This window comes from Hypanus sabinus, chromosome 10 (genome assembly GCF_030144855.1).
Source record: "Hypanus sabinus isolate sHypSab1 chromosome 10, sHypSab1.hap1, whole genome shotgun sequence".
NCBI classification, from domain to species: domain Eukaryota; kingdom Metazoa; phylum Chordata; class Chondrichthyes; order Myliobatiformes; family Dasyatidae; genus Hypanus; species Hypanus sabinus.
The window spans coordinates 166,227,377-166,299,465 of record NC_082715.1 but is presented as its reverse complement, the minus strand read 5'-3'; the positions used below and the strand labels follow the sequence as shown (position 1 = coordinate 166,299,465).

The 72,089-nt window shown below is 49.8% G+C and overlaps 1 protein-coding gene across 1 annotated transcript; it reads left to right on the top strand.

Moving 5' to 3' along the window:
* The first annotated feature begins 33,756 nt into the window (after nt 1-33,756).
* On the top strand, nt 33,757-54,662 carry LOC132401306 (zinc-binding protein A33-like). The gene is made up of 6 exons (XM_059983428.1): nt 33,757-34,181; nt 34,836-34,931; nt 35,332-35,565; nt 46,136-46,158; nt 46,245-46,363; nt 54,037-54,662. The coding sequence occupies exons 1-6, from the start codon at nt 33,771-33,773 to the stop codon at nt 54,567-54,569; spliced, it is 1,416 nt and encodes a 471-aa protein (XP_059839411.1). The 5' UTR covers nt 33,757-33,770; the 3' UTR covers nt 54,570-54,662.
* Nucleotides 54,663-72,089: the final 17,427 nt, after the last annotated feature.

Here is a 72,089-nt window from a genome sequence, read left to right as displayed (position 1 = left end):
CCGTTTCTACAATCCAGTCTGATCCTGAAACCCGGTTCTACACTCCAGTCTGATCCTTAAACCCGGTTCTACACTCCGGTCTGATCCGTAAACCCGATTCTACACTCCGGTCTGATCCGTAAACCCGATTCTACACTCCGGTCTGATCCTGAAACCCGGTTCTACGCTCCAGTCTGATCGGTAAACCCAGTTCTACACTCCAGTCTAATCCTGAAACCCAGTTCTACACTCCGGTCCGATCCGTAAACCCGGTTCTACGCTCCGGTCCGATCCGTAAACCCGGTTCTACGCTCCGGTCCGATCCGTAAACCCGGTTCTACGCTCCGGTCCGATCCGTAAACCCGGTTCTACGCTCCGGTCCGATCCGTAAACCCGGTTCTACGCTCCGGTCCGATCCGTAAACCCGGTTCTACGCTCCAGTCTGATTGGTAAACCCAGTTCTACACTCCAGTCTAATCCTGAAACCCAGTTCTACTCTCCGGTCCGATCCGTAAACCCGGTTCTGCACTCCGGTCCGATCCTTAAACCCGGTTCTGCACTCCGGTCCGATCCGGACACCCGGTTCTGCACTCCGGTCCGATCCGGAAACCCGGTTCTGCACTCCGGTCCGATCCGTAAACCCCGGTCTGCACTCCGGTCCGATCCGTAAACCCCGGTCTGCACTCCGGTCCGATCCGTAAACCCGGTTCAACGCTCCGGTCCGATCCGTAAACCCGGTTCTACGCTCCGGTCCGATCCGTAAACCCGGTTCTACGCTCCGGTCCGATCCTGAAACCCGGTTCTACGCTCCGGTCCGATCCTGAAACCCGGTTCTACACTCCGGTCCGATCCGTAAACCCGGTTCTATACTCCGGTCTGATCCTTAAGCCCGGGTCTATACTCCGGTCTGATCGTGAAACCCGGTTCTACAATCCAGTCTGATCCTGAAACCCGGTTCTACACTCCAGTCTGATCGTGAAACCCCGTACTACACTCTGGTCTACTCCTGAAATCCGGTTCTACAATCCAGTCTGATCCTGAAACCGGGTTCTACACTCCGGTCCGATCCGTAAACCCGGTTCTACACTCCAGTCTGATCCTGAAACCCGGTTCTGCACTCCGGTCTGATACGTAAACCCGGTTCTGCACTCCGGTCCGATCCATAAACCCGGTTCTACACTCCAGTCTGAACCTGAAATCCGTTTCTACAATCCAGTCTGATCCTGAAACCCGGTTCTACACTCCGGTCTGATCCTGAAACCCGGTTCTACACTCCAGTCTGATCCTGAAACCCGGTTCTACACTCCAGTCTGATCCGTAAACCCGGTTCTACACTCCGGTCTGATCCGTAAACCCGGTTCTACACTCCGGTCTGATCCGGAAACCCAGTTCTGCACTCCGGTCTGATCCGTAAACCCAGTTCTACACTCCGGTCTGATCCGTAAACCCGGTTCTACACTCCGGTCTGATCCGGAAACCCAGTTCTGCACTCCGGTCTGATCCTGAAACCCAGTTCTGCACTCCGGTCCGATCCGTAAACCCGGTTCTACACTCCCGTCTGAACCTGAAATCCGTTTCTACAATCCAGTCTGATCCTGAAACCCGGTTCTACACTCCAGTCTGATCCTTAAACCCGGTTCTACACTCCGGTCTGATCCGGAAACCCGGTTCTACACTCCCGTCTGATCATGAAACCCGGTTCTACACTCCGGTCCGATCCGTAAACCCGGTTCTGCACTCCGGTCCGATCCGTAAACCCGGTTCTGCACTCCGGTCCGATCCGTAAACCCGGTTCTACACTCCGGTCCGATCCGTAAACCCAGGTCTACACTCCGGTCCGATCCGTAAACTCGGTTGAACGCTCCGGTCCGATCCGTAAACCCGGTTCTACGCTCCGGTCCGATCCGTAAACCCGGTTCTACGCTCCGGTCCGATCCGTAAACCCGGTTCTACTCTCCGGTCCGATCCGTAAACCCGGTTCTACGCTCCGGTCCGATCCTGAAACCCGGTTCTACGCACCGGTCCGATCCGTAAACCCGGTTCTACACTCCGGTCCGATCCTGAAACCGGGTTCTGCACTCCGGTCTGATCCTGAAACCGGGTTCTACTCTCCGGTCTGATCCGTAAACCCGGTTCTACTCTCCGGTCTGATCCTGAAACCGGGTTCTACTCTCCGGTCTGATCCTTAAGCCCTGTTCTACACTCCGGACTGATCCTGAAACCCAGGTCTACACTCCGGTCTGATCCGTAAACCCGGTTCTACACTCCGGTCTGATCCGTAAACCCGGTTCTACACTCCAGTCTGATCCTTGAACCCGGTTCTACACTCCGGTCTGATCCGTAAACCCGGTTCTACACTCCGGTCTGATCCGTAAACCCGGTTCTACACTCCGGTCTGATCCGTAAACCCGGTTCTACACTCCGGTCTGATCCTGAAACCAGGTTCTACACTCCGGTCTGATCCGTAAACCCGGTTCTACACTCCGGTCTGATCCGTAAACCCGGTTCTACACTCCGGTCTGATCCGTAAACCCGGTTCTACACTCCGGTCTGATCCGTAAACCCGGTTCTACTCTCCGGTCTGATCCTGAAACCCGGTTCTACACTCCGGTCTGATCCGGAAACCCGGTTCTACACTCCGGTCTGATCCGTAAACCCGGTTCTACAATCCAGTCTGATCAGTAAACCCAGTTCTACACTCCGGTCTGATCCTGAAACCCGGTTCTACACTCCGGTCTGATGCGGAAACCCGACTCTACACTCCAGTCTGATCCGTAAACCCGGTTCTACAATCCAGTCTGATCAGTAAACCCGGTTCTACACTCCGGTCTGATCCTGAAACCCGGTTCAACACTCCGGTCTGATGCGGAAACACGGATCTACTCTCCAGTCTGATCCGTAAACCCGGTTCTACAATCCAGTCTGATCCGTAAACCCAGTTCTACACTCCAGTCTGATCCGTAAACCCGGTTCGACACTCCGGTACGATCCGTAAACCCGGTTCTACACTCCGGTCCGATCCGTAAACCCGGTTCTACGCTCCGGTCCGATCCGTAAACCCGGTTCTACGCTCCGGTCCGATCCGTAAACCCGGTTCTACGCTCCGGTCCGATCCGTAAACCCGGTTCTACGCTCCGGTCCGATCCGTAAACCCGGTTCTACGCTCCGGTCCGATCCGTAAACCCGGTTCTATGCTCCGGTCCGATCCGTAAACCCGGTACTACACACCGGTCCGATCCGTAAACCCGGTTCTACACTCCGGTCCGATCCGTAAACCCGGTTCTGCACTCCAGACTGATCCTGAAACCCGGTTCTACACTCCGGTCTGATCCGTAAACCCGGTTCTACACTCCAGACTGATCTTTTATCCCGGTTCTACACTCCGGTCTGATGCTGAAACCCGGTTCTACACTCCAGTCTGATCCTGAAACCCGGTTCTACACTCCAGTCTGATCCTTGAACCCGGTTCTGCACTCCGGTCCGATCCGGACACCCGGTTCTGCACTCCGGTCCGATCCGGAAACCCGGTTCTGCACTCCGGTCCGATCCGTAAACCCCGGTCTGCACTCCGGTCCGATCCGTAAACCCCGGTCTGCACTCCGGTCCGATCCGTAAACCCGGTTCAACGCTCCGGTCCGATCCGTAAACCCGGTTCTACGCTCCGGTCCGATCCGTAAACCCGGTTCTACGCTCCGGTCCGATCCTGAAACCCGGTTCTACGCTCCGGTCCGATCCTGAAACCCGGTTCTACACTCCGGTCCGATCCGTAAACCCGGTTCTATACTCCGGTCTGATCCTTAAGCCCGGGTCTATACTCCGGTCTGATCGTGAAATCCGGTTCTACAATCCAGTCTGATCCTGAAACCCGGTTCTACACTCCAGTCTGATCGTGAAACCCCGTACTACACTCTGGTCTACTCCTGAAATCCGGTTCTACAATCCAGTCTGATCCTGAAACCGGGTTCTACACTCCGGTCCGATCCGTAAACCCGGTTCTACACTCCAGTCTGATCCTGAAACCCGGTTCTGCACTCCGGTCTGATCCGTAAACCCGGTTCTGCACTCCGGTCCGATCCATAAACCCGGTTCTACACTCCAGTCTGAACCTGAAATCCGTTTCTACATTCCAGTCTGATCCTGAAACCCGGTTCTACACTCCGGTCTGATCCTGAAACCCGGTTCTACACTCCAGTCTGATCCGTAAACCCGGTTCTACACTCCGGTCTGATCCGTAAACCCGGTTCTACACTCCGGTCTGATCCGGAAACCCAGTTCTGCACTCCGGTCTGATCCGTAAACCCAGTTCTACACTCCGGTCTGATCCGTAAACCCGGTTCTACACTCCGGTCTGATCCGGAAACCCAGTTCTGCACTCCGGTCTGATCCTGAAACCCAGTTCTGCACTCCGGTCCGATCCGTAAACCCGGTTCTACACTCCCGTCTGAACCTGAAATCCGTTTCTACAATCCAGTCTGATCCTGAAACCCGGTTCTACACTCCAGTCTGATCCTTAAACCCGGTTCTACACTCCGGTCTGATCCGGAAACCCGGTTCTACACTCCCGTCTGATCATGAAACCCGGTTCTACACTCCGGTCCGATCCGTAAACTCGGTTGAACGCTCCGGTCCGATCCGTAAACCCGGTTCTACGCTCCGGTCCGATCCGTAAACCCGGTTCTACGCTCCGGTCCGATCCGTAAACCCGGTTCTACTCTCCGGTCCGATCCGTAAACCCGGTTCTACGCTCCGGTCTGATCCTGAAACCCGGTTCTACGCACCGGTCCGATCCGTAAACCCCGTTCTACACTCCGGTCCGATCCTGAAACCGGGTTCTGCACTCCGGTCTGATCCTGAAACCGGGTTCTACTCTCCGGTCTGATCCGTAAACCCGGTTCTACTCTCCGGTCTGATCCTGAAACCGGGTTCTACTCTCCGGTCTGATCCTGAAACCCGGTTCTACTCTCCGGTCTGATCCTTAAGCCCGGTTCTACACTCCGGACTGATCCTGAAACCCAGGTCTACACTCCGGTCTGATCCGTAAACCCGGTTCTACACTCCGGTCTGATCCGTAAACCCGGTTCTACACTCCAGTCTGATCCTTGAACCCGGTTCTACACTCCGGTCCGATCCGTAAACCCGGTTCTATACTCCGGTCTGATCCTTAAGCCCGGGTCTATACTCCGGTCTGATCGTGAAATCCGGTTCTACAATCCAGTCTGATCCTGAAACCCGGTTCTACACTCCAGTCTGATCGTGAAACCCCGTACTACACTCTGGTCTACTCCTGAAATCCGGTTCTACAATCCAGTCTGATCCTGAAACCGGGTTCTACACTCCGGTCCGATCCGTAAACCCGGTTCTACACTCCAGTCTGATCCTGAAACCCGGTTCTGCACTCCGGTCTGATCCGTAAACCCGGTTCTGCACTCCGGTCCGATCCATAAACCCGGTTCTACACTCCAGTCTGAACCTGAAATCCGTTTCTACAATCCAGTCTGATCCTGAAACCCGGTTCTACACTCCGGTCTGATCCTGAAACCCGGTTCTACACTCCAGTCTGATCCTGAAACCCGGTTCTACACTCCAGTCTGATCCGTAAACCCGGTTCTACACTCCGGTCTGATCCGTAAACCCGGTTCTACACTCCGGTCTGATCCGGAAACCCAGTTCTGCACTCCGGTCTGATCCGTAAACCCAGTTCTACACTCCGGTCTGATCCGTAAACCCGGTTCTACACTCCGGTCTGATCCGGAAACCCAGTTCTGCACTCCGGTCTGATCCTGAAACCCAGTTCTGCACTCCGGTCCGATCCGTAAACCCGGTTCTACACTCCCGTCTGAACCTGAAATCCGTTTCTACAATCCAGTCTGATCCTGAAACCCGGTTCTACACTCCAGTCTGATCCTTAAACCCGGTTCTACACTCCGGTCTGATCCGGAAACCCGGTTCTACACTCCCGTCTGATCATGAAACCCGGTTCTACACTCCGGTCCGATCCGTAAACCCGGTTCTGCACTCCGGTCCGATCCGTAAACCCGGTTCTGCACTCCGGTCCGATCCGTAAACCCGGTTCTACACTCCGGTCCGATCCGTAAACCCAGGTCTACACTCCGGTCCGATCCGTAAACTCGGTTGAACGCTCCGGTCCGATCCGTAAACCCGGTTCTACGCTCCGGTCCGATCCGTAAACCCGGTTCTACGCTCCGGTCCGATCCTTAAACCCGGTTCTACTCTCCGGTCCGATCCGTAAACCCGGTTCTACGCTCCGGTCTGATCCTGAAACCCGGTTCTACGCACCGGTCCGATCCGTAAACCCCGTTCTACACTCCGGTCCGATCCTGAAACCGGGTTCTGCACTCCGGTCTGATCCTGAAACCGGGTTCTACTCTCCGGTCTGATCCGTAAACCCGGTTCTACTCTCCGGTCTGATCCTGAAACCGGGTTCTACTCTCCGGTCTGATCCTGAAACCCGGTTCTACTCTCCGGTCTGATCCTTAAGCCCGGTTCTACACTCCGGACTGATCCTGAAACCCAGGTCTACACTCCGGTCTGATCCGTAAACCCGGTTCTACACTCCGCTCTGATCCGTAAACCCGGTTCTACACTCCAGTCTGATCCTTGAACCCGGTTCTACACTCCGGTCTGATCCGTAAACCCGGTTCTACACTCCGGTCTGATCCGTAAACCCGGTTCTACACTCCGGTCTGATCCTGAAACCAGGTTCTACACTCCGGTCTGATCCGTAAACCCGGTTCTACACTCCGGTCTGATCCGTAAACCCGGTTCTACACTCCGGTCTGATCCGTAAACCCGGTTCTACACTCCGGTCTGATCCGTAAACCCGGTTCTACTCTCCGGTCTGATCCTGAAACCCGGTTCTACACTCCGGTCTGATCCGGAAACCCGGTTCTACACTCCGGTCTGATCCGTAAACCCGGTTCTACAATCCAGTCTGATCAGTAAACCCAGTTCTACACTCCGGTCCGATCCGTAAACCCGGTTCTACGCTCCGGTCCGATCCGTAAACCCGGTTCTACGCTCCGGTCCGATCCGTAAACCCGGTTCTACTCTCCGGTCCGATCCGTAAACCCGGTTCTACGCTCCGGTCTGATCCTGAAACCCGGTTCTACGCACCGGTCCGATCCGTAAACCCCGTTCTACACTCCGGTCCGATCCTGAAACCGGGTTCTGCACTCCGGTCTGATCCTGAAACCGGGTTCTACTCTCCGGTCTGATCCGTAAACCCGGTTCTACTCTCCGGTCTGATCCTGAAACCGGGTTCTACTCTCCGGTCTGATCCTGAAACCCGGTTCTACTCTCCGGTCTGATCCTTAAGCCCGGTTCTACACTCCGGACTGATCCTGAAACCCAGGTCTACACTCCGGTCTGATCCGTAAACCCGGTTCTACACTCCGGTCTGATCCGTAAACCCGGTTCTACACTCCAGTCTGATCCTTGAACCCGGTTCTACACTCCGGTCCGATCCGTAAACCCGGTTCTATACTCCGGTCTGATCCTTAAGCCCGGGTCTATACTCCGGTCTGATCGTGAAATCCGGTTCTACAATCCAGTCTGATCCTGAAACCCGGTTCTACACTCCAGTCTGATCGTGAAACCCCGTACTACACTCTGGTCTACTCCTGAAATCCGGTTCTACAATCCAGTCTGATCCTGAAACCGGGTTCTACACTCCGGTCCGATCCGTAAACCCGGTTCTACACTCCAGTCTGATCCTGAAACCCGGTTCTGCACTCCGGTCTGATCCGTAAACCCGGTTCTGCACTCCGGTCCGATCCATAAACCCGGTTCTACACTCCAGTCTGAACCTGAAATCCGTTTCTACAATCCAGTCTGATCCTGAAACCCGGTTCTACACTCCGGTCTGATCCTGAAACCCGGTTCTACACTCCAGTCTGATCCTGAAACCCGGTTCTACACTCCAGTCTGATCCGTAAACCCGGTTCTACACTCCGGTCTGATCCGTAAACCCGGTTCTACACTCCGGTCTGATCCGGAAACCCAGTTCTGCACTCCGGTCTGATCCGTAAACCCAGTTCTACACTCCGGTCTGATCCGTAAACCCGGTTCTACACTCCGGTCTGATCCGGAAACCCAGTTCTGCACTCCGGTCTGATCCTGAAACCCAGTTCTGCACTCCGGTCCGATCCGTAAACCCGGTTCTACACTCCCGTCTGAACCTGAAATCCGTTTCTACAATCCAGTCTGATCCTGAAACCCGGTTCTACACTCCAGTCTGATCCTTAAACCCGGTTCTACACTCCGGTCTGATCCGGAAACCCGGTTCTACACTCCCGTCTGATCATGAAACCCGGTTCTACACTCCGGTCCGATCCGTAAACCCGGTTCTGCACTCCGGTCCGATCCGTAAACCCGGTTCTGCACTCCGGTCCGATCCGTAAACCCGGTTCTACACTCCGGTCCGATCCGTAAACCCAGGTCTACACTCCGGTCCGATCCGTAAACTCGGTTGAACGCTCCGGTCCGATCCGTAAACCCGGTTCTACGCTCCGGTCCGATCCGTAAACCCGGTTCTACGCTCCGGTCCGATCCGTAAACCCGGTTCTACTCTCCGGTCCGATCCGTAAACCCGGTTCTACGCTCCGGTCTGATCCTGAAACCCGGTTCTACGCACCGGTCCGATCCGTAAACCCCGTTCTACACTCCGGTCCGATCCTGAAACCGGGTTCTGCACTCCGGTCTGATCCTGAAACCGGGTTCTACTCTCCGGTCTGATCCGTAAACCCGGTTCTACTCTCCGGTCTGATCCTGAAACCGGGTTCTACTCTCCGGTCTGATCCTGAAACCCGGTTCTACTCTCCGGTCTGATCCTTAAGCCCAGTTCTACACTCCGGACTGATCCTGAAACCCAGGTCTACACTCCGGTCTGATCCGTAAACCCGGTTCTACACTCCGCTCTGATCCGTAAACCCGGTTCTACACTCCAGTCTGATCCTTGAACCCGGTTCTACACTCCGGTCTGATCCGTAAACCCGGTTCTACACTCCGGTCTGATCCGTAAACCCGGTTCTACACTCCGGTCTGATCCTGAAACCAGGTTCTACACTCCGGTCTGATCCGTAAACCCGGTTCTACACTCCGGTCTGATCCGTAAACCCGGTTCTACACTCCGGTCTGATCCGTAAACCCGGTTCTACACTCCGGTCTGATCCGTAAACCCGGTTCTACTCTCCGGTCTGATCCTGAAACCCGGTTCTACACTCCGGTCTGATCCGGAAACCCGGTTCTACACTCCGGTCTGATCCGTAAACCCGGTTCTACAATCCAGTCTGATCAGTAAACCCAGTTCTACACTCCGGTCTGATCCTGAAACCCGGTTCTACACTCCGGTCTGATGCGGAAACCCGACTCTACACTCCAGTCTGATCCGTAAACCCGGTTCTACAATCCAGTCTGATCAGTAAACCCGGTTCTACACTCCGGTCTGATCCTGAAACCCGGTTCAACACTCCGGTCTGATGCGGAAACACGGATCTACTCTCCAGTCTGATCCGTAAACCCGGTTCTACAATCCAGTCTGATCCGTAAACCCAGTTCTACACTCCAGTCTGATCCGTAAACCCGGTTCGACACTCCGGTACGATCCGTAAACCCGGTTCTACACTCCGGTCCGATCCGTAAACCCGGTTCTACGCTCCGGTCCGATCCGTAAACCCGGTTCTACGCTCCGGTCCGATCCGTAAACCCGGTTCTACGCTCCGGTCCGATCCGTAAACCCGGTTCTACGCTCCGGTCCGATCCGTAAACCCGGTTCTACGCTCCGGTCCGATCCGTAAACCCGGTTCTACGCTCCGGTCCGATCCGTAAACCCGGTTCTACGCTCCGGTCCGATCCGTAAACCCGGTTCTACGCTCCGGTCCGATCCGTAAACCCGGTACTACACACCGGTCCGATCCGTAAACCCGGTTCTACACTCCGGTCCGATCCGTAAACCCGGTTCTGCACTCCAGACTGATCCTGAAACCCGGTTCTACACTCCGGTCTGATCCGTAAACCCGGTTCTACACTCCAGACTGATCTTTTATCCCGGTTCTACACTCCGGTCTGATGCTGAAACCCGGTTCTACACTCCAGTCTGATCCTGAAACCCGGTTCTACACTCCAGTCTGATCCTTGAACCCGGTTCTACACTCCGGTCCGATCCGTAAACCCGGTTCACCGCTCCGGTCCGACCGTAAACCCGGTTCTACGCTCCAGTCTGATCCGTAAACCCGGTTCTACGCTCCGGTCCGATCCTGAAACCCGGTTCTACGCTCCGGTCCGATCCTTAAACCCGGTTCTACACTCCGGTCCGATCCGTAAACCCGGTTCTGCACTCCGGTCCGATCCGTAAACCCGGTTCTACACTCCGGTCCGATCCGTAAACCCAGGTCTACACTCCGGTCCGATCCGTAAACCCAGGTCTACACTCCGGTCCGATCCGTAAACCCGGTTGAACGCTCCGGTCCGATCCGTAAACCCGGTTCTACGCTCCGGTCCGATCCGTAAACCCGGTTCTACGCTCCGGTCCGATCCGTAAACCCGGTTCTACTCTCCGGTCCGATCCGTAAACCCGGTTCTACGCTCCGGTCCGATCCTGAAACCCGGTTCTACGCACCGGTCCGATCCGTAAACCCGGTTCTACACTCCGGTCCGATCCGTAAACCCGGTTCTTCACTCCGGTCTGATCCTGAAACCGGGTTCTACACTCCGGTCTGATCCGTAAACCCGGTTCTACTCTCCGGTCTGATCCTGAAACCGGGTTCTACACTCCAGTCTGATCCTGAAACCCGGTTCTACTCTCCGGTCTGATCCTTAAGCCCGGTTCTACACTCCGGACTGATCCTGAAACCCAGGTCTACACTCCGGTCTGATCCGTAAACCCGGTTCTACACTCCGGTCTGATCCGTAAACCCGGTTCTACACTCCAGTCTGATCCTTGAACCCGGTTCTACACTCCGGTCTGATCCGTAAACCCGGTTCTACACTCCGGTCTGATCCGTAAACCCGGTTCTACACTCCGGTCTGATCCTGAAACCAGGTTCTACACTCCGGTCTGATCCGTAAACCCGGTTCTACACTCCGGTCTGATCCGTAAACCCGGTTCTACACTCCGGTCTGATCCGTAAACCCGGTTCTACTCTCCGGTCTGATCCTGAAACCCGGTTCTACACTCCGGTCTGATCCGGAAACCCGGTTCTACACTCCGGTCTGATCCGTAAACCCGGTTCTACAATCCGGTCTGATCAGTAAACCCAGTTCTACAATCCGGTCTGATCCTGAAACCCGGTTCTACACTCCGGTCTGATGCGGAAACCCGACTCTACACTCCAGTCTGATCCGTAAACCCGGTTCTACAATCCAGTCTGATCAGTAAACCCGGTTCTACACTCCGGTCTGATGCGGAAACCCGGTTCAACACTCCGGTCTGATGCGGAAACCCGGATCTACTCTCCAGTCTGATCCGTAAACCCGGTTCTACAATCCAGTCTGATCCGTAAACCCAGTTCTACACTCCAGTCTGATCCGTAAACCCGGTTCGACACTCCGGTACGATCCGTAAACCCGGTTCTACACTCCGGTCCGATCCGTAAACCCGGTTCTACGCTCCGGTCCGATCCGTAAACCCGGTTCTACGCTCCGGTCCGATCCGTAAACCCGGTTCTACGCTCCGGTCCGATCCGTAAACCCGGTTCTACGCTCCGGTCCGATCCGTAAACCCGGTTCTACGCTCCGGTCCGATCCGTAAACCCGGTTCTACGCTCCGGTCCGATCCGTAAACCCGGTTCTACGCTCCGGTCCGATCCGTAAACCCGGTACTACACACCGGTCCGATCCGTAAACCCGGTTCTACACTCCGGTCCGATCCGTAAACCCGGTTCTGCACTCCAGACTGATCCTGAAACCCGGTTCTGCACTCCGGTCTGATCCTTAAACCCGGTTCTGCACTCCGGTCTGATCCTTAAACCCGGTTCTACACTCCGGTCTGATGCTGAAACCCGGTTCTACACTCCAGTCTGATCCTGAAACCCGGTTCTACACTCCGGTCCGATCCTTGAACCCGGTTCTACACTCCGGTCCGATCCTTGAACCCGGTTCTACACTCCGGTCCGATCCGTAAACCCGGTTCACCGCTCCGGTCCGACCGTAAACCCGGTTCTACGCTCCAGTCCGATCCGTAAACCCGGTTCTACGCTCCGGTCCGATCCTGAAACCCGGTTCTACACTCCAGTCTGATCCGTAAACCCGGTTCTACTCTCCGGTCTGATCCGTAAACCCGATTCTACACTCCGGTCTGATCCGTAAACCCGATTCTACACTCCGGTCTGATCCTGAAACCCGGTTCTACGCTCCAGTCTGATCGGTAAACCCAGTTCTACACTCCAGTCTAATCCTGAAACCCAGTTCTACACTCCGGTCCGATCCGTAAACCCGGTTCTACGCTCCGGTCCGATCCGTAAACCCGGTTCTACGCTCCGGTCCGATCCGTAAACCCGGTTCTACGCTCCGGTCCGATCCGTAAACCCGGTTCTACGCTCCAGTCTGATCGGTAAACCCAGTTCTACACTCCAGTCTAATCCTGAAACCCAGTTCTACTCTCCGGTCCGATCCGTAAACCCGGTTCTGCACTCCGGTCCGATCCTTAAACCCGGTTCTGCACTCCGGTCCGATCCGGACACCCGGTTCTGCACTCCGGTCCGATCCGGAAACCCGGTTCTGCACTCCGGTCCGATCCGTAAACCCCGGTCTGCACTCCGGTCCGATCCGTAAACCCCGGTCTGCACTCCGGTCCGATCCGTAAACCCGGTTCAACGCTCCGGTCCGATCCATAAACCCGGTTCTACGCTCCGGTCCGATCCGTAAACCCGGTTCTACGCTCCGGTCCGATCCTGAAACCCGGTTCTACGCTCCGGTCCGATCCTGAAACCCGGTTCTACACTCCGGTCCGATCCGTAAACCCGGTTCTATACTCCGGTCTGATCCTTAAGCCCGGGTCTATACTCCGGTCTGATCGTGAAACCCGGTTCTACAATCCAGTCTGATCCTGAAACCCGGTTCTACACTCCAGTCTGATCGTGAAACCCCGTACTACACTCTGGTCTACTCCTGAAATCCGGTTCTACAATCCAGTCTGATCCTGAAACCGGGTTCTACACTCCGGTCCGATCCGTAAACCCGGTTCTACACTCCAGTCTGATCCTGAAACCCGGTTCTGCACTCCGGTCTGATCCGTAAACCCGGTTCTGCACTCCGGTCCGTTCCATAAACCCGGTTCTACACTCCAGTCTGAACCTGAAATCCGTTTCTACAATCCAGTCTGATCCTGAAACCCGGTTCTACACTCCGGTCTGATCCTGAAACCCGGTTCTACACTCCAGTCTGATCCTGAAACCCGGTTCTACACTCCAGTCTGATCCGTAAACCCGGTTCTACACTCCGGTCTGATCCGTAAACCCGGTTCTACACTCCGGTCTGATCCGGAAACCCAGTTCTGCACTCCGGTCTGATCCGTAAACCCAGTTCTACACTCCGGTCTGATCCGTAAACCCGGTTCTACACTCCGGTCTGATCCGGAAACCCGGTTCTACTCTCCGGTCCGATCCGTAAACCCGGTTCTGCACTCCGGTCCGATCCTTAAACCCGGTTCTGCACTCCGGTCCGATCCGGACACCCGGTTCTGCACTCCGGTCCGATCCGGAAACCCCGTTCTGCACTCCGGTCCGATCCGTAAACCCCGGTCTGCACTCCGGTCCGATCCGTAAACCCCGGTCTGCACTCCGGTCCGATCCGTAAACCCGGTTCAACGCTCCGGTCCGATCCGTAAACCCGGTTCTACGCTCCGGTCCGATCCGTAAACCCGGTTCTACGCTCCGGTCCGATCCTGAAACCCGGTTCTACGCTCCGGTCCGATCCTGAAACCCGGTTCTACACTCCGGTCCGATCCGTAAACCCGGTTCTATACTCCGGTCTGATCCTTAAGCCCGGGTCTATACTCCGGTCTGATCGTGAAACCCGGTTCTACAATCCAGTCTGATCCTGAAACCCGGTTCTACACTCCAGTCTGATCGTGAAACCCCGTACTACACTCTGGTCTACTCCTGAAATCCGGTTCTACAATCCAGTCTGATCCTGAAACCGGGTTCTACACTCCGGTCCGATCCGTAAACCCGGTTCTACACTCCAGTCTGATCCTGAAACCCGGTTCTGCACTCCGGTCTGATCCGTAAACCCGGTTCTGCACTCCGGTCCGATCCATAAACCCGGTTCTACACTCCAGTCTGAACCTGAAATCCGTTTCTACAATCCAGTCTGATCCTGAAACCCGGTTCTACACTCCGGTCTGATCCTGAAACCCGGTTCTACACTCCAGTCTGATCCTGAAACCCGGTTCTACACTCCAGTCTGATCCGTAAACCCGGTTCTACACTCCGGTCTGATCCGTAAACCCGGTTCTACACTCCGGTCTGATCCGGAAACCCAGTTCTGCACTCCGGTCTGATCCGTAAACCCAGTTCTACACTCCGGTCTGATCCGTAAACCCGGTTCTACACTCCGGTCTGATCCGGAAACCCAGTTCTGCACTCCGGTCTGATCCTGAAACCCAGTTCTGCACTCCGGTCCGATCCGTAAACCCGGTTCTACACTCCCGTCTGAACCTGAAATCCGTTTCTACAATCCAGTCTGATCCTGAAACCCGGTTCTACACTCCAGTCTGATCCTTAAACCCGGTTCTACACTCCGGTCTGATCCGTAAACCCGGTTCTACACTCCGGTCTGATCCGGAAACCCAGTTCTGCACTCCGGTCGGATCCTGAAACCCAGTTCTGCACTCCGGTCCGATCCTGAAACCCGGTTCTGCACTCCGGTCCGATCCGTAAACCCGGTTCTCCACTCCGGTCCGATCCGTAAACCCGGTTCTCCACTCCGGTCCGATCCGTAAACCCGGTTCTCCACTCCGGTCCGATCCGTAAACCCGGTTCTACACTCCGGTCAGATCCGTAAACCCGGTTCTACACTCCGGTCCGATCCGTAAACCCGGTTCTCCACTCCGGTCCGATCCGTAAACCCGGTTCTCCACTCCGGTCCGATCCGTAAACCCGGTTCTCCACTCCGGTCCGATCCGTAAACCCGGTTCTACACTCCGGTCCGATCCGTAAACCCGGTTCTACACTCCGGTCCGATCCGTAAACCCGGTTCTACACTCCGGTCCGATCCGTAAACCCGGTTCTACACTCCGGTCCGATCCTGAAACCCGGTTCTACACTCCGGTCCGATCCTGAAACCCGGTTCTGCACTCCGGTCCGATCCTGAAACCCGGTTCTGCACTCCGGTCCGATCCGTAAACCCGGTTCTGCACTCCGGTCCGATCCGTAAACCCGGTTCTACACTCCGGTCCGATCCTGAAACCCGGTTCTGCACTCCGGTCCGATCCTGAAAACCGGTTCTGCACTCCGGTCCGATCCTTAAACCCGGTTCTGCACTCCGGTCCGATCCGGAAACCCGGTTCTGCACTCCGGTCCGATCCGGAAACCCGGTTCTGCACTCCGGTCCGATCCGGAAACCCTGTTCTGCACTCCGGTCCGATCCGGAAACCCGGTTCTGCACTCCGGTCCGATCCGGAAACCCGGTTCTGCACTCCGGTCCGATCCGTAAACCCGGTTCAGCGCTCCGGTCCGATCCGTAAACCCGGTTCTGCGCTCCGGTCCGATCCGTAAACCCGGTTCTGCGCTCCGGTCCGATCCGTAAACCCGGTTCTGCGCTCCGGTCCGATCCGTAAACCCGGTTCTACGCTCCGGTCCGATCCTTAAACCCGGTTCTACGCTGCGGTCCGATCCGTAAACCCGGTTCTACGCTCCGGTCCGATCCGTAAACCCGGTTCTACGCTCCGGTCTGATCCGTAAACCCGGTTCTACGCTCCGGTCTGATCCTTAAACCCGGTTCTACGCTCCGGTCTGATCCGGAAACCCGGTTCTACTCCCCGGCCTGATCCTGAAACCCGGTTCTACACTCCGGCCTGATCCGTAAACCCGGTTCTACACTCCGGTCTGATCCGTAAACCCGGTTCTACACTCCGGTCTGATCCGTAAACCCGGTTCTACTCTCCGGTCTGATCCGTAAACCCGGTTCTACACTCCGGTCTGATCCGTAAACCCGGTTCTACACTCCGGTCCGATCCGTAAACCCCGTTCTACACTCCGGACTGATCCTTAAACCCGGATCTACACTCCGGTCTGTTCCTGAAACCCGGTTCTACACTCCGGTCTGTTCCTGAAACCCGGTTCTACACTCCGGCCCGATCCGTAAACCCGGTTCTACTCTCCCGTCTGATCCTTAAACCCGGTTCTACACTCCGGTCTGATCCGTAAACCCGGTTCTACACTCCGGTCTGATCCGTAAACCCGGTTCTACACTCCGGTCTGATCCGTAAACCCGGTTCTACGCTCCGGTCTGATCCTGAAACCCGGTTCTACGCTCCGGTCTGATCCTGAAACCCGGTTCTACGCTCCGGTCTGATCCTTAAGCCCGGTTCTACTCTCCAGTCTGATCCTTAAGCCCGGTTCTACACTCCAGTCTGATCCTGAAACCCGGTTCTACACTCCCGTCTGATCCTTAAGCCCGGTTCTACACTCCAGTCTGATCCTTAAGCCCGGTTCTACACTCCCGTCTGATCCTTAAGCCCGGTTCTACACTCCCGTCTGATCCGTAAACCCGGTTCTACACTCCCGTCTGATCCGTAAACCCGGTTCTACACTCCAGTCTGATCCGTAAACCCTGTTCTATACTCCGGTCTGATCCTTAAGCCCTGTTCTACACTCCGGTCTGATCGCTAAACCCGGTTCTACACTCCGGTCTGATCGCTAAACCCGGTTCTACACTCCGGTCTGATCCGTAAACCCGGTTCTACACTCCCGTCTGATCCGTAAACCCGGTTCTACACTCCAGTCTGATCCGGAAACCCGGTTCTACACTCCGGTCTGATCCGGAAACCCGGTTCTACACTCCGGTCTGATCCTGAAACCCGGTTCTACTCTCCGGTCTGATCCTTAAGCCCGGTTCTACACTCCCGTCTGATTGGTAACCCGGTTCTACACTCCGGTCTGATCCGGAAACCCGGTTCTACACTCCGGTCTGATCCGTAAACCCGGTTCTACACTCCAGTCTGATCCGTAAACCCGGTTCTACACTCCAGTCTGATCCGTAAACCCGGTTCTACACTCCGGTCTGATCCGTAAACCCGGTTCTACACTCCAGTCTGATCCGTAAACACGGTTCTACTCTCCGGTCTGATCCGTAAACCCGGTTCTTACTCCAGTCTGATCCGTAAACCCGGTTCTACACTCCGGTCTGATCCGTAAACCCGGTTCTACACTCCAGTCTGATCCGTAAACACGGTTCTACTCTCCGGTCTGATCCGTAAACCCGGTTCTACACTCCAGTCTGATCCTGAAACCCGGTTCTACACTCCGGTCTGATCCGTAAACACGGTTCTACTCTCCGGTCTGATCCGTAAACCCGGTTCTACACTCCAGTCTGATCCTGAAACCCGGTTCTACACTCCAGTCTGATCCGTAAACCCGGTTCTACACTCCGGTCTGATCCGTAAACCCGGTTCTACTCTCCAGTCTGATCCCTAAACCCGGTTCTCCTCTCCAGTCTGTTCCTGAAACCCGGTTCTACACTCCATTCTGATCCTGAAACCCGGTTCTACACTCCCGTCTGATCCTTAAGCCCGGTTCTACACTCCAGTCTGATCCTTAAGCCCGGTTCTACACTCCCGTCTGATCGGTAAACCCAGTTCTACACTCCGGTCTGATCCGTAAACCCGGTTCTACACTCCAGTCTGATCCGTAAACCCTGTTCTATACTCCGGTCTGATCCTTAAGCCCGGTTCAACACTCCGGTCTGATCGCTAAACCCGGTTCTACACTCCGGTCTGATCCGTAAACCCGGTTCTACACTCCAGTCTGATCCGTAAACCCGGTTCTACACTCCGGTCTGATCCGTAAACCCGGTTCTACACTCCAGTCTGATCCGTAAACCCTGTTCTACACTCCGGTCTGATCCTGAAACCCAGTTCTACACTCCGGTCCGATCCGTAAACCCGGTTCTACACTCCGGTCCGATCCGTAAACCCGGTTCTACACTCCGTTCTGATACGTAAACCCAGTTCTACTCTCCGGTCTGCTCCTGAAACCCGGTTCTACACTCCAGTCTGATCCGTAAACCCAGTTCTACACTCCGGTCTGATCCGGAAACCCGGTTCTACACTCCAGTCGGATCCGTAAACCCGGTTCTACACTCCGGTCCGATCCGTAAACCCGGTTCTACACTCCAGTCCGATCCGTAAACCCGGTTCTACACTCCGGTCCGATCCTTAAACCCGGTTCTACGCTCCGGTCCGATCCGGAAACCCGGTTCTACACTCCAGTCTAATCCTGAAACCCAGTTCTACACTCCAGTCTGATTCTGAAACCCGGTTCTACACTCCGGTCTGATACGTAAACCCAGTTCTACTCTCCGGTCTGCTCCTGAAACCCGGTTCTACACTCCAGTCTGATCCGTAAACCCAGTTCTACACTCCGGTCTGATCCGGAAACCCGGTTCTACACTCCAGTCGGATCCGTAAACCCGGTTCTACACTCCGGTCCGATCCGTAAACCCGGTTCTACACTCCAGTCCGATCCGTAAACCCGGTTCTACACTCCGGTCCGATCCGTAAACCCGGTTCTACGCTCCGGTCCGATCCGGAAACCCGGTTCTACACTCCAGTCTAATCCTGAAACCCAGTTCTACACTCCAGTCTGATTCTGAAACCCGGTTCTACACTCCAGTCTAATCCGTAAACCCGGTTCTACACTCCAGTCGGATCCGTAAACCCGGTTCTACACTCCGGTCCGATCCGTAAACCCGGTTCTACACTCCAGTCTGATCCGTAAACCCAGTTCTACACTCCGGTCTGATCCGTAAACCCGGTTCTACACTCCGGTCTGATCCGTAAACCCGGTTCTACACTCCGGTCTGATCCGTAAACCCGGTTCTACACTCCGGTCTGATACGTAAACCCGGTTCTACACTCCGGTCTGATACGTAAACCCGGTTCTACGCTCCGGTCTGACCCGTAAACACTTTTCTACTCTCCAGTCTGATCCTTAAGCCCGGTTCTACACTCCCGTCTGATCCTTAAATCCGGTTCTACACTCCAGTCTGATCCTGAAACCCGGTTCTACACTCCCGTCTGATCCTTAAGCCCGGTTCTACACTCCAGTCTAATCCGTAAACCCGGTTCTACACTCCAGTCGGATCCGTAAACCCGGTTCTACACTCCGGTCCGATCCGTAAACCCGGTTCTACACTCCAGTCTGATCCTGAAACCCAGTTCTACACTCCGGTCTGATCCGTAAACCCGGTTCTACACTCCGGTCTGATCCGTAAATCCGGTTCTACACTCCGGTCTGATCCGTAAACCCGGTTCTACACTCCGGTCTGATACGTAAACCCGGTTCTACACTCCGGTCTGATCCATAAACCCGGTTCTACACTCCGGTCTGATACGTAAACCGGGTTCTACGCTCCGGTCTGACCCGTAAACCCATTTCTACTCTCCAGTCTGATCCTTAAGCCCGGTTCTACACTCCCGTCTGATCCTTAAACCCGGTTCTACACTCCAGTCTGATCCTGAAACCCGGTTCTACACTCCCGTCTGAGCCTTAAGCCCGGTTCTACACTCCCGTCTGATCGGTAAACCCAGTTCTACACTCCGGTCTGATCCGTAAACCCGGTTCTACACTCCAGTCTGATCCGTAAACCCTGTTCTATACTCCGGTCTGATCCTTAAGCCCGGTTCTACACTCCGGTCTGATCGCTAAACCCGGTTCTACACTCCGGTCTGATCCGTAAACCCGGTTCTACACTCCAGTCTGATCCGTAAACCCGGTTCTACACTCCGGTCTGATCCGTAAACCCGGTTCTACACTCCGGTCTGATCCGTAAACCCGGTTCTATGCTCCAGTCTGATCCTTAAGCCCGGTTCTACACTCCCGTCTGATCCGTAAACCCGGTTCTACACTCCAGTCTGATCCGGAAACCCGGTTCTACACTCCGGTCTGATCCGTAAACCCGGTTCTACACTCCGGTCTGATCCGTAAACCCGGTTCTACGCTCCAGTCTGATCCTTAAGCCCGGTTCTACACTCCGGTCTGATCGGTAAACCCGGTTCTACACTCCGGTCTGATCCGTAAACCCATTCTACACTCCGGTCTGATCCGTAAACCCTGTTCTATACTCCGGTCTGATCCTTAAGCCCGGTTCTACACTCCCGTCTGATCGGTAAACCCGGTTCTACACTCCCGTCTGATCCGTAAACCCGGTTCTACACTCCGGTCTGATCCGTAAACCCGGTTCTACCCTCCAGTCGGATCCGTAAACCCGGTTCTACACTCCGGTCCGATCCGTAAACCCGGTTCTACACTCCAGTCCGATCCGTAAACCCGGTTCTACACTCCGGTCCGATCCGTAAACCCGGTTCTACGCTCCGGTCCGATCCGGAAACCCGGTTCTACACTCCAGTCTAATCCTGAAACCCAGTTCTACACTCCAGTCTGATCCTGAAACCCGGTTCTACACTCCAGTCTAATCCGTAAACCCGGTTCTACACTCCAGTCGGATCCGTAAACCCGGTTCTACACTCCGGTCCGATCCGTAAACCCGGTTCTACACTCCAGTCTGATCCTGAAACCCAGTTCTACACTCCGGTCTGATCCGTAAACCCGGTTCTACACTCCGGTCTGATCCGTAAATCCGGTTCTACACTCCGGTCTGATCCGTAAACCCGGTTCTACACTCCGGTCTGATACGTAAACCCTGTTCTACACTCCAGTCAAATCCGTAAACCCGGTTCTACACTCCAGTCGGATCCGTAAACCCGGTTCTACACTCCGGTCCGATCCGTAAACCCGGTTCTACACTCCAGTCTGATCCTGAAACCCAGTTCTACACTCCGGTCTGATCCGTAAACCCGGTTCTACACTCCGGTCTGATCCGTAAACCCGGTTCTACACTCCGGTCTGATACGTAAACCCGGTTCTACACTCCGGTCTGATCCGTAAACCCGGTTCTACACTCCAGTCTGATCCTGAAACCCAGTTCTACACTCCGGTCTGATCCGTAAATCCGGTTCTACACTCCGGTCTGATCCGTAAACCCGGTTCTACACTCCGGTCTGATACGTAAACCCGGTTCTACTCTCCGGTCTGATCCGTAAACCCGGTTCTACACTCCGGTCTGATCCGTAAACCCGGTTCTACACTCCGGTCTGACCCGTAAACCCTTTTCTACTCTCCAGTCTGATCCTTAAGCCCGGTTCTACACTCCCGTCTGATCCTTAAACCCGGTTCTACACTCCAGTCTGATCCTGAAACCCGGTTCTACACTCCCGTCTGATCCGTAAACCCGGTTCTACACTCCGGTCTGATCCGTAAACCCGGTTCTACACTCCGGTCTGATCCGTAAACCCGGTTCTACACTCCGGTCTGATACGTAAACCCGGTTCTACGCTCCGGTCTGACCCCTAAACCCTTTTCTACTCTCCAGTCTGATCCTTAAGCCCGGTTCTACACTCCCGTCTGATCCTTAAACCCGGTTCTACACTCCAGTCGGATCCTGAAACCCGGTTCTACACTCCCGTCTGAGCCTTAAGCCCGGTTCTACACTCCCGTCTGATCGGTAAACCCAGTTCTACACTCCGGTCTGATCCGTAATCCCGGTTCTACACTCCAGTCTGATCCGTAAACCCTGTTCTACACTCCGGTCTGATCCTTAAGCACGGTTCTACACTCCGGTCTGATCGCTAAACCCGGTTCTACACTCCGGTCTGATCCGTAAACCCGGTTCTACACTCCAGTCTGATCCGTAAACCCGGTTCTACACTCCGGTCTGATCCGTAAACCCGGTTCTACACTCCGGTCTGATCCGTAAACCCGGTTCTACACTCCGGTCTGATCCGTAAATCCGGTTCTACACTCCGGTCTGATCCGTAAACCCGGTTCTACACTCCGGTCTGATCCGTAAACCCGGTTCTACACTCCGGTCTGATACGTAAACCCGGTTCTACGCTCCGGTCTGACCCGTAAACCCTTTTCTACTCCCCAGTCTGATCCTTAAGCCCGGTTCTACTCTCCAGTCTGATCCTTAAGCCCGGTTCTACACTCCCATCTGATCCTGAAACCCGGTTCTACACTCCAGTCTAATCCGTAAACCCGGTTCTACCCTCCAGTCGGATCCGTAAACCCGGTTCTACACTCCGGTCCGATCAGTAAACCCGGTTCTACACTCCAGTCTGATCCTGAAACCCAGTTCTACACTCCGGTCTGATCCGTAAACCCGGTTCTACACTCCGGTCTGATCCGTAAATCCGGTTCTACACTCCGGTCTGATCCGTAAACCCGGTTCTACACTCCGGTCTGATCCGTAAACCCGGTTCTACACTCCGGTCTGATCCGTAAACCCGGTTCTACACTCCGGTCTGATCCGTAAACCCGGTTCTACACTCCAGTCTGATCCTGAAACCCAGTTCTACACTCCGGTCTGATCCGTAAATCCGGTTCTACACTCCGGTCTGATCCGTAAACCCGGTTCTACACTCCGGTCTGATACGTAAACCCGGTTCTACACTCCGGTCTGATACGTAAACCCGGTTCTACGCTCCGGTCTGACCCGTAAACCCTTTTCTACTCTCCAGTCTGATCCTTAAGCCCGGTTCTACACTCCCGTCTGATCCTTAAACCCGGTTCTACACTCCAGTCTGATCCTGAAACCCGGTTCTACACTCCCGTCTGATCCGTAAACCCGGTTCTACACTCCGGTCTGATCCGTAAACCCGGTTCTACACTCCGGTCTGATCCGTAAACCCGGTTCTACACTCCGGTCTGATACGTAAACCCGGTTCTACGCTCCGGTCTGACCCCTAAACCCTTTTCTACTCTCCAGTCTGATCCTTAAGCCCGGTTCTACACTCCCGTCTGATCCTTAAACCCGGTTCTACACTCCAGTCGGATCCTGAAACCCGGTTCTACACTCCCGTCTGAGCCTTAAGCCCGGTTCTACACTCCCGTCTGATCGGTAAACCCAGTTCTACACTCCGGTCTGATCCGTAATCCCGGTTCTACACTCCAGTCTGATCCGTAAACCCTGTTCTACACTCCGGTCTGATCCTTAAGCACGGTTCTACACTCCGGTCTGATCGCTAAACCCGGTTCTACACTCCGGTCTGATCCGTAAACCCGGTTCTACACTCCAGTCTGATCCGTAAACCCGGTTCTACACTCCGGTCTGATCCGTAAACCCGGTTCTACACTCCGGTCTGATCCGTAAACCCGGTTCTACACTCCGGTCTGATCCGTAAATCCGGTTCTACACTCCGGTCTGATCCGTAAACCCGGTTCTACACTCCGGTCTGATCCGTAAACCCGGTTCTACACTCCGGTCTGATCCGTAAACCCGGTTCTACACTCCGGTCTGATACGTAAACCCGGTTCTACGCTCCGGTCTGACCCGTAAACCCTTTTCTACTCCCCAGTCTGATCCTTAAGCCCGGTTCTACTCTCCAGTCTGATCCTTAAGCCCGGTTCTACACTCCCGTCTGATCCTGAAACCCGGTTCTACACTCCAGTCTAATCCGTAAACCCGGTTCTACACTCCAGTCGGATCCGTAAACCCGGTTCTACACTCCGGTCCGATCAGTAAACCCGGTTCTACACTCCAGTCTGATCCTGAAACCCAGTTCTACACTCCGGTCTGATCCGTAAACCCGGTTCTACACTCCGGTCTGATCCGTAAATCCGGTTCTACACTCCGGTCTGATCCGTAAACCCGGTTCTACACTCCGGTCTGATCCGTAAACCCGGTTCTACACTCCGGTCTGATCCGTAAACCCGGTTCTACGCTCCGGTCTGACCCGTAAACCCTTTTCTACTCTCCAGTCTGATCCTTAAGCCCGGTTCTACACTCCCGTCTGATCCTTAAACCCGGCTCTACACTCCAGTCTGATCCTGAAACCCGGTTCTACACTCCCGTCTGATCCTTAAGCCCGGTTCTACACTCCAGTCTCATCCGTAAACCCGGTTCTACACTCCAGTCCGATCCGTAAACCCGGTTCTACACTCCAGTCTGATCCTGAAACCCAGTTCTACACTCCGGTCTGATCCGTAAACCCGGTTCTACACTCCGGTCTGATCCGTAAATCCGGTTCTACACTCCGGTCTGATCCGTAAACCCGGTTCTACACTCCGGTCTGATACGTAAACCCGGTTCTACACTCCGGTCTGATCCTTAAGCCCTGTTCTACACTCCGGTCTGATCGGTAAACCCGGTTCTACACTCCGGTCTGATCCGTAAACCCATTCTACACTCCGGTCTGATCCGTAAACCCTGTTCTATACTCCGGTCTGATCCTTAAGCCCGGTTCTACACTCCCGTCTGATCGGTAAACCCGGTTCTACACTCCCGTCTGATCCGTAAACCCGGTTCTACACTCCGGTCTGATCCGTAAACCCGGTTCTACCCTCCAGTCGGATCCGTAAACCCGGTTCTACACTCCGGTCCGATCCGTAAACCCGGTTCTACACTCCAGTCCGATCCGTAAACCCGGTTCTACACTCCGGTCCGATCCGTAAACCGGGTTCTACGCTCCGGTCCGATCCGGAAACCCGGTTCTACACTCCAGTCTAATCCTGAAACCCAGTTCTACACTCCAGTCTGATCCTGAAACCCGGTTCTACACTCCAGTCTAATCCGTAAACCCGGTTCTACACTCCACTCGGATCCGTAAACCCGGTTCTACACTCCAGTCTGATCCTGAAACCCAGTTCTACACTCCGGTCTGATCCGTAAACCCGGTTCTACACTCCGGTCTGATCCGTAAATCCGGTTCTACACTCCGGTCTGATCCGTAAACCCGGTTCTACACTCCGGTCTGATACGTAAACCCTGTTCTACACTCCAGTCAAATACGTAAACCCGGTTCTACACTCCAGTCGGATCCGTAAACCCGGTTCTACACTCCGGTCCGATCCGTAAACCCGGTTCTACACTCCAGTCTGATCCTGAAACCCAGTTCTACACTCCGGTCTGATCCGTAAACCCGGTTCTACACTCCGGTCTGATCCGTAAACCCGGTTCTACACTCCGGTCTGATACGTAAACCCGGTTCTACACTCCGGTCTGATCCTTAAACCCGGTTCTACACTCCAGTCTGATCCTGAAACCCAGTTCTACACTCCGGTCTGATCCGTAAATCCGGTTCTACACTCCGGTCTGATCCGTAAACCCGGTTCTACACTCCGGTCTGATCCGTAAACCCGGTTCTACACTCCGGTCTGATACGTAAACCCGGTTCTACACTCCGGTCTGATACGTAAACCCGGTTCTACGCTCCGGTCTGACCCGTAAACCCGGTTCTACGCTCCGGTCTGACCCGTAAACCCTTTTCTACTCTCCAGTCTGATCCTTAAGCCCGGTTCTACACTCCAGTCTGATCCTGAAACCCGGTTCTACACTCCCGTCTGATCCGTAAACCCGGTTCTACACTCCGGTCTGATCCGTAAACCCGGTTCTACACTCCGGTCTGATCCGTAAACCCGGTTCTACACTCCGGTCTGATAAGTAAACCCGGTTCTACGCTCCGGTCTGACCCGTAAACCCTTTTCTACTCTCCAGTCTGATCCTTAAGCCCGGTTCTACACTCCCGTCTGATCCTTAAACCCGGTTCTACACTCCAGTCGGATCCTGAAACCCGGTTCTACACTCCCGTCTGAGCCTTAAGCCCGGTTCTACACTCCCGTCTGATCGGTAAACCCAGTTCTACACTCCGGTCTGATCCGTAATCCCGGTTCTACACTCCAGTCTGATCCGTAAACCCTGTTCTACACTCCGGTCTGATCCTTAAGCACGGTTCTACACTCCGGTCTGATCGCTAAACCCGGTTCTACACTCCGGTCTGATCCGTAAACCCGGTTCTACACTCCAGTCTGATCCGTAAACCCGGTTCTACACTCCGGTCTGATCCGTAAACCCGGTTCTACACTCCGGTCTGATCCGTAAACCCGGTTCTACACTCCGGTCTGATCCGTAAACCCGGTTCTACACTCCGGTCTGATCCGTAAATCCGGTTCTACACTCCGGTCTGATCCGTAAACCCGGTTCTACACTCCGGTCTGATCCGTAAACCCGGTTCTACACTCCGGTCTGATCCGTAAACCCGGTTCTACACTCCGGTCTGATACGTAAACCCGGTTCTACGCTCCGGTCTGACCCGTAAACCCTTTTCTACTCCCCAGTCTGATCCATAAGCCCGGTTCTACTCTCCAGTCTGATCCTTAAGCCCGGTTCTACACTCCCGTCTGATCCTGAAACCCGGTTCTACACTCCAGTCTAATCCGTAAACCCGGTTCTACACTCCAGTCGGATCCGTAAACCCGGTTCTACACTCCGGTCCGATCAGTAAACCCGGTTCTACACTCCAGTCTGATCCTGAAACCCAGTTCTACACTCCGGTCTGATCCGTAAACCCGGTTCTACACTCCGGTCTGATCCGTAAATCCGGTTCTACACTCCGGTCTGATCCGTAAACCCGGTTCTACACTCCGGTCTGATCCGTAAACCCGGTTCTACACTCCGGTCTGATCCGTAAACCCGGTTCTACGCTCCGGTCTGACCCGTAAACCCTTTTCTACTCTCCAGTCTGATCCTTAAGCCCGGTTCTACACTCCCGTCTGATCCTTAAACCCGGCTCTACACTCCAGTCTGATCCTGAAACCCGGTTCTACACTCCCGTCTGATCCTTAAGCCCGGTTCTACACTCCAGTCTCATCCGTAAACCCGGTTCTACACTCCAGTCCGATCCGTAAACCCGGTTCTACACTCCAGTCTGATCCTGAAACCCAGTTCTACACTCCGGTCTGATCCGTAAACCCGGTTCTACACTCCGGTCTGATCCGTAAATCCGGTTCTACACTCCGGTCTGATCCGTAAACCCGGTTCTACACTCCGGTCTGATACGTAAACCCGGTTCTACACTCCGGTCTGATCCGTAAACCCGGTTCTACACTCCGGTCTGATACGTAAACCCGGTTCTACGCTCCGGTCTGACCCGTAAACCCTTTTCTACTCTCCAGTCTGATCCTTAAGCCCGGTTCTACACTCCCGTCTGATCCTTAAACCCGGTTCTACACTCCAGTCTGATCCTGAAACCCGGTTCTACACTCCCGTCTGAGCCTTAAGCCCGGTTCTACACTCCCGTCTGATCGGTAAACCCAGTTCTACACTCCGGTCTGATCCGTAAACCCGGTTCTACACTCCAGTCTGATCCGTAAACCCTGTTCTATACTCCGGTCTGATCCTTAAGCCTGGTTCTACACTCCGGTCTGATCGCTAAACCCGGTTCTACACTCCGGTCTGATCCGTAAACCCGGTTCTACACTCCAGTCTGATCCGTAAACCCGGTTCTACACTCCGGTCTGATCCGTAAACCCGGTTCTACACTCCGGTTTGATCCGTAAACCCTGTTCTACACTCCGGTCTGATCCTGAAACCCAGTTCTACACTCCAGTCTGATCCTGAAACCCGGTTCTACACTCCGGTCCGATCCGTAAACCCGGTTCTACTCTCCGGTCTGATACGTAAACCCGGTTCTACACTCCGGTCTGATCCTGAAACCCTTTTCTACACTCCGGTCTGATCCGTAAACCCGGTTCTACACTCCGGTCTGATCCGTAAACCCGGTTCTACTCTCCGGTCTGACCCGTAAACCCGGTTCTACTCTCCGGTCTGATCCTTAAACCCGGTTCTACACTCCCGTCCGATCGGTAAACCCGGTTCTACACTCCCGTCCGATCCGTAAACCCGGTTCTACACTCCGGTCCGATCCGTAAACCCGGTTCTACGCTCCGGTCTGATCCGGAAACCCAGTTCTACGCTCCGGTCTGATCCTGAAACCCGGTTCTACGCTCCGGTCTGATCCTGAAACCCGGTTCTACGCTCCGGTCTGATCCTTAAGCCCGGTTCTACGCTCCGGTCAGATCCTGAAACCCGGTTCTACACTCCGGTCTGATCCTGAAACCCGGTTCTACACTCCGGTCTGATCCGTAAACCCGGTTCTACACTCCGGTCTGATCCGTAAACCCGGTTCTACGCTCCAGTCTGATCCTTAAGCCCGGTTCTACACTCCCGTCTGATCGGTAAACCCGGTTCTACACTCCCGTCTGATCGGTAAACCCGGTTCTACACTCCGGTCTGATCCGTAAACCCGTTCTACACTCCGGTCTGATCCGTAAACCCTGTTCTACACTCCGGTCTGATCCTTAAGCCCGGTTCTACACTCCCGTCTGATCGGTAAACCCGGTTCTACACTCCGGTCTGATCCGTAAACCCGGTTCTACACTCCGGTCTGATCCGTAAACCCGGTTCTACACTCCAGTCGGATCCGTAAACCCGGTTCTACACTCCGGTCCGATCCGTAAACCCGGTTCTACACTCCAGTCCGATCCGTAAACCCGGTTCTACACTCCGGTCCGATCCGTAAACCCGGTTCTACGCTCCGGTCCGATCCGGAAACCCGGTTCTACACTCCAGTCTAATCCTGAAACCCAGTTCTACACTCCAGTCTGATCCTGAAACCCGGTTCTACACTCCAGTCTAATCCTGAAACCCAGTTCTACACTCCAGTCTGATCCTGAAACCCGGTTCTACGCTCCGGTCTGATCCTGAAACCCGGTTCTACGCTCCGGTCTGATCCTTAAGCCCGGTTCTACACTCCAGTCTGATCCTGAAACCCGGTTCTACACTCCGGTCTGATCCTGAAACCCGGTTCTACACTCCGGTCTGATCCTGAAACCCGGTTCTACGCTCCGGTCTGATCCTTAAGCCCGGTTCTACACTCCGGTCTGATCCTGAAACCCGGTTCTACACTCCGGTCTGATCGGTAAACCCAGTTCTACACTCCAGTCTGATCGGTAAACCCGGTTCTACACTCCGGTCTGATCGGTAAACCCGGTTCTACACTCCGGTCTGATCGGTAAACCCGGTTCTACACTCCGGTCTGATCCTGAAACCCGGTTCTACACTCCAGTCTGATCGGTAAACACGGTTCTACTCTCCGGTCTGATCCTTAAACCCGGTTCTACACTCCGGTCTGATCCTGAAACCCGGTTCTACACTCCGGTCTGATCCTGAAACCCGGTTCTACGCTCCAGTCTGATCGGTAAACCCGGCTCTACACTCCGGTCTGATCCGTAAACCCGGTTCTACACTCCAGTCTAATCCTGAAACCCAGTTTTACACTCCGGTCTGATCCTGAAACCCGGTTCTACACTCCGGTCTGATCCGTAAACCCGGTTCTACACTCCGGTCTGATCGGTAAACCCAGTTCTACACTCCAGTCTGATCCTGAAACCCAGTTCTACACTCCAGTCTGATCCTGAAACCCGGTTCTACACTCCGGTCTGATCGGTAAACCCGGTTCTACACTCCGGTCTGATCGGTAAACCCGGTTCTACACTCCAGTCTGATCGGTAAACCCAGTTCTACACTCCAGTCTAATCCTGAAACCCAGTTCTACACTCCAGTCTGATCCGTAAACCCAGTTCTACACTCCAGTCTGATCCGTAAACCCGGTTCTACACTCCAGTCTAATCCTGAAACCCAGTTCTACACTCCAGTCTGATCCTGAAACCCAGTTCTACACTCCAGTCTGATCCGTAAACCCGGTTCTACACTCCAGTCTAATCCTGAAACCCTGTTCTACACTCCAGTCTGATCCTGAAACCCAGTTCTGCACTCCGGTCTGATCCTGAAACCCGGTTCTACACTCCGGTCTGATCCTGAAACCCAGTTCTACGCTCCAGTCTGATCCGTAAACCCTGTTCTATACTCCGGTCTGATCCTGAAACCCAGTTCTACACTCCAGTCTGATCCGGAAACCCGGTTCTACACTCCGGTCTGACCCGTAAACCCGGTTCTACTCTCCAGTCTGATCCTTAAGCCCGGTTCTACACTCCAGTCTGATCCTTAAGCCCGGTTCTACACTCCCGTCTGATCGGTAAACCCGGTTCTACACTCCGGTCTGATCGGTAAACCCGTTCTACCCTCCAGTCTGATCCGTAAACCCTGTTCTATACTCCGGTCTGATCCTTAAGCCCGGTTCTACACTCCAGTCTGATCGGTAAACCCGGTTCTACACTCCAGTCTGATCGGTAAACCCGGTTCTACGCTCCGGTCTGATCGGTAAACCCAGTTCTACACTCCAGTCTAATCCTGAAACCCAGTTCTACACTCCAGTCTGATCCTGAAACCCGGTTCTACACTCCGGTCTGATCCTGAAACCCGGTTCTACACTCCGGTCTGATCCAGAAACCCGGTTCTACACTCCGGTCTGATCCTTAAACCCGGTTCTACACTCCGGTCTGATCCGTAAACCCGGTTCTACACTCCGGTCTGATCCGTAAACCCGGTTCTACACTCCGGTCTGATCCGTAAACCCGGTTCTACACTCCGGTCTGATCGGTAAACCCAGTTCTACCCTCCAGTCTGATCCTTAAACCCAGTTCTACACTCCAGTCTAATCCTGAAACCCAGTTCTACACTCCGGTCTGATCCGTAAACCCGGTTCTACACTCCAGTCTGATCCTGAAACCCGGTTCTACAGTCCAGTCTGATCCTGAAACCCGGTTCTACAGTCCAGTCTGATCGGTAAACCCGGTTCTACGCTCCGGTCTGATCGGCAAACCCAGTTCTACACTCCAGTCTAATCGTCAAACCCAGTTCTACACTCCAGTCTAATCCTGAAACCCAGTTCTACACTCCAGTCTGATCCTGAAACCCGGTTCTACTCTCCGGTCTGATCCTGAAACCCGGTTCTACACTCCGGTCTGATCCTGAAACCCGGTTCTACACTCCGGTCTGATCCTTAAACCCGGTTCTACACTCCGGTCTGATCCATAAACCCGGTTCTACACTCCGGTCTGATCCTGAAACCCGGTTCTACACTCCGGTCTGATCGGTAAACCCGGTTCTACACTCCGGTCTGATCGGTAAACCCGGTTCTACACTCCGGTCTGATCCTTAAACCCAGTTCTACACTCCAGTCTGATCCTGAAACCCAGTTCTACACTCCAGTCTGATCCTGAAACCCAGTTCTACACTCCAGTCTGATCCTGAAACCCAGTTCTACACTCCAGTCTGATCCGTAAACCCAGTTCTACACTCCGGTCTGATCCTGAAACCCGGTTCTACACTCCAGTCTGATCCTGAAACCCGGTTCTACACTCCGGTCTGATCCTGAAAACCCGGTTCTACACTCCGGTCCGATCCGTAAACCCGGTTCTACACTCCGGTCCGATCCGTAAACCCGGTTCTACACTCCGGTCCGATCCGTAAACCCGGTTCTACACTCCGGTCCGATCCTGAAACCCAGTTCTACACTCCAGTCTGATCCTTAAGCCCGGTTCTACACTCCAGTCTGATCCTTAAGCCCGGTTCTACGCTCCGGTCCGACCCGTAAACCCAGTTCTACTCTCCAGTCTGATCCTTAAACCCGGTTCTACACTCCGGTCTGATCCTGAAACCCGGTTCTACACTCCGGTCTGATCCGTAAACCCGGTTCTACACTCCTGTCTGATGTTGAAACCCGGTTCTACACTCCGGTACGATCCGTAAACCCGGTTCTACACTCCGGTCTGATCCTGAAACCCAGTTCTACACTCCAGTCTGATCCTTAAGCCCGGTTCTACACTCCAGCCTGATCCTTAAGCCCGGTTCTACGCTCCGGTCCGATCCGTAAACCCAGTTCTACTCTCCAGTCTGATCCTTAAACCCGGTTCTACACTCCGGTCTGATCCTGAAACCCGGTTCTACACTCCGGTCTGATCCGTAAACCCGGTTCTACACTCCAGTCTGATGTTGAAACCCGGTTCTACACTCCGGTCTGATCCTGAAACCCGGTTCTACACTCCGGTCTGATCCTGAAACCCAGTTCTACACTCCAGTCTGATCGGTAAACCCGGTTCTACACTCCGGTCTGATCCTTAAACCCAGTTCTACACTCCAGTCTGATCCTGAAACCCAGTTCTACACTCCAGTCTGATCCTGAAACCCAGTTCTACACTCCAGTCTGATCCGTAAACCCAGTTCTACACTCCGGTCTGATCCTGAAACCCGGTTCTACACTCCAGTCTGATCCTGAAACCCGGTTCTACACTCCGGTCTGATCCTGAAAACCCGGTTCTACACTCCGGTCCGATCCTGAAACCCGGTTCTACACTCCGGTCTGATCGTGAAACCCGGTTCTACACTCCAGTCTGATCCTTAAGCCCGGTTCGACCCTCCGGTCTGATGCGGAATTCCGGTTCTACACTCCGTTCTGATCCTAAAACCAGGTTCTACACTCCAGTCTGATGCTGAAACCCTGTTCTACACTCCAGTCTGATCCTTAATCCCGGGTCTACGCTCCAGTCTGATCCGGACACCCGGTTCTACACTCCAGTCTGATCCTGAAACCGGGTTCTACACTCCGGTCTGATCCGTAAACCCGGTTCTACACTCCGGTCTGATCCTGAAACCCGGTTCTACACTCCTGTCCGATCCTGAAACCCAGTTCTACACTCCGGTCTGATCCGTAAACCCGGTTCTACACTCCGGTCTGATCCGTAAACCCGGTTTTTCACTCCAGTCTGAATCGGTTCACACCTCGAGAAAAATTGAAATAAAAATGAGCTGCTGGATGAACGGAACGGGTCAGGCTGTATCTGTGGAGGGAAATGGACAATTGGCATTTCGGGTTGAGACAGGCCAGGTGAATGATCTCATCCCGCAAAGTCAATTGCAACTTTCCCTCCAAAGATGGTGACGGAACAGTTCAGTTCCTTTAGCCTCACGTTTCTTACTTGAGATTCCAGTATCGGCAGTGCCTCTCTGTCAAACCTTGCCCCTTTCAGTCCTGACTCAACTGAACTGACGTTTCGGACCGAAACCCTTCATCAGGACTAAGTGAACGAAAAGATAGTGAGAGATTCTTGGATAGTAAGAATTCACTTACTATCTCTTCTTTCAGTTAGTCTTGACGAAGGGTCTCGGTCCGAAACGTCGACAGTGCTTCTCCCTATAGATGCTGCCTGGCCTGCTGTGTTCCACCAGCATTTTGTGTGTGTTGCTTGAATTTCCAGCATCTGCAGATTTCCTCCTATTTGCGTTAGACTGAAGCAGTCTCTTCTCTCTGGCTTCAGTTCAGTTCTATTCTGCTTCTTCTTTAGCCCATCACACTCACTGGGGTACAGGCCATCAACAGCAGCTCGTCGGATTCCCCTGTCCAGGGCCGAGGGTTGATCGACCCTGTGGCTCCTTCTTTCACCACCCGGCTTCAATCGTCTTCCAGGTGAGTTCCTTCCGATCCCAGGGTGAGGCCTTTGGAATTTCAATTGTCGTTTCTGTTTCACTGGATTTGTATGGGATGAGGTTGCTGGCCCCATACCCAACCCTCCTCCTTTCGCAGCCGGGCTTTGGCAGTCCATGGCCGAGTTTTCAGTTCAGTTCCGACCTGTTTAATGTGTTGTTGATTCAACTCTGATATGGAAATTACCACGTTTCCTTCCCACTAAGGGCATCAAGCAGCGTAATGTTCATTCCCTGAGTCTGCAGCGCGTGTAGTGGACAATCGCGGTACTGCAGGGGATCGGCAGCTCCCCGAAAGTGAAAGCATTCTGAATCAGGAAGTGCCGGGGGTTAACATGGCTTCGAAAGGACCGGCCGATAGTTGGACTGAGGAGGCAATTTGTCCCATCTGCCAGGCTTTCTTCACCGATCCAGTTATACTGGAGTGCGGACACAACTTCTGTCGCTCTTGTATCACACGGTGTTGGGAAAGGGAGGAGAGAAACTCCTGCCCGGAAGGTAGAGAGGTGTTCGCTGACCGCACCCTCAGGGTGAATCGGGCCTTGGCAAATCTGGCTGAAAAAGCTCGAAATCTAAACCTGAATCTGAAAGTGAAGGAAAGTAAACATCACTGCGAGGAACATGAGGAAGAACTGAAGCTGTTCTGTGAAACGGACAATACACTGATCTGTCTGATCTGTAGAGATGCGCAGGAACACAGAGAGCACCGCTTCATGCCCATTAAAGAAGCTGTTCGAATCTACAAGGTAAAACTAATCTGAATTCGATTCTCACTTCATCCTCAACACCACACAAGCCTCGATAACCAACATATCATTCTCGCAACGTTGGCCATCTCCGACGGGATTCTACACCAAGCACACCTTTCCCTCCCACCCCCACCCCAACGCCCTCCCCACAGATCTCTGCTCTCTGTGGGTACCGCTGTCCATGTAAATCTCTTATCCACTCGCTCTTCCCCACTGATTTGCCTCCTGGCTCTGATACCAGCAAGTGGGGCAAGTGCTACACCAGATTCCTACACCTTCTCTCTGGCCATCATTCAGGGGCCCAAATGGCCCCAAATACCTCTCGTTTCTTCCATGGTCGGTTGTCTTCTCGTATTAGATTCCTTCTTCTTAAGCTCTTTACCTCTTCCACCTGTCCCCTCTCAGCTTCATCAACCTCCTCCCATGCCCCCCCCCCCACATTGTCTCACCTGCCAGCTGGTTCTCATCCCCAACCTTTTTTTATTCTGGCTTCTGCCCCATTCCTTCCCAGTCCCAATGAAGGGTCTCATCCGGAGAGGCCAGCACAGTTGCTGCCCGACTGACTGAGTTCCTCCACCATTTTGTGTGCGATAATTGGGTTTCATATGTTGCATCTTTTTAAAATATCTTTCCTTTGCTCCTGACTTCCAGGATCAGCTAAAATCGTCCTTAGACTCTCTCACAAAGAAGAAATCAGACTTCCAGGCAAAGGAGCAGCAACAGAAAGAGAAGATTACCAGAGTTCGGGTGAGGCTTCCTGAGTGGAATTTCTGATATGACTGTATAGTTTTGCTCTATTCAATGTGGAACAGCAGAGTATCACAGCTCCAGTGAGCTGGGTTTGATCCTGAACCCTGCTGCTGTCTGTGTGGAATTTGCATTTACTCCCTGTGCCACAACAGTTTCAGAGACATTCTGAGGACATGCTGGATGATGAGTGAATTAAAATTAGCCCTGTGAAGGTGGGAAAGAGAGAATGTGAATCAGGTGAGAGTTAATGGGTGAATGATGGAGAATAAGTTTCAGGAAAACGCAAGGGAATGTGTTTACCTAGCATGGACTTTAATGGAGCAAATGGTCACCTTAATGTCATAAGGAAATACAACACAGCAATACAGTTAATTAATCTTCACCCTTCATTCGACAGAAACAGTCACACAGCGTTGAGACCCACATCACATCCCAGTTTGCTGAACTGCGCCAGATTATCACTGAGAAAGAGCAGAGCTTACTCGGGGATCTCAGGAAGGAAGAGGAGATGATTCTAAATCCAATGGAGAAAAATCTTTGTGAGATTCAAGAGAATATAAGGATTATTCAGGAGGAAATCTCAAAGTTAAAGGAACAGATGGATGAAAAAGACAGTGTGATATTTCTCAAGGTAAGGGATTATGAATCAATTCATGTCTGTCAAAATGCACGAATGAACAGTGGTATATCTGAAATAGACACAGCATAGTGGCCAATTCTAATAAATCAATTGTTGCTGCTGGTGATTTCACAGAGATTGTTACAATGGTATGACACGCCCTCCTTTACTACTACTATTACTACATTGTTACTACAATAACGACTTTTCAAAAGGTCGAAGGTATTTATTGGATCCATTCTTAGGAATGTATAATTTGAAGCATAGAAATATAGAAACAGAGAATATCTGCAGCATAATACAGGCCCTTCAGCCCACTCAGCTGTGCCGAACGTGTCCTTACCTTATGTAACAACTGACCCAAAAGGCTGGTATATGTCTAGGGGAAAAGGAGATCCAGCCACTCACCAACCCGCCTCCCGTACACAGCAGGTGCTGTGAGAATCGAGTTTTATGCCTCGCGCCCGCCAACAGTATCAAATCCACAACAAATACCGTTATGAAATACACTTTAAAGAGTTTACTACAATTAAAAGAGTAGTAGGCAATACAATATATATATATATATATACACACACACAAGGAAAAAAACAAAAGGCTCCAACTTATCAAAGTTCAGTCTGTTTAGTGCACTCGTTGGAGCTCAATCAACGAACCAATTGACCCATCCGGCCGTCGCACCTGGGACCACCCCGGTGGTCTTACGAGCAGTCCAGCACATGTCCACCTTCCTCGGCGTCTTCCTCGGCCTCTCCTCACACCCAAAAACCTGCGAAAACCCCTCCCCCAAGTTCCCAGCATCACAAGACACAATAACATTCCCCATTGATTAACAAATGAATACAATTACCATATCAGCCATTCTAAAGCGAAACGACGGCGAGAGAAACACTTACCCGACAAAGAAACATTCCTACTTGTAACAAACCAACGAGGCCATTTTGAGTAACATACACAGGACATTGTACATTCTCTCCCCACCAGCAAATGTCATGCCCTCATGGCATTACTAGAGTTCCCCAAAGCTTCTTGCAACACACAAAACCCAACCCAGGTGCAGAAAGCAGTGACATAATTACCCAGAGCAGTAGAAATCACACTCGGTTCTCCCAGTACCACATATGTCAACCGCTCCGGGGGGCACCTAATCCTCTGAGATCTCCATACCCCTTCTGCCCCACTGGGCTCCCTCGTCACCTGCGAACCCACTGTCTCGGACACCCCAGGTCTACCTGACAGACCCGCACTCCCTTCCTCACAGGGGTCCTCCCTCACCTGAGATCTCTCCGGCTCACCCTCTCTCCCACCAATGTAGGCTGCCTCTCCATCTGACCCTCAAGACTTTCCCTCCTCTCACCCAATTCAGTATGGGAAGGGCCAGGAGCCTCCTCTCCTGGTACTGGAGCACCAGCGAATCGGAACAGGGCCCACTCATCTGAGTCGTCCTCTTCTGAAGCCATTCCCGGGTGAGGGACCCGTCCCTGCTCTTCAGCAGCGGGCTCTTCCCGTTCTCCGCGCCCTTGCAGAGTCCTTGTACGAGGCGTAACCTCCCACTCGGGCTCCTTATCCACCTGCACCGCTTGACCCAGTGGCAGCAGGTGATTCCTATGGAGTACCTTGATAGGCCCTTTTCCATCCTCGGGTTTCACCCGGTAAACTGGCAGGTTCGGCATCTGGCTCTTTATTACATAGGGGCGGGCCGCCCATCGATCTGCCAACTTGTGCTTACCAGGGAGTCCCAAATTCCGTAAAAGGACCCGGTCGCCTGGTAATAATTGTACAAACTTCACCTTTCGATCATACCGCATCTTATTCCTGTGATTTTGTTTGGTAGCCACTGCCTTGACCAACTCGTACGCCCGCTGTAACTCCCTCTTCATGTCGGACACATACTTTAGATGGGACTTCCCGGGTAATTCACCCACTCCTCCTCCAAAACACATGTCAATGGGCAACCTCGCTTCCCACCTGAACATCAGATAATAGGGCGAATACCCTGTAGCATCATTGCGAGTACAATTGTAACAGTGAACCAATTGTCCAATATGACGACTCCACCTGCTTTTCTGCCCAATCTCCAGTGTCCCGAGCATATCCAACAGGGTCCTGTTGAACCTCTCTGGCTGAGGATCAACCTGTGGGTGATAAGGGGTAGTCCTGGATTTCTCAACCCCAAGCATAGTCAGTAATTCCTGGATAAGGCGGCTCTCAAAGTCAGCCTTTTGGGTAAGTGTTACATTTGTGGGGGCTCGTCCGCGATAGCCTTGGCTCCGGAGAACATCCCCAGCTTCAGCCGAGGCCTCTCGGCCACCCCCACCAGGGAATTAAGTGCGGCTGCCAGCTCCGAGGCTTCCACCCTACCTGGGGAGCGGGGCTTAGTCACGACTCCCTCCTCCCACCTCCCTTTACTAGTGCCGGGCACCTCTGGGATCCACCTCTAGCTCGAGCTCCTCCCCCGATGTCTCCTCAGACTCATCCTTGTAGGAGTGTAGCCCCCACGGCCCCTCCTCCCCCTGACCGTCGCCGGCAGATCCACCGTCCTGACTTCAGCACTCGTATGAACCAACACCCAGCTAGACTCTACCTCTTTACCACACCGTCTAGCTACCAATTCTACCTGCCCAATACCCTTCACCAAACTTAAACCCCGCACTATCGCGTCTCCCGAAACTCGAAAATCCACTCCGCTCACTACGCATGCGTACTGTACTGGTACATCTTCAAACTGGCACCAACAAAAAATCTTACCTCGGTCCATCTCCGCTCTGCTGCCTGCGCAATTCCACAGCCTCTGACAATCCAATCCGGGATGAGCACCCCACAAATGTAACACTTACCCAACAGGCTGGTATATGTCTAGGGGAAAAGGAGATCCAGCCACTCACTAACCCGCCTCCCGTACACGCGGGTGCTATGAGAATCGAGTTTTATGCCTCGCGCCCGCCAACAGTATCAAATCCACAACAAATACCGTTATGAAATACACTTTAAAGAGTTTACTACAATTAAAACAGTAGTAGGCAATACAATATATATATATATATATATATATATACACACACACACAAGGAAAAAAACAAAAGGCGCCAACTTATCAAAGTTCAGTCTGTTTAGTGCACTCGTTGGAGCTCAATCAACGAACCAATCGACCCATCCGGCCGTCGCACCTGGGACCACCCCGGTGGTCTTACGAGCAGTCCAGCACATGTCCACCTTCCACGGCGTCTTCCTCGGCCTCTCCTCACACCCAAAAACCTGCGAAAACCCCTCCCCCAAGTTCCCAGCATCACAAGACACAATAACATTTCCCATTGATTAACAAATGAATACAATTACCATATCAGCCATTCTAAAGCGAAACAATGGCGAGAGAAACACTTATCCGACAAAGAAACATTCCTACTTGTAACAAACCAACGAGGCCATTTTGAGTAACATACACAGGAGATTGTACACTTAGAACTATCTAGGCTCTATTTTTTAAGCTCAATGTATCCACCCAGGATTCTCTTCAAAGACCCTATCATTTCTGCCGCCAGCAGCCCATTTCTTGCACTCACCACTCTCTGCATAAAAAACTTACCTCTGACATTTCCTCTGTACTTACTGTTACATACCCCATAACTGGGTGGTAAGCAAAGGTAGAAGTGTCCGTTGGAGTCTGGTGATGCTATTTTCAACAGTATTTATTTGTAAAAATATACAAAACAATATCAATGCAAATATACAGATAATATACGTTAGCAATACTAAACCTAAAAGTGCAGGTATAATAATAATGAATAATAAAGCAAGCTCTATGTTGTCTCAGGGATAATGAATTGTCAGATGGAAATATAAAGTTCAGAGTTCAGTTCAGTTCATGCAGGGTATGGTAGTTGTCGGTTGATGTGGAGAGAGAGAGAGAGAGAGAGAGAGAGAGAGAGAGAGAGAGAGAGAGAGAGAGAGAGAGAACACAAACAGTAACAGGAATGGTCTTTGCCAATCTTCTTTTACGATTTCGATCCATCGATGTGTCGTGTTGTGGCCATTCAAGTGTGACCCCTCCGTCCTTTAGCTAGACCTTTCTTCCGTGGTGGACTCATCACTCAGGCAAGGGTGGACACACACACACAAGCCCCCACCAGCCTCGCTATAAACACTGTGAGTTAAAATTTACCGACCCTTTGTTCAGTCCCCGATCTCCCACCCTGTCTCGTGGGGGTTCTGATGCTCACTAGCGTTTCTCCTGGTGCATCCAAGAGGTGGCACCCCAGACCTCAATTTTATCCCCACTCACGGGGTCTCAGGTGTCAATCAGGTTTGAATGACTTAACCCATCAAACCAGCCCACTCTGGCTGTCCCCTGAGGGATGTCAATGAATAGAACAGTACCAAGTAAACAATCCTTCTCCAAAAGACAACAGCAGTAAATCTCCTCTTTCGTCAGTAGGAGAAGTTCCACCTTGTGTACCTTTTAGCTGCGTCTCTCTCTCATTCTCTTTCATGAGCTGTTATCAATAACAACTGCCCTGGCAGATTTCCTTTTGTCTCTCTTATTTCCTTGTTAGCAGCATCGAAATAGTAGCGATTTGCGATTCTCCAAAAAGGAGGGGGCATGGGCAACTCTGTACCCTTCTGCTCATCAGAGTTGTTCATCCTTCGTAACTCTACTTCCAAGCACCTTAAAACAATGCCCTCTCGTGCTGGCTATTTCAGCCCTGAAAAAAAGGCCTTGGACTGTCCACACGATAAATGCCTCTCATTACCTTGTACACCTTTATCAGGTCACCTGTCATCCTCCGTCGCTACAAGGAGAAAAGGCCGAGTTCACTCAACCTATTCTCATAAGGCATGCTCCCCAATCCAGGCAACATTCTTGTAAATCTCCTCTGCACCCTTTCTATGGTTTCCATATCCTTCCTGTAGTGAGACGACCAGAACTGAGCACATTACTCCAAGTGGGATCTGACCAGAGTCCTATATAGCTGGAACTTTATCTCTCGGCTCTTAAACTCAATCCTGTGATTTATGAAGGCCTATGCTCCGTATGCCCAAAATAAAGTACGAATACGTAACTTATTCCCTTTGACTTTACCACGCCCCCTCACGTGACTAGTTACCATAATATGCACGCAACATTGAATACAATGCAGACGGAAATCAGATACGTTGCTCCTACACATGGCATTTAAAAATGGCAGTAAACCGTTTCTGTCTAAACAATTAACGCAACTGAAATTTTGATTGAGTCCTTAATTGCCACATGAAATATCTTCCAAAACTCCCTTTAGCACCCAGTTCCAGTCGGTAGGTGTGAGTGTGTTTGGTGCGGTGGGTGTGAGGGTCTCTCTGTCAATCAGTGAGAACAAAGAACATGATCCACACAGCAGACTTATCCTCCATATCCCCATTCCTTCAGATGACAGGAACTTTCACTATTTCTTTAGTTTTACAGATAAGTTTCATATAGCATTTTATCCAATTCTCCATCATAAAAGGGCCATTCGGTCCAGAATCTCCAATCAACTTCCCTGTTTCACAAGCCCCCTCCCTCCTACTCACCACACCTGGGAAAAGTTTAAAAAGCCAAGGATTCTTCAGCGGTTTTAGATTGAAGCAAGAAGGCTGTGAGTGGAAGGGCCAAGGATTTTAGGAGAGAAGGCATTTTACTACTCGGGGTAAAGAGAGAGAAGACAGCGCAGGTGTGTGACGACAGCCAGTAGAGCGGGAAGAGCGCCACATCCAGCGGGCAGCGGAGTGAGGGGGTAGCAGAGTGAGAGGGCTTTGGCTCATCAGGCTTAGGCAGTAACGGGGCGAGGCGAGGTTGGTTTGCCTGTGTTAATTGCGGAAAGCAAGTTTGTGTATGAGGCCGGTGTTCTGTGTCAGATGTCTCCCAGCCTCCTGGACGGCCATATCTGCACCTGGTGTGTTGAGCTGCAGTTCCCAAGGGAACATGTTAGGGAACTGGAGGTGCAGCTTAATGACCTTCGTCTGGTCAGGAAGAACGAGGAGGTGATAGAGAGGAGCCATAGGCAGGTGGTCACTCCAGGTTCACGGGAGACAGACAGATGGGTCACAGTCAGGAGAGGGAAGGGGAAGAGTCAGATATTGGACAGTACCCCTGTGGCTGTACCTCTGAACAATAAGTACCCTTGTTTGAGTACTGTTGAGGGTGGGACAGCCTACCTGAGGTAGTGGCAGTGGCCATGTCTCTGGCATAGAGTGGCTCAGAAGGGTAGGGAAAGGAAGAGGAAGGCAGTAGTGATAGAAGAATCTATAGTTGGGGGTCAGAGAGGCCATTCTGGGGACGCAGGAAAGAAACTCGGATGGTAGTTTGCCTCTCAGATGCCAGGGACCGGGATGTTTTTCATCACGTCAACGATATCCTGCGGTGGGAGAGTGAACAGCCAGAGGTTGTGGTACATATTGGTACCAGTGATGTAGGTAGGAAAACAGAAAAGGTCTTGAAAACAGACTACAGGGAGTTAGGAAGGAAGTTGAGAAGCAGGACTGCTTGTGCAATGTGACAGTGAGAATAGGAATAGAATGAGGTAGAGGATAAATGTGTGACTGAAGGATTGGACCAGGGGCAGGGATTCAGATTTTTGGATCATTGGGTCCTCTTTTGGGGCAGGTGTGACCTGTACAAAATGGATGGGTTGCAGTTGACTAACAGGGGGGCCAATATCCTGGTGAGGAGGTTTGCTAAGGCTACTGGGGAGAGTTTAATCTAGAATTATTGAGGTATGGGAACCAAACTGAAGAGACTGAGGAAGAGGCGGTTGGCTCACAAATAGAGAAATCTTGGAGACGGTGTGTGAGGGAGGATAGGCAGGTGGTAGAGAAGAGATGCACTCAGACTGACGGTTGAGGTTTGTCTATTTTAACGCAAGGGGTATTGTGAACAAAGCGGATGAGTTAAGAGCATGGATCAGTACTTGGAGATATGATGTGGTGGCCATTACAGAGACTTGGATGGCTCAGAGACAGGAATGGCTACTTCAAGTGCCGGGTTTAAGATGCAGGGAGGGAGGCAAAAGAGGTGGGGCATGGCACTGTTGATCAAAGATAGTGTCACAGCTGCAGAAAAGGAGGACATCATGGAGGGATTGTCTACGGAGTCTCTGTGGGTGGAGGTTAGGAACAGGAAGGGGTCAATAACTCTATTGGGTGTTTTTTATTGGCCGCCCACTAGTAACAGGGATATCGAGGAGCATATAGGGAAATAGATCCTGGAAAGTTGTAATAATAACAGAGTTGTCGTGGTGGGAGATTTTAATTTCCCAAATATCGGTGGCATCTCCCTAGAGCAATGGGTTTAGATGGGCTGGAGTCTGTTAGGTGTGTTCAGGAAGGTCTCCTGACACAATATGCAGACAAGCCTACAAGAGGAGAGACTGTACTTGATCTGGTATTGGGAAATGAACCTGGTCAGGTGACAGATCTCTCAGTAGGAGAGCATGTTGGAGACAGTGATCATAATTCTATCTCTTTTACAATAGCATTGAAGAAGGATAGGAACAGACAAGTTAGAAAAGGGGTTGATTGGAGTAAGGGGAATTATGAGGCTATCAGGCAGGAACTTGGAAGCTTAAATTCAGAAGAAATGTTTTCAGGAAAAGGTACGGAAGAAATGTGGCAAATGTTCAGGGGATATTTGTGTGGAGTTCTGCATAGGTACGTTCCAATGAGACAGGGAAGTTATGGGAGGGTGCAGGAACCGTGGTGTACAAAGGGTGCAGTAAATTTAGTCAAAAAGAAAATAAGAGCTTACGAAAGCTTCAGAGGAAGGTAATGCTAGAGATCAAGAAGATTATAAGGATAACAGGAAGGAACTTAAGAAGGAAATTAGAGCCAGAAGGGGTCATGAGGGGTCATTGGCGGGCAGAAGAAAGGAAAACCCGAAGGCACTCTACAAGTATGTGAAGAGCAAGAGGATAAGACATGAAAGAATAGGACCAATCAAGTGTGACAGTGGGAAAGTGTGTATGGAATCAGAGGAAATAGCAGTGGTACTTAATGAATACTTCACTTCAGTATTCACTATGGAAAAGGATCTTGGTGATGGTAGTGATGACTTGCAGCAGACTGAAAAGCTTGAACATGTGGATATTAAGAAAAAGGATGTGCTAGAGCTTTTGAAAAGCATTAAGTTGGATAAGTCGCCGGGACCAGATGAGATGTACTTCAGGCTACTGTGGGAGGCGAGGGAGGAGATTGCTGAGCCTCTGGCGATGATCTTTGCATCATCAATGAGAATGGGAGAGGATCCGGAGGATTGGAGGGTTGCGGATGTTGTTTCCGTTTTCAAAAATGGGAGTAAAGATAGCCCAGGAAATTATAGATCAGTGTGTCTTACTTCAGAGGTTGATTAGTTGATGGAGAATATCCTGAGAGGGAGGAATTATTAGCATTTGGAGAGGTATAATATGATCAGGAATGGTTAGCATGGCTTCGTAAAGGGCAGGTCGTGCCTCACGAGCCTGATTGAATGTTTTGAGGGTGTGACTAAACATATTGATGAAGGAAGAGATTGTAGATGGGTCATATTCTGCATGGAGGTCGGTCACCAGTGGTGTACCTCAGGGATCTGTTCTGGGACCCTTACTCTTCGTGATGTTTATAAATGACCTGGATGAGGAAGTGGAGGGATGGGTTAGTAAGTTTGCTGATGACACAAAGGTTGGGGGTGTTGTGGATAGCGTGGAGGGCTGTCAGAGGTTACAGCAGGGCATTGATGGGCTGCAAAACTGGGCTGAGAACGAGCAGATGGAGTTCATCCAGATGAGTGTGAGGTGGTTCATTTTGGTAGGTCAAATATGATGGCAGAATATAGTATTAATGGTAAGACTCTTGGCAGTGTGGAGGTTTAGAGGGATCTTGGGCTCAGAGTCCATAGGACGCTCAAAGCAGCTGTGCAGGTTGACTCTGTGGTTAAGAAGGCATACGGTGTATTGGCCTTCATCAATCGTGAAATTGAATTTACGAGCCGAGAGGTAATTTTACAGCTATATAAGGACCTTAGTCAGACTCCACTTGGAGTACTGTGCTCAGTTCTGGTTGCCTCACTACAGGAAGGATGTGGAAACCATAGAAAGGGTGCAGAGGAAGTTTACATGGATGTTGCCTGGATTGGGGAGCATGCCTTATGAAAGCAGTTTGAGTGAATTTGGCCTTTTCACCTTGGAGCGAATGAAGATGAGAAGTGACCTGACAGAGGTGTATAAGATGATGAGAAACATCGATCGTGTGGATAGTCAGAGGCTTTTTCCTGGGGCTGAAATGTTGCCACGAGAGGACCAGGTTTAAGGTGCTGGGGAGTAGGTACCAAAGAGAGGTCAGGGGTAAGTTTTTTACTCAGAGTGGTGAGTGCCTGGAATGGGCTGCTGGCAACGGTGGTGGAGGCCGATACGATAGGGTCTTCTAAGAGACTTTTGGCTAGGTACATGGAGCTTAGAAAAATAGAGGGCCATGGGTATCCCTAGTAATTTATATGGTAGGGACATTTTCGGCACAACTTTGTGGGCCGAAGGGCCTGTATTGTGCTGTAGATTTTCTGTGTTTCTCTGTTAACAGTGCCCAATACTCTATGGTCCCTCATGTTTATCCTGTTTCCCCATTATATTCCATCTCTGCTGTTCAGCTTCAACCACTCCTTTGGCATGGAGTTCCACATCCACCTCAGTAATTTATCACCAGACAGTCGATGCAACTATTCAGGGTTGTTGTCCCAAAACTGGACTTCCACAACTTCTGTACATCCCAGGACAGAACGCAAACTTCTCTGAAATTACTTATCTGATCATAACACTGAAATTCTGATTGTGTCCTTAATTGCCACATTAGGTATCCTCTAAAACTCCCATTAACACCCAGTTCCAGTCTCAGGCTGTGTGTGTGAGGGTCTCTCTGTCAATCAGTGAGAACAAAGAATGTGACCCACACATCAAATTGATCCTCCATATCAAGTTTCCATCAAAATAGGGAAACTTTCAGTGTTTTTTTTTACATTTTACGATATTATATTCCATTGATCAGGAACAGGCCATTGGTCCATCTTCTATCAATCTCTCATCTCCTCCCATCTTCTCACCAATCCAGCAACAGTGCACCGAACTGCAAGTTTCCTCGTGTGTTTCTTCAGCTTCCTCATTAAAATTCAATCTCTGCTGTTCCGCTTCAACCACTCCTGCAGCACTGAGTTCCACATCCTCTTCACTAAATATCTTGTGAGTTTTATTTAAAAAGAACACCTGGCTTTTTATCTTTGACTTAAGGTCTCCCCATAACTAGAGATATTTCTCCACTTGCACCCAATCAAATCCATCACAGATCTTAAATTCTCCCAATTTATCACCCTGACGTCATATCCAGATAAAAGTTCACAACCTGGCCTGACTTTCCTGTAAGTTTCATCCTCTCAGTAATGGTCTAACTTTCAGAAAGATTCTTTGTAATTTACACTGTGGTTCTGTATAGTCCATGTGTGTGAGTGACTGCGGGAGTGGGAATTTTCAACACTTGGTAATGATTTGGATGAAATTCAGGATGTGGACAGTAAGCCCAAGTCTAATCAGATTTGTGTTTTTATTTATTTCAGGAGGAAGCTCGTCGGGACAGGAGGTAGGGTGTGCTTTTACTGAAACTCTGGATGGATTTGGAAAATAGTTCAAAATTGCAGTATATAACCAGCAGTTTAATATTTACAGGATTAATGATGATGTCCATGAATTGTCAGTGACAGATGAAGCCCTACCAGTTGAAAAATTCTATCACCCCTATTTGTTGAACACAGTGCTGAGAGAAACACTTGATGCCATTAATCGAGGTAAAACTTACAAAGATTCATTTCTCCTTGTTTCTTAGACACAATTAAGTTATAATTTGAAGCAAAATTTGTCTGTAATACTGGGCTGAAGGGGAACTGTATTTAATTCCATATCAACCCCACCTACGGGGAGGAATAACTGTCACCTGGTCAGCTGGAGATGTCAGACCCCTGAACACACCAGCACCGGGCCAGAATACAACCAACACACGGGACTGTCTGATGTGTCCCAGGCACACTGCACTAACAAACAGAGTCAGGAGTTTGAATCCTACCACAGGAGCTGGGAAATTAATACTGACGATGATACTGTAGGGAATAAAAGTCGGTATCGGTGTGGTGACCAGGATTGTCTCACCTGGTCTGACCTGTCTGTAACTGCAGCCTCTGACTGATCAGGTCTGCCCCCTGCTGGGCTCGTGAGTCAAACCACCACACTGAAATATTGTGAAATATTTTGAGTCCGGACACACATAGAGCATTGATATAGGTCAAGGTTAAACTCGGGAGAAGCACACCCAGCACAACCGGCCTGGCAAAGCTCCCGCACACACCTACACAAGAAGGATCAGCAGACTGCAGTCAGAGCCTTAGCAATGTACGTTGTTAATTGCAAATGTCACTCTGCTATTTAAGAAGGGTGGGAGGCAGCAGAAAAGAATCTATGGGTCTGTTAGCTTGACATCAGTGGTTGAGAAGCTGTCGAAATCGATTGTTGGAGATGAGATTACATCGTACGTGTAGGCACATGGCAAGATAGGCTAAAGCCAGCTTGGTTTCCTGGAAGGAAAATCCTGCCTGACAATCCTACTGCAATTCTTCGAGGATAGTACAAGCAGGGTAGACAAAAAAGATGTAATAGACGTGGTGTACTTGGATTTTCCGAAGGCCTTTGACAAGGTGCCGCACATGAAGCTGCTTAGCAAGCTAAGAGCCCATGGAGTTACAGGGAAGCTACTAGCATGGGTGGAGCATTGGCTGATCAGCAGAAAACAGAGAGTGGGAATAAAGGGATCCTATTCTGCCTGGCTGCCAGTTACCTGTGTAGTTCAACGGGTTGGTATTGGGACCGTTGCTTTTTGCAATTTATGTCAATGATTTGGGCAACAGCATCAATGGATTCGTGGCTAAATTTGCCGATGATACTAAGGTAGATGGAGGAGCGGGTAGTGTTGAGGAAACAGAGAGCCTGCAGAGAGACTTAGACAGTTCAACGGAATGGACAAGGAAATGGCAAATGAAATACAATGTTGGAAAATGTATGCTCATGCACTTTGGTGGAAGAAATAAACAGGCAGACTATTATATAGATGAGGAGATAATTCAAATGCTGAGATGCAAAGGGACTTGGAAGTCCTTGTGCAGGATATCCTAAAGGGTACCAAGGGTGAGTCAATTGTGAAGAAGACGAATGCAATGCTGCCATTCGTTTAAAGAGGTATAGAACATAAGAGCAGGGATGTGATGTTGAGGCTCGATAAGGCACTCGTGAGTCCACACTTGCAGTATTGTGTGAAGTTTTGGGATCCTTACTTTAGAAAGGTTATACTGACATTGGAGAGAGTTCAGAGAATATTCACGAGAATGATTCCAGGAATGAAAGGGTTACCGTATGAGGAATGTCTGGCAGCTCTTGGGCTGTATTCCCTGGAGTTCAGGAGAATGAGTGGGATCTCATAGAAACATTCTGAATGTTAAAAGTTCCAAGACCAGAGGGCCCGACTTCAGGATTGAAGGATGTCTTTTTGGAACTGAGATGCAGAGAAATTACTTCAGTCAAGAAGGTGGTAAATGTGTGGAATTAGTTGCCGCAAGTGTCTGTGGAGTCCAAATCATTGGGTGTATGTAAGGCAGAGATAGCAAGGTTCTTGATTAGCCAGGGCATCAAAGGGTATGGGGTGAAAGCAGGGGAGTGGGGATGACTGGAAGAATTGGATCAGCCCATGATGGAATGGCAGAGCAGACTCGATGGGCCGAATGGCCTATTTCTGCTCCAGTATCTTATGGTCTTATGGTTGTTTCCCGCAGTAACTTGGAAAACCATTCTCTTCAGACAAGGTAATTTCTTTATTTTAACAACTCACACAAGTCACAGGTTGTCTACACATACTGGACACGTGATGACACGCTGTAACATAGAAATACTTAAATGTTCTCATTCTCCTTCAATGCGCACACACATACACTGATAATCACCATTAGAAACACACACACACACACAGACCAGAGTCCGTTACAGTGTGACACACGGTGAAATAGACAGGCACAAGTTCTGATTTAGGATTGAAATCTGCCGTCCTTACCCAGTCTGTCTGTTCTGTGGCACTGAGCTGCCCTCTGACGTGACGTCACATCAACAGTTCACAGACAAACTGCACGGTGAGATTCCTAAGGAGGATGATCTGTGATTGCCTTTGGCGATTATACCTGTTTCTGCAGCATCTGCTGACAGTAAATCCCATATTCTTTCCCCCCCCCCCCCGCATGAGAAAACTACCCCGTAGATCACAATTCACATTAAATATATGCCATCTGGGGCTGGAAAGGCTTTGGTGGTAAAACATGAAATCAGATCCTCAGAGATAGGTGGCATAGGATTGGAAGATGTAGAATCATTGCGTGTAGAGTTAAGCAACTGTGAGGGTAATAAGATCCTGTTGGGAGTTATATTCAGACCTTCAAATAGTAGCCAGGACATGTGATACAAATTACTTCTGGAGGAAGAAAAGGCTTGTAAAATGGACATGAAAACTATGGAGGATTTCAATGTGCAGGTAGATTGGGAAAATCGGGTGGGTGCTGCATCCCAAGAGAGGGTATTTGTAGAATGACTTTGAGATGGTTTTTTAGAACAGCTTATGGTTGAGCCCAAAAGGAGATAGGAAATTCTGGAGTGGGATTTGTGCAATGAACCGGATTTGATCAGACAGCTTAAGGTAAAGGAACTGATATCTTAAATTGATAGAATTCACTCCACAGTTAGAGAGTGAGAAGATAAAGTCAGAGGAATCAGTTTTAGAGTGGAGTAACGGGAATGATGGAGCATGAGGGAGTACCTTGCCAAAGCAGATTGGAGTGGGATATTAGCAGGGAGCATGGCAGAACAGCAAAGGTTGCAGTTTCTGGGGAGAAAACTGAAGGCGCAGGATAGATACATCCCAAAGATGAAGAAGTGTTCTCAAGGGAGGGTGTGGTAACAGTGTTAGACATGGTAAGTCAAAGACAGCAAAAAATAGCAGGAAGTTGGAGGATGAGAAGGTTTTGGTAACCAACAGAAAGCAAGGAAGAAGCCATCATGAGAGAAAAGATGAGATATGAGGAAAAGTTTGCCAACAATACACAAGAAGATTTATTTTCCAATATATAAACAGTAAAGAGTGGATAATGGGACTGTATAAAATGAAGATCGAGATGTAGAAATAAGGGATAAAGACATGTCAGAGATACTTATTAAACACTTTGTGTGAATCCTCACTGTGGATGATATGGCACCATAAACGAGCTACAGGGGACGGAATTGGGTGGAGTTGCTATTACTGAGGTGAAAGTGCGAGGGCAGATGAAAGGTCTGAAAGTAGATAAATCACCTGAACTAGATGGACTACACCGCAGTGTTCAGAAAGAGGCAGCAGAATAGAATGTGGAGGCATTTGTAATGAAGTTTTAACAATCTCTCGAGACTTGAATCATTCATGATGATGGGAAATTTACAAAGGTCGCTCACTCTTTAAAAAGGAAGAGTGGCTGAGGAAAGGAAATTACAGATTAGTTAGTCTGACTTCAGTGGAATGGCTGGCATGGGTGTTGTATGCTTGGGAAGACGTTTGAATCCATTATTAAGGAAGAGCTTGTGTGTACATGAAGGCACATGGGAAATACGCCAAAGACAGCATGGATTCCTTTAAGGGGAAATCTTGCCTGACAAATCTGATGGAATGTTTTGAGGAACACGAAGGGAAGCTAGACAAAGAATGATTTGGATGAGAGAAATGATGCTCTTGCGAACAAATTTGCAGAAGACATGAAGATAGGTGAAGGTGCAGGTAGTGTTGAGGAAGCGTGGAGTCTGGAGAAGGACATAAGGAAAATAGGTGAAGAAATGACAAGATTAGATTAGATTATGAGGACACTCAGTCCTCGCTTATTGTCATTTAGTAATGCATGTATTAAGAAATGATACAATGTTCCTCCAGTATGCTATCACAGAAACACAAGACAGACCAAGACTAACTGACAAAAACCACATAATTATAACATATAGTTACAACAGTGCAAAGTAATAGTGTAATTTGATAAAGAGCAGACCATGGGCAAGGTAAAAAAAAGTCTCAAAGTCCCCGATAGCCCATCATCTCAGGCAGATGTTAGAAAGAAGAAAAATTCTTCCTGCCATGAACCTCCAGCACTGCAAACTTGTCGATGCAGCACCCTGGAAGCACCTGACCACAGCCAACTCTGAGTCCGTCCAAAAACTTCGAGCCTCCGACCAGCCCTCCGACACCGAGCACCGAGCGCTTCGACCCCGGCCCCAGCCGCCTAGCAACAGGCAAATCTGAGGGTTTGGGGCCTTCCTCCCAGAGATTTTCCGATCACACCGAACCAGGCATTTCAGAAGATGGAATATAGTGTAGCAAGGTCATGCATGTACTTTGGTAAAAGGAATAAAGGCATAGATTATTTTGTAATCAAGGATAAAATTGAAAAATCAGAGGTGCAAATGAACTTGGGTGCCCTTGTGCAGGATTACCTAAAGGTTAATGTAGTTTGAGTCAATGCAAGGTAAGGAAACTCAATGGTAGCATTAATTTCAAGAAGATTAGAATACAACAGCAAGGATGTAATGACATGGATTTGTAACATTGGTCACATTACACTTGGAGTACTGTGAACAGGTTTATATGTGAAATGAAGTACTGACAATGGAGGGGGTCCAACGGAGGTTCACGAGAATGATACCAGGATGGTTAGCCATCAGTTTGATGGGTCTGAGCCTGTGCTCACTTGAGTTTAGAGGAATAGCTAATTTATTATCCCTCTGAACACTATTCACTTGTCTCTTCCCCATAATTGTTGATAGATTGACTAATCAAGAACCTCTCATACGAGGACATCGGCAGGTTTTGGTAATCCAAGCATGCAGGTCCCGATGAAGGTCTCATCTGATCTCCTTGAAACCTATCTGAAGAGAGTTGAAGTCAGGTGGATGTTTCCTCTAGTGGGAGAGTCTAAAACAGAAGACACAGCCTATGACTAGAGGGATGTCCATTTAGAATAGAGATCAAGAGTAATTTCTTCTGCCACACCTGTATATCAGTGAGACCAAGTGTAGATTGAGAGACCACTTCGCAAGCACCTACACTCCTTCAGCCAGAAAAATTAGGATCTCCCAGTGACAACCTATTATAATCGCACTTCCTATTCCCATTGTGATATGTGTATCCATGGCCTCCTCTACTGTCATGGTGAAGCAACATTCAAGTTGGAGGAGCAACACCTTATATTCCGTTTGGGTAGCCTCCAACCTGGTGGCATAAACATCAATTTCTCGAATTCTCGAACATTCTGACTTTATCTTCTTCCCTTCCCATTGCCACTTCTGGTGCTCCTTCTCCCCTTTTCTTTTTTCCATGCCTTCTGTCCTCTCCTCTCAGACTCTGCCTTCTTCAGCCCTGTACCTCTTACACCAATCAAACCCTGCTCTTTACTTAACCACTCCCCTTCCAGGTTTCAGCTATCACTTCCTCTTTCTTCCTCTCCCACTCCAACTTTTGAATCTGCTCCTCAGCTTTCTTTTCTTCCAGTCCTGCTGAAGGGTCTCGGACCAAAATGCTGACTGTACTCCTTTCCATAGATGCTGCCTGACCTGCTGAGTTCCTCCAGCAGTTTGTTAGTGTGGATTTCCGCTTGGATTTCCAGCGTCTGCAGATTTTCTCTCGTTTGTGATTTCATTTGCCTTCCTCACCACTAATTCGACCCGCAAGTTAACCTTGAGGGTGTTCTGTACAGGGACTCCCAGATCTTGTTCCCATTTACAAAATAGTCTGCACATTTGTTTCTGCTACCAAAGTTCATGGCCATGCGTTTTCCAGCATTGTATTTCCTCTGCCACATTCTTGCCCATTCTCCTAATCTGTTTCCTGAACACAATCTGCCGCTCCACCAATATTCGTACCATCTGCAAACAGGAGAGTTCGTTCCTTGATGTAAATCATTGACAGCATAAACAGAAGTGGCCGCAACAGCGACCCCTGCAGTACACCACTCATCGTTGGCAGCCAAGCAGAAGAGAACCCCACACTTTGCTCCATCTGTGTGTGTGTCTCCCTCCATCTATCATTCAGCTCCCATTCTCTCCCAACTCCAGCCCATATCACCCATCTTCCCTTCCTGGGGCAACCTGCCCACAATTTTTCACCACTCCTCAGTCCTCAATAACCTCAGACTCTTGTCTCATCAAGATCACAAGACAAGTTCACTTCCCTTTACTCCTCTCTATACTGGCAACCTCCCCTCCCCAATCTCAGTCCTGATGCAGGGTTTCAACCCAAAACGCTGACAGTCCCTTTCCTCCTACAGATGCTGCCAGACCCTCTGGGTTCCCTTAGCTGGGTGAGGCCAGATTTTTGGATATCTTTAATTTGGGGTTAGACAATAGTTTGAAAGATTGAGGAACTGAGGTTTTGCTGACCTGGCATGGAGGAGGATTGGATGCCACCATCGATCAGTCACTGTCACATTGAATGAAGAGCCTGTTCCTGTGCTGTACTCTTCAATGTTCTCTGTTCCCTGTTTAGAAGAATGATAGGAGATCTCAGGAAAACACAAAATTCTTTCAGGAGTCAATAGTCAGGATGCTGGGAGGATGCTTCCCCTGTCTGAGGAGTCAGGAGTCACTGTCTGTTGTAATTCTCTGCACCTTGGGCTGGAGGCCTGTGACATGATGAAGTTAGTGCTGGGGCTGCGGTTGTTTGTCGTTCATATCAATGATTTGGATGAGAATGTAGGTGACATAGTTATTAGGATGACACTAAAATTCATGGTGTAGTGGACAGTGAAGAGGGTTATCTAAGTTTATAATTGACCCTTGATCATCTGTAGTGTTCAGTTCCAATGTTTTAATATATGTCTTGGCAGGTATCTGGATAAGAAAGGCGTAAAGGAATAATTGGCAAATGGGACTAGCTCATTAAAGTAATTTGGTTGGCACGAAAAACTTAGGCTGAAGGGCCTCTGTGCCCTCCTATTTAAATCCATCCGGTATTCACTTACTCCTTTCCCATGTGAATCCACCCTGTCACTCACTCATATCGACTGGCTATCTCCCCTATTTATTTATTTCTGTTCTTGAGATCATATGTCAACCTGAAACATGTTCCATACATCTCTCTGTCCACACATGCTCCTGACCCGCTGAGTTAGTCCAGCATGCTGTGCCTGTTGATCAGGAAAACTCTGCTGTCCACCCAATGAAAACCCTTGCGGAGATGCTGGTTATCCATCCACTGGAGTTGAGGTAAAACTCGGGGACGTTTCCTGTTGGCCACCTGACTGTACCTGGGACAAGGCTGCCCGAGTACCCGCCCCCCCCCCCCCAACACTACCTTTTCGCCCCCGGTGCCGGGGCCCTTCTGCCAGTTCCCGGGGACTCTCTAATTCTCTGCTTCTCCCCCCAGTCTCTGTCACCCTGGATGTGGAAACGGCACATCCCCGGCTTGAGGTGTCTGAGGATCGGAAGAGTGTGATATTGACCTGGACCCACAGGGATCTCCCTGATGCTGAGAAGAGGTTCACAAAAAGGTTTTCTGTGCTCGGATCGGAGGGATTCACAACAGGGAGGCATTACTGGGAGGTGGAGGTGGCCGGAATTCGGGACTGGAGGCTGGGAGTCGCCGCAGAGTCTGTGGAGAGGAAAAGAGAGGTCGAACTCAGCCCAGAGACCGGATTCTGGGTCATCAGGCAGGTTGATGACGTGATCAGTGTTTCCCACTCCCCTGAATCCTGTCTCCCTGCCGGTCCCATTCCCAGGAGGGTGGGAGTTTATCTCAGTTACGAGTCCGGGACAGTTTCATTTTACAATGCAGAGACCAAGTCTCATCTCCACACCTTCACTGGGAATAAATTCACAGGGAAACTTTATCCTTTATTTGCCACATGGGATGAAAATCAGTGGCTGAGAATTCTCTCCGCTTCCGCTCTGGGTATGTAATTGCGTCAGGTCCTGGGACAGGCGTCAGGAGTAAAGTCCCTGTAAATATAAATGTGTGGAGAGTGAAATAAACGTGATATGAGAATTATCGATCAATTGTTTTTAACTTGTTCATCGCATCGATCAACAGAACAGAAACACTGCGGATTCAGTAGCAGCTGCGGGGCAGCGGGTCCTAATCTTTCTGGTCCCCCAAGGTCTTGAAGTCCACTCGCACTAAAGCAGTTTAAGTGGGACAAGAGGTGGGGTTATTGACTCGAAGAGGGATGACAAGTTGTATCCTGGGAAGGTGGGATATGTGGTGGCGGTAACAGGCGAAGCGCTGGAGAATCTCACATGTCAGGCCGCATCTGTAGAGGGAAATGGACAGATGACATTTTTGTTCGATGCCCTTCATTTGAATTGAAAATGAGAGCAGAGATGACCGGGGTACAGTGGTGGAGAGAATGGTGGGGTAAGAGCTAGCAGGTGATGGGTGTATCCAGGTAAGGGGACGAGAGGCAGATGAGTGAGAGTGGAGTGAGGAAATGAGTCAGAAGCTGGGAGGTGAGAGGTGAAGGTGACAAAGATTATGGAATCTGGTCAGAGAGGAAAGTGGAGCGTGGAATAAAGAGAGGGAGGTGGGGAGGAGTGTGTGAGTGATGGGGACATGGAGATGGGGAAAGAGAGACGGTGATAGGGGCTTGTAGATCAGGAGGACAGATAGAATTAAAAAGGAAAAGTGACAGAGGGGATGAGGGAGCTTATACCAGAAGTTTGAGAATTCGATGTTCTTGCTGCCATGTTGGAGGGTACCCAGACTGAATATGAAGTGTTACTCCTCCAACCTGAGTGCGTCCTCAGTTAGCAATAGAGGAGGTTCTGAATTGAGATGTCCGAATGTGAGTTGTAAATCCAACTGAAATGGGCAGGCACTGTGAAATCCCGCTTTTCAAAGCGGGTGGAGTACAGGTGTTTTACTTACGTCAGCTTCACCGATGTAGAGGAGGCTGCACCCGGATACAGTCCGACAGACTCACAAGTACCACCTCTCCTGGACAGACTGGCTGGGACCGTGAATGGTGGTGAGGGGGGAGGTGAAGGGACAGCAGGGGTAAGTACCAGGTCGGAAATCAGTGAGTAGTGCCGAGCAGAGTCGTGTAAAGAGAGATCGCTACAGTAAGCGGAGGAAAAGGAGTGAGGGATGGAGAGGGGGAGAGAAGAAGTGGAGGGGAGAGGGGGAAAGGAAGAGAGAGATGGGGAGAGATCGGGAGAGGGGGAAGAGAGGGGAGAGATGTGGTAGAGGGGGGAAGCGAGACGGGAGAGAGGTGGGAGAAAGGGAGAGACTGGAAAGAGGGGGAGGGGAAGGTGAGAGGGATAGGGAGAGAGAGGTGTGTGGGGGTGGGGGGCGAGAGAGGGAGGAGCGAGGGAATTTGACAGGGAAAGAGAAATGGACGGGAAAGGTGGGGAAGGGATGGGCGAGAGAGAGGGAGGGAGTGTGTGTGCGAGAGAGAGAAAGAATTGTTCAGTGTTTATTTTAAACTGTGATTGGGTGTAGAAGTTGGGACAGTAATTTTCACGAATTGTAGTGTTAATTATCCATTGACCAGCTCTTCAGCCTCCCCTAGATTCCCGGGCCAATATAAACACCTATGTCAGGCAGCTGTTGGTTGACTATATATCAGCGTTTAACACCGATGTTCCTACAGTCCTGATGGATAAGCGACGGAACCTGGGCCTCTGTACTTCCGTCTGCAAGTGGATCCTTCATTTCATATCTGGAGGACGGCACTCTGTGTCGCTTGGTGACAACCTATCCTCCGCGCTGATGATCAACACCGGCGCACCGCAGGGACGGGCGCTTCGCCCAGTGCTCTACTCTCTCTATACCAATGATTCTGGGGCTAGCAATAACACAAACGCGATGGGTCGTTCGTCTGTCCTCCCGCGGGTGAAAAACAAGTGGCCGCGCAACCTGGAAGCTGAGTCCATTGAGCGCCGTGAAAAAGCGCAGTCGGTCACAAAAGTGCTCGTCTTCTGCGAGCAATACTCTGGGAGGGCAGCTCTGACTCCGTGTACCAACCGCTTTCGGTGAACCGCGACGCCTTCGTCCCCTAAATCCAGGTGGCTCCAGACAGGAGACAACGTGGCTTCAGGCCCAATCCTCGCTACAACGGAGAACTCGGCCCTTCCATCCACCCCCGCTCATATCCAATAAATCAGCGAATCTTCCCTGCGCCGGAACGGATTAACAATGTCCAGAGGGGTCTCGCGATGACAAGAACAGCGACTGTGACGGCCACTCGCTATTTGACTGTGAGCCTCCTTCGACTCAGGCCTCAGCTCCTTCATCATCTCCGCCAGCGAGCAACTCGGTGATCGTGTGGTCCTGCAGTCCTTTCAGTACCTAATATACAGCAGGATCTTGTGATCATTAGACGTGCGTTTAGGCACAATGGCAGCAACTTTCGTTGACCCGGTAGAAGCTGCTGTGACATTTCGGGCTGCTGTCTTTCCAGAAATCTCAGTTCACACTGGGGAGAGGCTGCTAACCATTTCCACCTGTGGGAGGGGATTCATTTAACCCGGAAACTACTGAAACTGCGTCAGTTCACACTGAGGAGTTGCTGTACACCTGTTCCGACGGTGGGAAAGGATTCACTCAGTTTACCCACCTTGAGAGGCTCCAGCGAGTTCACAGTAAGTAGCGGACACACTCTGTCCTGAGCGAGCAAAGAGATTTACTCAGACATCCCACCTGTTGAAACATCAGCAACTTCACATCACAGAGGAAGTTCAAATAACCTCCATTTTTAACCATCATGGTGGTTGGTTCGAGTTGCAAGTTCACGACGGATTGTTAATGTTTGTTTTTGCAGATATTGTGGTTCGTCATCACACCCAGGACTGAACATCTCAGCATTTTAGAGTTTGTTCTGCTGATATTAAGCTTAAATTAAACAGGTGTTCAATATTGTGGGTATCTGACAAATAAACCAGTTCTGTTTCAAATCCTGTGTCTCAGGGCTTACAATCTCTACCACAGGGCCAATATAGACCAGCTCAGTCCAGCTGGTCTTTGCTCATGTCCCTCATTCAGTGCTTTTAAATCGTCCTTGGTGTTCACCTCTCACTCGCCTATGATGACAGATTACAACCGGTCAGCCCACTGTGGATGAATAAGGTGAGTTTTCTCTCTGGCTCTCTGCAGTCTGTAGGAGAGGATGAGTTCACTGGGGAATTTCTCCCAAATGTTCTTCGTTCCTCAGGGGTCTGGACGAAAGCAGAAAGTCACGTCTGGTTAAAGTCCTTTTCCTTCAGATCTGTCAGCTTTGTGTCATTCTCACAGATTTCGAAGGGCTGCACCTCAGACAGCTGGGTTTTGCAATACCCAGCAAAAATAACACGGTTGTTATCATGGGGGACTTTAACTTCCCTAATATTGATTGGCACCTGATTAGTTCCAATGATTTAGACGGGGCAACGTTTGTTAAGTGTGTCCAGGGCGGGTTCCTGTCACAGTATTTTGACAGGTCTACCAGGCGGAATGCCACATTAGATCTAGTACCAGGTAACGACTCGGGTCAGGTCACAGATCTGTCAGAGGGTGAGCATCTGGGGCACAGTGACTACCGATTCCTGATCTTTAGCGTTATCATGGAAAAGGATAGAATCAGAGAGGACAGGAACATTTTTAATTGGGGAAGGGCAAATTATGAGGCTGAAGACTAGAACTTGTGAATTGCGATGATGTTTTTGCAGGGAAATGTACTATGGACATGTGGTCGATGTTTAGGGATCTCTTGCAGGATGTTAGGGGTAAATTTGTCCCGATGAGGAAGATAAAGAATGGTAGGGTGAAGGAACCATGGGTGACAAGTGAGGTGGAAAATCTAGTCAGGTGAAAGAAGGCAGCATACGTCAGGTTAGGAGGCAAGGATAAAATGGGGTTATTGAGGAACATAAGGTAGCAAGAAAGAAGCTTAAGAAGGAGCTGAGGAGAGCAGAAAGGGGGCATGCGAAGGCCTTGGCGAGTAGGGTAAAGGTAAATGCCAAGGCATTCTTCAATTATGTGAAGAACAAAAGGATGACAGGAGTGAAGGTCGGACTGATTAGAGATACAGGTAGGAAGATGCGTCTGGAGGCTGTGGAAATGAGAGAAGTCCTCAATGAATACTTCTTTTAGATATTCACAAATGAGAGGGAACTTGATGATGGTGAGGACAATATGAGTAAGATTGATGGTCTGGAGCATGTTGATATTGAGGGAGAAGAGGTGGTGGAGTTGCTAAAATACATTAGGACAGACAAGTCCCTGGGGCTTGACGGAATATTCCCCAGGCTGCTCCACGAGACGAGGGAAGAGATTGCTGAGCCTCTGGCTAGGATCTTTATGTCCTCGTTGTCCACGGGAATGGTACCGGAAGATTGGAGGGAGGCGAATGTTGTCCCCTTGTTCAATAAAGGTAGTAGGGATAGTCCAGGTAATTATAGACCTGTGAGCCTTACGTCTATGGTGGGAAAGCTATTGGAAAATATTCTTAGAGATAGGATCTATGGGCATTTAGAGAATCATGGTCTGATCAGGGACAGTCAGCATGGCTTTGTGAAGGGCAGATCGTCCCTAACAAGCCTGATAGAGTTCTTTGAGGAGGTCACCAGGCATATAGATGAGGGTAGTGCAGTGGATGTGATCAACGTGGATTTTAGTAAGGCATTTGACAAGGTTCCACACGGTAGGCTTATTCAGAAAGTCAGAAGGCATAGGATTCAGGGAAGTTTGGCCAGGTGGATTTAGAATTGGCTTGCCTGCAGAAAGCAGAGGGTCGTGGTGCAGGGAGTAGATTCGGATTGGAGGGTTGTAACGAGTGGAGTCCCACAAGGATCAGTTCTGGGACCTCTACTTTTCGTGATTTTTATTAATGACCTGGATGTGGGGGTAGAAGGGTGGGTTGGCAAGTATGCAGATGACACTAAGATTGGTGGTGTTGTAGATATTGTAGAGGATTGTCGAAGATTGCAGAGAGACATTGATAGGATGCAGAAGTGGGCTGAGAAGTGGCAGATGGAGTTCAACATGGAGAAGTGTGAGGTGGTACACTTTAGAAGGACAAACTCCAAGGCAGAGTACAAAGTAAATGGCAGGAGACTTGGTAGTATGGACAAGCAGAGAGATCTGGGGGTACATGTCCACAGATCCCTGAAAGTTTCCTCAACACAGTTAGAGAGGGTAGTTAGGAAAGCTTATGGGGTGTTAGCATTCATACGTTGAGAGATAGAGTTTAAGAGTCGCGAGGTAATGATGCAGCTCTATAAAACTCTGGTTAGGCCACACTTGGAGTACTGTGTCCAGTTCTGGTCGCCTCACTTTAGGAAGGATGTGGAAGCATTGGAAAAGGTACAGAGGAGATTTACCAGGATGCTGCCTGGTTTAGAGTGTATGGATTATGATCAGAGCTTAAGGGAGCTAGGGCTTTACTCTTTGGAGAGAAGGAAGATGAGAGGAGACATGATAGCGGTATACAAGATATTGAGAGGAATGGATAGAGTGGACACCCAGTCCCTCTTCCCCAGGGCACCACTGCTCAATGCAGGAGGACATGGCTTTAAGGTAAAGGGTGGGAAGTTCAAGGGGGATATTAGAGGAGGGTGTTTTACTCAGGGAGTGCTTGGTGCGTAGAATAAACTGCCTGAGTCCATGATGGAGGCAGATACACAAGTGAAATTTAAGAGACTACTAGACAGGTATATGGAGGAATTTAATGTGAGGGATTATATGGAAAGCAGGGTTTAAGGGTCGGCGCACATTGTGGGCCGAAGGGCCTGTACTGTGCTGTACCATTCTATGTTCTAATTCACCGCTCTCTAAGGAATGACAGCAGAATAGCGGCTAAGTGTTCGAAGGAGCAAGGCGTGAAAGCAAAGGGGAGGCAGTAAAAGTCAGTGCTTTGGAGTTCTAGAAAGTGGTGGGGTTTAGAGGTTATGGGGTGGAGGAGGAGGAGGAAATCTGACCCAGAGGAAGATGATGATGAGGAGGGAATCTGACACAGAGAATATGGCGACAACCCAGATGTGCTCAATAACTTCTATGCCCGTTTTGAGGCGGGAAGTTACGTGGCGGCGAGGAAGTCCAACCCTCCCACAAATGACCAGGTGCTGTGTCTCACCGTGGCCGATGTGAGAAGAATCCTGTGCAGGGTCAACCCACGGAAGGCTGCTGGACCAGTCAACATCCCTGGTAGAGTGCTCAGAGGATGTGCAGACCAGCTAGCAGATGTTCTCACTGACATCTTCAACATCTCCCTGAGCAGCGCCACCGTTCCAATGTGCTTCAAGGCCGCCACCATCGTCCCTGTGCCGAAGAAGTCAGTGTCCTGCCTCAATAGATTTCATTACCATCAATGAACGCTTCAGAAACAATATCACAAATTCTAAACCCTACCCAGGAGCAGACTGTGGTTCAGAGCACCATCCAGTAATAGCTACTAATAAAACAAAATTAAAGAGACTAACGTGGAAAAAGTGAAAGGAGTATATGTTGGGTGAACTTAAAAAAGATAGCATACTTAAGCAATAGTTCAAGACATGTTGAAGAACACCTCAATGAAAACGTTATAACACCTATTTGGGACAGATTTAAATCTGCTATACAGCAATCAGCAGAGGAAATAATCTCAGTACAGGAAATCCAACACACCAACAAGGGGTGGATACCCCTCGAAATTCTAGATCTGATGCAACAAAGGTTAGTGCAGAATAATGGTGCAATAGAGAGAGCTAGACAGACAGACCAGACAATTGTGCAATATTGCAAAGGAAGAATGGCTGAATCAAAAATGCAATGAAGTAGAAGGTCATAGTAACAACAGCAAAGAAATGCACAAGAAAATGAGGAAATTACTGGAATTAAGAGAACCTCCTCTGTACAAGATGTATAAGATCAGCCGACGGATCCAGACTAACAGATCCAGATAAAGTATGTGAGAGGGGGATTCAGTATCTAGAGCAGTTGCTTGAAGATAATAAAGGGGAACACCCAGATATTATGCACCCTAATTCTGGCTCACCTATTACCAAAGAAGAAATAGCCAAAGCAACGAAAAGCATGAAACATGGTAAAGCCACTGGACCTAATGAAATTTCAGTGGAAATGATACAAACACTAGTAGATCTGGGCACAGATATTCTTTTTGAACTGTTTAATGGCACATATGAGTCTGGTGTATTGCCCGACGATCTCTTTAAAACAGTATTTATAACTCCGCCAAGAATTCCTGGGATTATTGACTGCGAAAATTATAGAACAATCAGTCTCATGAGTCACATATTAAATATTTTGTTGAGAATTGTTCTATGTCCAATTAAAAAAAAAGTTAAGACCAGAAACTTCTAAGTAAAACATGTACTGATGAGGAACGATCCCAGTGAAGTTCCGAGAATGGAAATGAACCGGGGTCCAGCAGCACTGCTCCGTGCCAGGCAAGAACCCTTATCTGAGTCTGTCCCATCTGTCTCTGCTTGACACGTCTCACTCTGAAGTTTCCTCAGTGTCTTTTATTTTCCTTCTCAACCTCATTCTCCTGCCTTCTCCCTGTAATCTTTGACTCATTTACAGAAGATCTTTGGCACAAAACGCATTAAGCATATACAACAGTTCATCTTTCTGCGACAGGAGAAAACACTTCAAAGATCAACAGTCTCTGCATTATTATTTCATACATTATTGTTGCGCATTGGTACAGTATTATTGTGTGTATTATTATTCTCGATTTTATTTTTAGTTAAGTCTGCAGATTGCTAAATGTTGCTGTTGTAATGAAAGCATTCCCCACTCGGGATCAATAAAGTATTTATTATTATTATTATTATTATTATTATTATTATTATTATTATTATTATTGTTGTTGTTGTTGTTGTTGTTCTTATTGTTATTGTTATTATTATCATCGTCATAATCATAATCATCATCATCATTATTCTCCAGCCTTTTATCTCTCACCAATCAGCTTCCCAGCTCTTTACTTCACCCCTGACCAATCTCCCGCTTTCACCTATCACCTCCCCTCCAGCCCCACATTCTTTCTCCCTCCCTTCCTTTCCAGTCCTGAGGAAGGGTCTAGGTCTGAAAAGCCGACTGTTCACTCCTCTCCATAATTGCTACCTGCCCCCCTGAGTTCCTACAGCATTTTGTGGGTGTTCCTTTGGATTTCCACATCTGCAGATATTTCACTGTTTAAATAAATGCGCATGGGTGCAGGTCGCAGCTAATCCCCAATATCGACCATGCATTCAGTAGAAGAGAGGCTCTCTAGGATCGGACGCAGGTAGGAGCGGGGCCTTGGGGAGGAACTTAATCGTTAATATTGTGCTCTGTCTTCATATTTGACCTACCGAAATGAACCACCGGGCTGAAATCCATCTGCCAATTCTCAGTCCAGTTCTGCATCCTATCGGTGTCATGCTCTATTCTGTCAACCATTCAGACTATCAACAACACCCCCTACATTTGTGTCATCGACAAACTTACAATCCCACCCTTCTACTTCCTCATCAAGGTCATTTATAAAAATCACAAAGAGGAGGGGTCCCAGATCAGATCACTACAAAATCAGGTCACTGACCTCTATGCAGAATACAAACCATCGACAACCACACTTCGCCTTCTGTGGGAGGGAAAGCCAGTTCTGTATCCCCAAAGCAGGTCTCCTAGGGTCCTTGCCTCATTTCTTTCTTAATGAGTCTCGAATAGCGAACCTTATCAAAAGTGTTACTGAAACCGTGTACACTACACCCAATATTCTGCCTTCATCAATGTTCTTTTTTACATCCTCAAAGAATTCAATCAGGTTTATAACCATATAACAATTATAGCCAGGAAGCAGGCCATCTTGGCCCTTCTAGTCCGTGCCGTACACTTACTCTCACTTGGTCCCACCGATCTGCACTTAGCCCATAACCCTCCATTAGTTTCCTGTCCATATACCTACCCAATTTTGCTTTAAATGACAAATATCAATAGACAATAGACAGTAGGTGCAGAAGTAGACCATTCGGCCCCTCGTGTCTGCACCGCCATTCTGAGATCATGGCTGATCATTCACGATCAATACCCAGTCCCTGCCTTGTCCCCATATCCCTTGATTCCCCTATCCATCAGATATCTATCTAGCTCCTTCTTGAAAGCATCCGGAGAATTGGCCTCCACCGTCTTCCAAGGCAGTGCATTCCACACCTCCACAACTCTCTGGGAGAAGAAGCTCTTCCTCAACTCAGTTTTAAATAACTGACCTCTTATTCTCAATCCATGCCCTCTGGTACTGGACTCTCCCAACATCTGGAACATATTTCCTGCCTCAATCCTATCAAATCCTTTAATTATCTTAAACGTTTCAATCAGATCCCCTCTCAATCTCCTCAATTCCAGCGCGTACAAGCCCAATCTCTCCAATCTCTCTGCGTAAGACAGCCCTGCCATCCCAGGAATCAACCTAGTGAATCTACGCTGCACTTCCTCAATTGCCAGAATGTCCTTCCTTAAACCTGGAGACCAAAACTGTACACAATATTCCAGGTGTGGTCTCACCAGGGCCCTGTACAAATGCAAAAGAACATCCTTGCTCTTGTATTCAATTCCCCTTGTAACAAAGGCCAACATTCCATTTGCCCTCTTCACTGCCTGTTGCACTTGCTCATTCACCTTCATTGACTGGTGAACTAGGACTCCTAGGTCTCTTTGCATTTCTCCCTTACCTAACTCGACACCGTTCAGACAATACTCTGCCCTCTTGTTCCAGCTTCCAAAGTGGATAACTTCACATTTATTCACATTGAATGACATCTGCCAAGTATCTGCCCACTCACTCAGCCTATCCAAGTCTCCCTGTATTCTCCTAACGTCCTCTTCGCATGTCACACTGCCACCCAGTTTAGTATCGTCAGCAAACTTGCTGATATAGTTTTCAATGCCCTCATCTAAATCGTTGACATAAATCGTAAAGAGCTGTGGTCCCAATACAGAGCCCTGTGGTACCCCACTAGTCACCTCCAGCCAGTCCGAGAAACACCCATTCACTGCTACCCTTTGCTTTCTATCTGCCAACCAGTTTTCTATCCATGTTGAAACCCTGCCCACAATGCCATGAACTCTGATTTTACTCACCAATCTCCTATGTGGCACCTTATCGAATGCCTTCTGAAAATCTAGGTACACAACATCCACTGGCTTACCCTCGTCTAACATCCTTGATACACCCTCAAAAAACTCCAACAGATTAGTCAAGCATGATTTGCCCTTGGTAAATCCATGCTGGCTCGGCCTAATCCTATTTCTGCCATCTAGATGTGCCACTATTTCGTCCTTAATAATGGACTCAAGCATCTTCCCCACGACTGACGCTAACAGGGCGATAGTTCTCCGTTTTCTCCTTCCCTCCCTTCTTGAAAAGTGGGACAACATTAGCCACTCTCCAATCTTCAGGAACTGATCCTGAATCTAAGGAACATTGGAAAATGATTACCAATGCATCCGCAATTTCCTGAGCCACCTCTTTTAGAACCCTCGGATGCAGACCATCTGGACCCGGGGATTTATTAGCCTTCAGTCCTACCAGTCTACTCATCACAGTTTATTTCCTAATGTCAATCTGTCTCAATTCCTCTGATATCTTATGACCCTGGCCCATCCATACATCTGGGAGATTGCTTGTGTCCTCCCTGGTGAAGACAGATCTAAAGTATGCATTAAATTCTGTTGCCATTTCGCTGTTTCCCATAACAATTTCTCCCAATTCATTCTTCAAGGGGCCAACATTGTTCTTAACTATCTTCTTTCTCTTCACATAGCTAAAAAAGCTTTTGCTATCCCCTTTTATATTCCTGGCTAGACTGAGCTCATACCTGATTTTTTCTCTCCGTATTGCTTTTTTAGTTAAGATCTGCTGTTCCTTAAAACTTTCCCAATCATCTGTATTCCCACTCATCTTAGCCCTGTCATACTTCTTTTTCGAAACTGCCTCTACCACTTCTACTGGAAACTCGTTCCACACAGCTACCACTCTCTGAGTAAAGAAATTCGCTCTCATGCTAGCCCTAAACTTTTGCCCCCAACTCTCAACTCATGTCCTCCTGTTTGAATCTCCCCTACTCTCAATGGAAAAAGCCTATCCACGTTAACTCTACCTATCACCCTCATCATTTTAAATACCTCTATCAAGTCCCCCCTCAACCTTCTACGCTCCAAAGAATAAAGACCTAACTTGTTCAACCTTTCCCTGTATCTTAGGTGCTGAAACATTCTAGTAAATCTTCTCTGTACTCTCTATTTTGTTGACATCTTTCTTATAATTCGGTGACCAGAACTTTTCACAATACTCCAGATTTGGCCTCACCAATGCTTTGTACAATTTTAACATTACATCCCAACTCCTATATTCAATGCTCTGATATATAAAGGCCAGCATACCAAAAGCTTTCTTCACCAACTTATCCACATGAGATTCCACCTTTAGGAAACTTTTCAACCTTATTCTCACTGCATTCTTCAATGCCCTACCACTTACCATGCATGTCCTATTTTGATTATTCCTACCAAAATGTAGCACCTCACAGTTATCAGCATTAAACTCCAACTGCCATCTTTCAGCCCACTCCTCTAACTGGCCTAAATTTCTCTGCAAGCTTTGAAAACCTACTTCATTATCCACAAGATATCTTAAGATATCCACCTATCTTAGTATCACTGCATACTTACTAATCCAATTTACCACCCCATCATCCAGATCATTAATGTATATGACAAGCAACATTGGACCCAGTACAAATCCATGAGTCACACCAGTAGTCACCAGCCTCCAACCTGACAAACAGTTATCCACCACTACTCTCTGGCATCTCCCATCGAGCCACTGTTGAATCCATTTTACTACTTCAATATTAATACCTAACGATTTCACCTTCCTAATTATCTTTCCCTGTGGAAACTTGTCAAATGCCTTACTGAAGTCCGTATAGACAATATCCATTGTTTTACTCTCGTCAACTTTCCTCGTAACCTCTTCAAAAAATTCAATAAGATTTGTCAAAAATGACCTTTGACGCAGAAATCCATGTTGACTGTTCCTAATCAGACCCTGGCTATCCAGATAATTATATTTACCATCTCTAAGAATACTTTCCATTAACTTACCCACCAATGACGTCAGACTTAAAGGCCCATAATTGCTAGGTTTACTGTTAGAACCCTTTTAAAACAATGGAACCACATGAGCAATATGCACCATCCCCGTTTCTGTCATATATTTTTCTGTCAGAGCCCCTGCTATTTCTACACTAAATTCCGTCAAGGTCCTCAGGGATATCCTGTCAGGACCCGGAGATTTATCCAATTTATATTCCTTAAAGGCGCCAGTACTTCCTCCTCTTTAATCGTCATAGTTTCCATAACTTCCCTACTTGTTTCCCCTGCCTTACACAATTCAATATCCTCCTCCTTGGTGAATACCGAAGAAAATAAATTGTTCAAAATCTCCCCCATCTCTTTTGGCTCCACACATAGCTGTCCATTCAGATTCTCTGAGGCACCAATTTTATCCCTTACTATCCTTTTGCTGTTAATATAACTGTAGAAACACTTTGGATTTATTTCACCTTACTTGCCAAAATAACCTCGTATCTTCTTTTAGCTTTTCTAATTTCTTTCTTAAGATTCTTCTTACATTCTTTATATTCCTCGAGCACCTCATTTACTCCATGCTGCCTATATTTATTGTAGTTATCTCTCTTTTTCCGAACCAGTTTTCCACTATCCCTTGAAAACCATGGCTCTGTTAAATTTTTAACCTTTCCTTTCAACCTAACAGGAACATAGAGATTCTGTACCCTCAAAATGTCACCTTTGATTGACCTTCATTCTTCTATTACATCCTTCCCATTAAACAAACTGTCCCAATCGACTCCTTCTAAATCCTTTCGCATCTCCTCAAAGTTAGCCTTTCTCCAATCAAAAATCTCAACCCTGGGTCCAGTCCTATCCTTCTCCATAATTATATTGAAACTAATGGCATTGTGATCACTGGACCCGGAGTGGTCCGCAGCACATACTTCCGTCACCTGACCTATTTCATTCCCTAACAGAAGATCCAACACTGCCCCTTCTCTTGTTGGTACCTCTATGTATTGCTGCAAAAGACTATCCTGCACATATTTTACAAACTCCAAACCATCCGTCCCTTTTACAGTATGGGCTTCCTAGTCTATGTGTGGAAAATTAAAATCTCCCACAATCACAACCCTGTGCTTACTACAAATATCTGCTATCTCCATGCAAATTTGTTCCTTCAATTCTCGCTCACCATCAGGTGGTCTATAATACACCCCTATAAGTGTTACTACACCTTTCCCATTCTTTAATTCCACCCAAATAGCTTCCCTAGACAAGCCCTCTAATCTATCCTGCCAGAGCAACGCTGTAATATTTTTTCTGACAAGGAACTCAACACCTCCCCATCTTGTCCGTCCGATTCTATCACACCTGAAGCAACGAAATCCAGGAATATTTAGTTGCCAATCACACCCCTCCTGCAACCATCTTTCACTAGTAGCTACAACATCATATTTCCAGGTATCAATCCATGCTCTAAGCTCATTCACCTTTCTTACAATACTCCTAGCATTAAAATAAATGGATTTAAGAAATTCTCCACCTCTTCCTCTCTGTTTATCTCTAACAGTTCAAAGAACTTTATTGTCTACTTTTTCTTCCTTCTCCCATACATCTGTTCCGCCACTCTGTTTCCCCTCACCCCCGTTATCTAGTTTAAATCCACTGGAGCCTCTCTAGCAAACCTACCTGCAAGAACATTTGGCCCCCTCCAGTTCAGATGTAAACCGTCCCGCTGGAACAGGTCCCACCATCCCTGGAAAACTGCCCAATTATCTATAAATCTGAAGCCCTCCCTCCTGCACCATGTCTTCAGCCACGTGTTGATCTGCACTATCTTACTATTTCTAAACCCACCTGCATGTGGCACTGGCAGCAATCCTGACATTGCGGTCCTGGAGCTCCTGTCCTTTAACTTGGCACCTAGCTCCCTAAACTCACCTTTCAGGATCTTCTCACTCTTCCTACCCACGTCATTGGTCTCTACATGGACCACGACATCCGGCTGCTCACCCTCCCTCTTGAGAATACTGAGAACTCGATTCGAGATATCGCGGACCCTGACACCAGGGAGGCAACAGGAGACCCGGGATTCTCGCTCTCTTCCACAGAAACTCCTATCTGTCCCCCTAACTATCGAATCCCCTATCACTACTGCTCTCCTCTTTTCCCTCCTTCTCTTCTAAGCTGAGTGTCCTGTATCGGTGGTAGAGTCGCAACTACTGTAACATGTCCCTGGTAGGTCGTCCCCACCAACAGTATCCAAAACGGTATACTTATTGATGATGGGAACGGCCACAGGGGTGCTCTGCTCTTCCTGTCTATTCCCCTGACAGTCACCCAATTACTTGTCTCCTGACTCTTAGGGGTGACTATCTCCCTGAAACTCCTGTCTATTTCTGACTCTGCCTCCTGAATGATCCGAAGTTCATCCAGCTCCAGCTCTTGTTCCCTATCACGGTTTTTCAGGAGCTGCAGCTGGATGCACCTTTTGCAGATGTCGTCATCAGGGACAATTGTGCTCACCCTGACTTCCCACATACTGCAAACGGAGCACTCAACTGCCCTAACTGCTGCCTTCATTACCTACACCTAATCTAATTTGATTAATTAAAGGAGCTTATCCGGCTTTACCTCACCTGGAGTGAAGGTCGTACTCAGCCTCTGCTCGCTTTTTAAATTCTCCCGCTGCCTTTCACGACTTTCATGCGCTTGCGCAGTCGTGCCCTGTTCAAACCTCACCACTGCCTGTTCTCGCTGAAGCCTGATTCAGTCAAAGCCGACCCACTCTGCCTCAGTCCACTCCGACGATGGCCGCCGTTTTTGGCGGTCTGTCTTTTTAAACATTTGGCTCTACGTCATGCGCCTGCGCAGTCTAGCCTCTTTGCCGCGACCAGTTAAAAAAAGAACAGCTTCTCTCTGAGCTTCTTTTACCTCTTCCCTCTGCGCCTCTTGCTGCGATTTAAAATCACCTTAAGGTTCAGACATTTGTTTTTCCCTGAGGGTGTTGAATTTGTGAATTTTTCTGCCCTATGAAGTAGTGGACGCTACCTCAGTAAATATATTTGAGATAAGGTTGGACAGATTTTTGCAAAGTAGGGAAGTTAAGGTTGATGGGGAAAAGGCAAGTTGGTGGAGACGGGCCGATGACGTTCTCGTGCTCCTATATCTTATGTTCTCACCACAGTCTAAAATTTCACCTGAAAAATCGTCCTTCACCCATTGATATCCTTTCAAATATCTTCACATTTGAAATGGCAGATCACTTGTACATGGGAATCTCAACATGCCAGCTTTGCTGTCTCTGTCTCTGTCTCTGTCTCTGTCAGATATATAAGGAGTGACCAAATATTTTATTTGCAAAGACAACACATCTGTTGTTGGTCATTGGAGATGACGAGTTGTCTCATCCCAGCTGGAAATGTATTTTGTGTCTGAAATGTTGCTACTCAGTGTATCCACTGGAACCGGGGTGTTGGGAACACACCAGCATTTGGTCACTGAGATCAATTCCTCAGCTGCATTGATTGTACAAGGGATTCAATTATCTGACTTTATGAATTGCCAGAGAATTGATCGCAGTGAGATATCATTCTCCTTCTCTCAGTGTGGGATGGGATTCACTCACAGCCTACCCACAGACTCGCCAGTGAGTTCACAGTGGGGAGTGACCATTCACCTGCTCTGTACGTGGGAGGGGATCTACTCAGTTATCAGTTCACATCATAGTGAGATGCTCCACGCGTTCTGATTGTGGGAAGCAATTCATTCTGTCGTCGACGCTAACGATATATCTGAAAATTCAGTAGAGTAACCTGCTTAGATGGTGGGAAGGCATTCAGACACTCAACCACAACACAGAGACACCAGCGAGTTCACACCGGGGAGAAGCCATCCACGTCCTCTGAATGTTGGAAAGGATTCACTCAGTCATCTCATTTGAAGGTACATCAGAGATTTCACTCTGAGGAGAAACCATTCAGCGGCTCCGAATGTGGGAAGGGATTCAATCAGACATCTCACTTGAATGAACAATCTGTTTTCAGCAGCGAGAGGACGCTGACCTGTTCAGACTATGGGAGGCATTCACACACTGATCCACACTGCAGAGACAGTGGTGGGTTCACACTGTGGGGAGGGTGGTCACCTGCTCAGACTGTGGGAAATCATTCACACACTGATCCACACTGCAGAGACAGTGGTGAGTTCACACTGTGGGGAGGGTGGTCACCTGCTCAGACTGTGGGAAATCATTCACACACTGATCCACACTGCAGAGACAGTGGTGAGTTCACACTGTGGGGAGGGTGGTCACCTGCTCAGACTGTGGGAGACATTCACACACTGATCCACACTGCAGAGACAGTGGTGGGTTCACACTGTGGGGAGGGTGGTCACCTGCTCAGACTGTGGGAGACATTCACACACTGATCCACACTGCAGAGACAGTGGTGGGTTCACACTGTGGGGAGGGTGGTCACCTGCTCAGACTGTGGGAAATCGTTCACACACTGATCCACACTGAGGTGGGTTTCAATCAGTCATTCATCCTTGCGTCGCCCTACTGAGCTTTGATACATCTCTAATCGAAGACATCAGAGGCTTGAGAGGACGTGATTCACTCGGGTTCGCCGATGTATTAACGTCAATGGTTTAGGGTAGTTGATTTTTGAGATTATTATCAAGAAGATCTCAAAGTCAGGCAGGAGCAAATGGGGCGGCCACTGTGGGAGTGGACAGAGTTGGAGTGGAGACTTCGAAGCTTTAGCTCTTTGAGGTTTCAGTGGGGAGAGCATTCAGTCAGAGAAGGCAAAATCATGATGGAACTAGAATTTTTAACTTCACGCTTGTTCAGTTAGAACAATGGAGATACCAGGCCGGGTAGTGGAAAGCTCCTCTTGCGGGATGTGGGAAGGCAGGGGACCCTCCTGTGTCCCTGAAACCTGTGAGAAGTTCATCCAGCTTCAGCTCTGAACAATCCACATTCAGGATTTGCACATTAAGTCAGTTCTCCCCAGATTCCATCAGACTTTGCAACGAAGGAGGAGAGCACATTGGACCTGGTTTACACAAACATCCCCCACGCGTACCGGGCATAACCCCACCCCCACCTCAGTTACTCAGACCACATCTCTGTTATGCTAACCAACATACAGACCGCTCGTCAGGCGCTCCAGACCAGTTCAGAAGCAGGTGAAAACCTGGCCAGCAGAAGCCATCTCTGCTCTTCAAGACTGCTTTGAGCACACTGACTGGTACATGTTCCGGGAGGCTGCAACCGATGGCGACTCTACCAACTTCGAGGAGTACACGCCATCAGTGACCAGCCACATCAGCAAGTGCATTGATGATGTTACTCTGTCCAACCATCACTATACGCGATA

Bases quoted from the DNA above. Each gene is read 5' to 3' on its own strand.
- LOC132401306 (XM_059983428.1), top strand. From the start codon at position 33,771: ATGGCTTCGAAAGGACCGGCCGATAGTTGGACTGAGGAGGCAATTTGT. The intron at 34,932-35,331 runs GTGAGGCTTCCT...TTCATTCGACAG, and splicing joins AGAAGATTACCAGAGTTCGG to AAACAGTCACACAGCGTTGA. The intron at 46,364-54,036 runs GTAAAACTTACA...TTCTCCCCCCAG, and splicing joins ACTTGATGCCATTAATCGAG to TCTCTGTCACCCTGGATGTG.